The sequence below is a fragment of the Lycium barbarum genome, chromosome 1 (genome assembly GCF_019175385.1).
Source record: "Lycium barbarum isolate Lr01 chromosome 1, ASM1917538v2, whole genome shotgun sequence".
In the NCBI taxonomy this organism is placed as follows: domain Eukaryota; kingdom Viridiplantae; phylum Streptophyta; class Magnoliopsida; order Solanales; family Solanaceae; genus Lycium; species Lycium barbarum.
The window spans coordinates 5,466,352-5,538,440 of NC_083337.1; the positions used below are offsets into that span (position 1 = coordinate 5,466,352).

The 72,089-nt window shown below is 35.4% G+C and overlaps 2 protein-coding genes, 1 non-coding gene and 1 pseudogene across 6 annotated transcripts; all 4 read right to left on the reverse strand.

Annotated features, from left to right (window-relative positions):
• Nucleotides 1-10,157: 10,157 nt before the first annotated feature.
• On the reverse strand, nucleotides 10,158-10,646 carry LOC132627381 (uncharacterized). Its single transcript, XM_060342706.1, has one exon. It carries the CDS (start codon nucleotides 10,644-10,646, stop codon nucleotides 10,158-10,160), a length of 489 nt encoding a protein of 162 aa, XP_060198689.1.
• A 13,345-nt stretch (nucleotides 10,647-23,991) lies between these two features.
• LOC132608884 (uncharacterized) lies at nucleotides 23,992-28,677 on the reverse strand (annotated as a pseudogene).
• Nucleotides 28,678-39,969: 11,292 nt separating this feature from the next.
• Nucleotides 39,970-40,040, reverse strand: TRNAG-GCC (transfer RNA glycine (anticodon GCC)). Its single transcript has one exon. It is a non-coding gene; the product is annotated as a tRNA-Gly (tRNA).
• Nucleotides 40,041-41,104: 1,064 nt separating this feature from the next.
• On the reverse strand, nucleotides 41,105-51,839 carry LOC132630260 (probable serine/threonine-protein kinase At1g54610). 4 transcript variants are annotated; one of them, XM_060345864.1, is made up of 9 exons: nucleotides 51,563-51,838; nucleotides 49,886-50,322; nucleotides 47,900-48,184; nucleotides 47,095-47,412; nucleotides 46,185-46,412; nucleotides 44,516-44,616; nucleotides 43,684-43,765; nucleotides 42,381-42,773; nucleotides 41,105-41,590 (listed from the first exon to the last, which is right to left on the reverse strand). In XM_060345864.1, exons 2-9 carry the CDS (start codon nucleotides 50,249-50,251, stop codon nucleotides 41,420-41,422), a joined length of 1,944 nt encoding a protein of 647 aa, XP_060201847.1. In that variant the 5' UTR covers nucleotides 50,252-50,322; nucleotides 51,563-51,838; the 3' UTR covers nucleotides 41,105-41,419. The 4 variants fall into 4 exon arrangements, with proteins under 4 accessions (XP_060201847.1, XP_060201835.1, XP_060201841.1 ...); XM_060345852.1 differs by having other exon boundaries at nucleotides 50,410-51,838; XM_060345858.1 differs by having other exon boundaries at nucleotides 49,886-50,385; nucleotides 51,563-51,837.
• Nucleotides 51,840-72,089: the final 20,250 nt, after the last annotated feature.

A 72,089-nucleotide genomic window follows, 5' to 3' on the forward strand; every position in this document is an offset into this window, starting at 1 on the left:
TTCTTCTTGGAAAGAAGGCAAAATGCGAAGATAGCATCACGTTGGGAGATAGTAGAATAGGACCCAGCATGAGGAACAACGGTAGTTGCAACCATATGAGCAAGGACACGAGCCTCAAACAAGATATTGGACGGACTAATTTGAGCAGGAACAGAGGTGGAATTTGAGAGAGTTTTCTTAACATCGTCAAAAAACACTTCAAGCGATTCAGACCAGAAAATTTTGGGTAGTTCGGAAAACCAGAGCAGGTGCAACTAAAAATAGAGTCAAGGACAGAGCAATTTAGCACAATGTGAGTGCCAAGAACCATTGTTTCGAGTTCATTTGCTTTAGAAGACCGAAGATTGGCATAGAACATACGAACAGGAATTTCATACACATGAGGAGGGGTTTTAAAAAAGTTTTCCCATCCTTGATAGACAAATAATTGTTTGACCTTACAACTTAAAGAGAACATATGGTCAAGATCGACAATCCTACCAGAGATGATGGTTTTGTCCTCAAGAGACAAGAACAGTGCTTGATGATGGTCATCCCAAATTTTTTTTCGAAGATCAAGGGGTTTATCCGAGATGGGTTTGAGTTTCTAGGAGGAGGTGGAGCATGCAGCCTCAGAAAGGGCTCGCTTTCCAAGATTACAAATGGGAACGGAGTTGGAGTCGTCAGAGGAAGCAGTGTCACCGGAGATGACGGAGTCATGTGGAGTAGAGGAGAGAGTCTTACCCATTTTCTGGAGCCTTAAGCTTTGACGTGGGGAGATAATAGGGGTTTTCGCGTTTTTCACCATTGGAGAGATGAGAGGACGGACGGAAGGGTTGGAAGGGAAAGGTGGAGAATAAGGTGGAAAGGGTTTATGGGGATACGAATCAAAAAGAGGTTTTATGGGAAAGGTAAAAAGTAAATTATGGAAAGATGGGACTGTCATAAATTTGATGGGAATGCAATTTATGGCAAAGATTTGAATAGCCGAAAATCTTGGCACGGATTGTTAAAAATTTAGACAGATTTATCAATAATTCCCAAAGATCTTCTTAGCATGCAGAAACGTTCCTCAAGAAGGGGTTTAGTAAAAATATCAACAAGCTTGTTTTCAGTGTTAACAAAGACTATTTCAAAATCTCCCTGAGCAACATGATTTCTGATAAAATGATGCTTAATATCTATATGCTTGGCCCTAGAATGATGCACATGATTTTTGGACAGACAGATAGCACTCGAATTATCACAGAAAATTTTTACAGGTTTAAAAAACAAGTCATAATCACTTAGTTGATAAGACAACCAAATTAGTTGAGTGCAACATTGACCAACCGTAATGTATTCAGCCTCAGTGGTAAATAGAGAGACTGATCCCTGTTTTTTGCTATTCCAGGAAATAAGAGATTTTCCTAGAAGCTGGCAAGTACCACTGGTACTTTTTCTATCATCTTTATCACCTGCAAAGTCTGCATCTGAAAAACCTTCAAGCGTAAAATCATTGGTGTTAGGATACCATAAACCATAGTTAGTTGTTCCATGAAGGTATCTAATGATACGTTTAACAGCAGTAAGATGAGATTCCTTTGGAGCAGCTTGGAATCTAGCACACCTGCACACACTAAACATAATATCTAGTCGACTAGCAGTTAGATAAAGCAGCGATCCAATCATACGGCGATACTTGGTTTCATCAACAGGTTTTCCTGTTTCATCCTTATCAAGAGAGCAAGTAGGACTCATTGGAGATCCCATAGCTTTTGAGTCAGACATCCCAAATTTTTGAACGAGTTTTTTAGCATACTTAGCTTGACATATAAATATTCCACTGTCAGTTTGATGGATTTGTAGTCCCAAGAAAAATTTTAATTCTCCCATCATACTTATTTCGAACTCGCTTTGCATAAGATCAGAAAATTCCTTGCACATAGACGGGTTAGAGCTTCCAAAGATAATATCATCAACATATATTTGTATAATGAGATTTCCTAAGAAGGATCGTTTAATGAAAAGAGTTGTATCGATCTTTCCTCGAAAAAATCTATGACTTACCAAGAAGGAGCTTAAGGGATCATACCATCCCCTAGGTGCTTGTTTAAGACCATATAAAGTTTTACTTAATTTAAAGACGTGATAGGGAAATTTTAAGTTTTCAAAACCTAGCGGCTGTTTGACATATACTTCTTCTTCAATGAACCCATTTAAAAAAGCGCTTTTGACATCCATCTGAAAAAGTTTGAATTTTTTAAAAGAAGCATATGCAAGAAAAATTCTAATGGATTCCAACCTGGCAACAGGAGCAAAAGTTTCATCATAGTCAACTCCTTCCTGTTGTGAATATCCTCGAGCAACAAGTCGGGCTTTTTTTCTAACTACTTCTCCAGCCTCATTTAGCTTGTTTCTGTATACCCATTTTGTGCCAATGACCGAAGCATTCTCAGGTTTGGGAACTAGATTCCACACCTTGTTCTTTTCAAATTGATCAAGTTCCTCTTCTATAGCCTTGAACCAGTATTCATCTTTCAATGCATTACTAACTTTCTTAGGTTCATATTGAGAAATAAGAGCAAGATTTACATTATTTTTACTAGATGCTCTAGTTTTCCTTCCTTCATGGATGTCTCCAATAACAAATTTCTTTGGATAGTCAGGTTCACTTCTCCATTCGTTTGGAACTGCTCCAATAGTAATATCAGTCGACTGAGGTGCATCAGAAGTCGACTCACAGGGTGACTTTTCTTCAGTGGGTTTTGTAACCACTACAGTAAGTATTTGACTGTCTTCTTCATCTGTAATTTTCCTTTTCTCGGCCAGGTGATTAGTATCATCAAATACAACATGAATAGAATCTTCAATAGATAAAGTACGTTTGTTATAAATTCTATAAGATCTACTAGTAGGAGAATAACCAAGAAATATACCTTCATCACTTCGAGGATCAAACTTACCAAGATTTTCCTTCCCATTATTGTGAACAAAACACTTACATCCAAAAGGATGAAAGTAGCTAATATTTGGTTTCTTACCCGTCCATAGCTCATACGGAGTTTTCTTAAGAATTGGTCTAATTAGACATCTGTTCAAAATATGACAAGCTATACTTACCGCTTCTGCCCAAAAGTGATGTGGTAAGCTTGTTTCTATGATCATTGTTCTTGTCATATCTTGAAGGGTTCTGTTCTTTCGTTCAACTACACCATTTTATTGCGGAGATCGAGGTGAGGAGAAATTGTGTGTGTATCCTTGATCATTACAGAATTCTTCAAAAGCTTTATTTTCAAATTCTCCTCCATGATCACTTCTAATGGAAGTGATGTAGTATCCTTTCTCACGCTGAATTTTCACACAAAAAAACTTAAAATTCTTTAAAGTATCATCTTTATGAGCAAGAAATATTACCCAAGTGAAACGAGAGAAGTCATCTATTATAACAAATGTGTACCTTTTTCCTCCAATGCTAGCAGTTCTAGTAGGACCGACTAGATCCATATGAAGTAATTGCAAGGGCTTTGATGTAGACACAATATCTTTCGAACTGAAGGATTTTCTAGTTTGTTTACCTTTTTGACACGAATCGCATAAGTGATCTTTTGTGTAGTTGAGTTTTGGCAATCCTATTACAAGATCATGTCTTGCTAGCTTTTCGATTAATCGCATACTAGCATGTCCAAGCTTCTTGTGCCACATCCACGGATCTTCTCCCATTGATGCCAGGCATATATGACCTTTAGGATTTTTTATAGAGTCCAAAGTGTACACATTTTTGTTTCTGCTTCCAAGAAGAATCTTTATCCCAGAGGAGTCTTCTATGACACAACCTGATTTACTAAATCTTATCTCAAGATCTGAATCACATAGCTGGCTTACACTTAACAAGCTATACTTAAGTCCCTTTACCAACCAAACATTTGAAATGTCACAGGAATTATCAAAAGCAATAGTACCAATACCAATTACCGTTCCAGTTGAATTGTCTCCAAAAGTTACCAATCCTCCATCAAAGTCAGCGACTGATTTGAATAGACTTTTGTCGCCTATCATATGTCTTGAACACGCACCGTCTAGATACCATTTTCCCTTTTTCTTTTTCTTGTGGTGTTCCTGCAAGACAAAATTTTTATTCTTGTTTAGGTACCCAAGGGTTATTGGGTCCTTGATGGTTAGTTTCAAAACAGTTAATTTTCTTGGGTTTCCATATCCAACCAGGTGCAGTTGAAAATCGAAATCTACAGTTATGATAGTTATGGCCAAGTTTTCCACAGCAAAAACATGTTTGAAAAGGTTTCTTTCCACTTTATAGGAATCGGTTGAACTATTCATTCCAGATTTCCTTTCAGTCCTTTTAAAAGTTCTAGTTGACTTATCAGTGTTTAAGGAATCAGTTTTCTTTCCTTCAAAATTGCGAGTCATTTGCACAACCTTTCTCCCAGTGAACTTATGTGTATAAGTTGATTGGTTTGACTTGACATAGTTATGGTTGGAAGGTTTCAGTAAAGTATCTAATCTAGATTGTAGATTGTAAACTACATTTTGAATCGAATTTTTTCTTTTTCGCAAATTTCTAATCTTGATTCCCATTCCTTTTTCTCTCTCTTCAGTTTTCTATATTCATTAAAGACATTATTTAGGTCTATAAGTGTTTGATCAAATAATTCTTGAGTTTCTTCACATTTAGTGCAGAAATGAGAACTTACCTTACTGCCTCTTTCGAGAGCCATGAAGTACATATTTTCACCTTCTTCAGATTCTTCATCTGAGATCTCATCTTCACTCCAACTGCTGAAAGCTCTTTGTTTTTTATAACCTCTGGTTGGTTTCTTTCTTGTCTCAGGACATTCAGATGCAATATGGCCATATTTTCCACATTCATAACACTTTTCGTCATTCTTTTGCTGTCCAGTGGGAGTCTTGCCTTTTCTAAAGTTTGAGCTTCCTTTTCTGTTATTTCTTGATCTTCTCATGGCTTCTATCACATGCCTCGAAATCATAGCTACTTCTTCTTCTTTAAAATCATCATCAGATTCTTCAACTTGAGCCTTGAAGGCGACCACTTTCTTCTTTTCGTCCTTCTGGTATCTTTGTATATGATTCTTTTCAAAAGCTACTAGATTTCCTCTTAATTCATCATAGATGAACTTATCCAGATTTCCATCTTCAAGAACAATGGCTTTGGTTTCCCAAGTCTTAGGCATACTTCTAGCAAGCTTTCTAACTTGTTGTGAGTTGGTATAGGTTACTCCAAGCGATTTGAGTTCTCCAATAATCTTGCTGAATCTTGTGAACATTGATTCGATGTTCTCATCGTCTTTCATCATAAAGGCTTCATAATCGTGTCTTAGAGCATCAATTTGTGTTTCTCTTACTTTTGATGTTCCTTCATAAGTTACCTCAAGTTTATCCCACATTTCTTTGGCAATATCACAATTTGAAATTTTTGCATACTCTTCTCCACTCACTGCACAGTAGAGCAAGGCTATTGCCCTTGCATTTATTTGCAGTGTCTCTTGTTGTTCTTTAGTAATGTCATGTGACTCTAGATCAATTGTTGAAGTTTCTGCATCTTCTTTGTTTTCAGTGTCCGCTCTGGGAATGGGTTTAGGTCCCTTTTTAATCACAACCCAGGCTTGATAATCAGTTGACTGCACGAATATTTTAAACCTTTCCTTCCAGTGGCAATAGTGTTCACCATTAAAGTATGGTGGTCTTGTTGTAGAGTGCCCATCTTGCAATATTGCTCCAGGAATTTGATATCCAACCATTTGATCTTTTCTCACGTGCGGTTAAACACTGAAAGTGAGACCTTGCTCTGATACCAATTGAAAGTGCAAGAGGGGGGGTGAATTGTTAAAAAATTTCGATCTGTTAGTCGACTACCTACTCAGTTAATGCTAAAGTAAGGTGCAGAAAAATAAATGACACACGTATTTTATACTGGTTCAGATTCAATGTGAATCCTAGTCCAGTCCCCTTGGGTTGCAAGGGTGTTCTCTGCAGCTCTTTTATAAGGTTTGGTACACTGAGGGTTTTGAATGAAGTTCCTTCGTCTACACTCAAAACACTCTTATTCTTTTTGATACAAAGCCTCACAAACTGTAACTCTCCTTTCTTTTTTATTACACTATGAATCACTCAGACTAACAATGTTAATTTAAAAGTAAAGCAGAGCAATGGAGAGAATGAGACTGTTGCATGAGTCTTGTGTTTGTGAAGCAACCCTTTTATAGCGTTTTAGGCTCTTCACGCAGAGAGATCAACCCAAGGGGTTTGATCCTTGGAAATGGAATTGAAGATCCTATTTCCAAGAATAAGGCTGAGCTTTTGCTACTTTCCTTGTGCGTCGAGGCAGCATCAGAATTATTACACTTCATGAGATATGCCTTTTAATGTTAGAGATGGCCTTTCCTTCTTTGAAACGATTTGATGCTGCTGGAATATTCCTTCTTTATTGTGCAAATATCTTTTCCTTTCTTGAATGATTTTGTACTGCTGAAGAGTACTACTGTTAGCAACATTAGGGTTGGGAAGCCATTACTCGAGTGAGCCCAGCTCGTTGGGGCTGTTCTGTGGGCTCCCATCTTGTTGGGTTATTTTGTGGGCTCATATATATTCCTTGTGTGATTTAATTACTATACCTGCACAAGTAAAATTGTCATCATAAAAATTTGACACTAACAGGGCCTACTATTTACCTTTGAATTTTAATCAAGCAAGTATAGAAAATTAAAAAATGTTTTCTGGAAAATATTAACATAGCTAAGAGTCTTCTAACCCGTGTTTACCATTAAAAGATGTTTGATGGATATCACAAGCATTTTATATAAATAAACTAGTGTTTCCTTGTAAAAATCTTCTAGCCTTTCAACTCAATTAAATATAGTAACACTGGCGACCCTTGCTAAAATGTTTTCTTCCATCAGTGAGACCGCCGAAATACTTTTACATGATTATGGATAATATTATTAATTTAATAAACATTGATATCATTACATACATAATAACAGCATGTAAATAAAAATATCTTTAAAACAATTCTTAATTATAATAAACACACAATAGCTTGAATTGATTACAATCAAATATAAGGCTCCTTCGTAGATCATCGCAAAATTATTACTTTAATCCGATTCGACAATCTCTTTCAATAGTACAAAACAAATATTAATATGTGGTCCATGAAGTAAAATTCTAAGTCAATACATTGAATTGTAATAATATATTGACGCCGCTTACATATTACATATAGTAAAAATGGCCCCTCGAAGTCTTGTAAGAGTACGATCCAAATTAGGAATTAGATTCCTTTGTTCCTGCAAGTTTCAATTTCGGCTGAGATAATTAGGATTTCATATATTCATACCCCTAAGGGGCCCAGTCTTGAATTTATTGGCTAGGCAACAACGACTATGGACAAATTACAAATGGCTGTGATGGACAGAGCTATACAAAGGTTATATTTCGTTTCGGACAAGGAAACAAAACATGTATAAGTTCCTAAAAAATTGTAGTCATCGCCCTGTCTATTTAACTATTACTAGTTTTAGCGTATGCGCTTTACGTGTGGCTAAAGCGCGTACCTCATTTGACAACAAATTAAACCCGAAAAAGAAATTAGACTTAGCTACAAATTTTGTCGTTAATCTATCGCTAAATTGCTCGTAGCTAACAATTTTTTTGATAATTCATCGCTAATTCGTCGGTAAATATGATTAGTAATGAATTTTATTGTTTATCTTTCCGTCGCTAATACATATTTATTTAGTAGTAAGATAACTTAATATATAAAGAATATTAATAGCTTTCTTTTGTTAGATAAGGCCAGAAAAAAATGACATTCATTTAGAATATATTTTATTTTCTAATATTTCATCCTTGTTATTTTAGAATCGTATTTTACCAATTTGCCATTAAACATTATACTATAATTGATTTTGCTTTATCTCTAGTTTCTTTCACCACCAATATTTTTCTTCTTTAACAAATTTACATAACTTTCTTAGTTTGACTCTTTTGATTTTATCCTTTTTAAAATCATAATTTATTTATTTTTGGGTAAAAAAATCATAATTATAAATCTTTTTTAAAATCATTTTTTAAGATAGGAATTTTATCTGTGTATTTTCTTACTTTTTTTTATATATGTTAGAAAATTTAGGAATACTCTGATCTTTTTAACATGTAGATTAATTTGCTAATGATATCTTGCTTCTTTATGAAAGTTGCGGAGATGAGGATGTTGCGTTGGATGTGTGACCACATGAGAGAGATAAGATTAGAAATGAAGATATCCGAGATAAGGTGGGAGTGACATCGGTAAAGGACAAGATGCGGGAAGCGAGGCTGAAATGGTTAGGGCATGTGCAGAGGAGATGCGCGGATGCCCAGTGCGGAGGTGTGAGAGGTTGGCTATGGATGGCTTTAGGAGAGGTAGAGGTAGGTCGAAGAAGTCTTGGGGAGAGGTGATAAGACAGGACATGGCGCAGTTCCAGCTCACCGAGGACATGACCCTAGATCAAAAGTTGTGGAGGTCACAGAATAGGGTAGAAGGCTAGTAGGTAGTAGAGTGTTGTCTCATTAGCAGTTGTAGTATTACCCATGTGGTTTCTTGTCCTTCGATCTTTGTTATTATCTATTATTTCTTGTACGACTTGTAGTTACTGTTCTGTTTTTATATGCTTTGACATGACTTCTTCACTTCCGTTACTTCTTTTTCCTGTTTGGAGTTACTTTTCTTGAGTCGAGGGTCTATCGGAAACAACCTCTCTACCTCTCAAGGTAAAGGTAAGGTCTGCGTACATTCTACCCTCTCTAGACCCCACTTGTGGGGCTATACTGGGTATGTTGTTGTTATTGTTGATATCTTGCATCTTTGTTAAGTATTAATAAAAGGTGTATATGTGGTAGGTTTCTTTTTTGAATTTCAATCACAGAGACATGTCATGACCAAAATTTTTTTTCTTGAAACTCATCCTTAATCTTGCAATTTTTCCCTAAAAGTCCGTTACTAAATAGGTCTGAGGAAGTTGTCCTTCACATAATTATTTTGGTGTTGTTTGCCCGTTTTACCCTTTAAAATAGATTTTACATTGGACGAAATTATAATTTAATAGTATTTCTAATATTTAGGACTTTGAAATTACCTAAAAGTTTGATTCTTAAATCTTTCTTTATTTGAATTAAGTTAGAAGTCCTAATATTTAAAACTTTGAAATTAATTTTATTAAATATTTTCTTATCTGAATTATGTCAGAAGTTCTAATATTTAGGACTTTGAGATTAACTAAATTTTTACTTATTAAATATTTGAATAAATAATAAAGTGCATCAACTGTTTCCTATAATAACTGCACGTAAATATATTAAATCTTGGACTCTATAACCTATAAAATAATATTACGTTTGTTTAATCCTTTGGAGAACAATCAATAGTCTAGAGTTTTAGCCGGACTAATGCCTCTTCCTCCCCAAAAGCCTTTATGGCTTTTCTTTGAATTATTCACTTCTATATTAACAAATTTCTATTTTCTTCTTAATCTACTTATCGATAAGTCTTATGCCAAGACATATATATTCTCTCACCATCTTTATCTCTATTTTAGATTTTAATTTTGTTAGTGGACTCAAGATACACACAATACCCATATTAATGAGTACATATTTTTAAAAAGATATCAAAATATTATAAATCAATATATTTCAGTTAAAATGTAGGAACTTAAAAAAAGAAGTGTAAATCCTGAAAATGATGAACTTTTAACCCATTTAGCTTAGCTACGCTTATAAGGGAAGAAATCCTGCTCTACAAAAGTTCTTAAATGTAGTTTTGTACCCCCAATTGTTCCTGCAAGTTTCAATTTAATTATAATTTGATTAACTCCAGGTAGAAACATTCAATACCTTACTTCATAGAAGAATCTAATTGATTAGGTACTCGTCACTATAAATTTGATAACGACATTTTTTTTTTTTGGTATCTAAATGATTATATTAATCACCATTGAGAAATTACATAACCACAGCAGATATTACTTACTTCTGTTGTTTCAAATGTTGAGCCTCTCTATCAGGCTAAGTACAATTTAAGCTCAGTTACCCAAGTTCTACTAAGAGAGACCTCCTTTGTCCAGGAGTCCCTTTGCAGGACTCAAACCATAGGACCCTATGCTATTCTATTTTCTCCTTAGTCAAAATTTCAACCTCTGGATCACATTGCCAGTTGCTGTTGTTGCTCTAATGTGGCAGGTACAAGTAATAAAGCGGGCTATAGCTTCTACACTTCTACGCTTTTTCTCAAATATACGCAAGTTTCTCTCAGTCCATATCTCATGAACTACCTCTGCATACACCATCTTGAACACTGCGGCTTCTTGTGATTTTCCCTTCGCATTGTGCAGAGTCCATCGAAAGTGTTGGTCCCATGTAGTTGCTTTGTGTGATTGCCTCTGCATCCATAGGAGTAGTCTATCCCATACTCTTTTAGTGAAGCTACATTCAGCAAACAGGTGGTTTCTGGTCTCAAGCAGCAACTTGCATAGTATACATGTTGTATCCACGGCTATACCCCATTTATCCAATCTATCACTTGTGTGCATCCTGTCATGGAAGTGCAGCCACATAGTGAAAATTGCCTTTGCTCTAGCCTTATTTTTGAACATTAAACACTTCCAGGTCATTCTAGTTTGCTATCCCATGAGTTTGTAATATATTTGTCTGATTAAACTCTTTGTAGTTGTCATCTCTAGTTGACTCTGATCAATCACTGCTCTCGCTTCAATAATTTTCCTCACCATCCAAGAGGCCTGCTTAGGGATCACCATGGTATCTAACTGTTTCCCTTTTATGTAAAATGTATGTATCCACTTGATCCAAAGTTTATCCAGTTTGTGTGCCAAATCCCAGTGGTTCTTTGCAAGTGCTGCCTTATTCCACATCTTGATATTTATCAAATTCAGTCCTCCACTACTTTTTGGTGAGCACATCCTTTCCCAAGCTACCAGTGATCTCCTCGTGATGGCATTTTCTCCAAACCATATATAGCTCCTGCAGTATGCTTCCACTGTCTTCAGTATTTTAGATGGGATTAGGAAGAGCTGAGCCTAGTAGGCTTGGATGCCAAACAAGACCGCTTGAACCAGTTGTACCCTCCCTGCATATGACAGCTTCTTGGCTGTCCATGTTGTTATCTTTGCTACTATTTTTTCTATCAGTGGTTTTCATTGTATCAGTGACATTTTCTTGGTAGTTAATGGGACACCAAGATACATGAAAGGCAACTCTCCTTGTGTGAAACCCAACAGATTCAACATTGCATCCTTTGTGTCTTGTGGTACCCCTCCAAAGTATACTGAGCTTTTTGTCAAATTTGCTTGCAGTCTTGAGGATTTTGTGAATTGCTCAAAACATTGTTGCTGGCACTTGACAGAGATCAGATCACCCCTTGCAAATAGTAACAAATCATCGGCGAAGCTGAGATGTGTTATAGCTAATTTCGAGCATCTTGGGTGAAATTTGAATTCTCTTCTCCCCTTTAGATCATTAAGGCACCTGCTTAAGTACTTCATTACTATTGCAAATAAAAAGGGGGACACTGGGTCCCTTTGCCTTAGTCCCTTAGCAGCTGTAAATGGGGGTGAAGGTTCCCCATTTACTATAATGGAGTAACTCACAGTTTTAACACAAGTGATGATCCATTCTTGGAATTTAGAAGGAAATCCCAGCTCTGTCATAGTTTGTTCTAAGAATACCCACTCCACTGAGTCATAGGCTTTAGTCAAGTCTATTTTAATCATGCATCTAGGGGAGGTGTTCTTTCTTGTGTATGCCTTGACAAGCTCATGAGCTAGCACAATGTTGTCTGCAATTTTCCTACCAGGGAAAAAGCCTGCTTGGGCTTCACTAATGATACTTGAGATCACCTTCTGTAACCTGGTTGCTAATACCTTAGAGATGATCTTATATAGAGCCGAGCAACAAACAATGGGCCTAAATTCTTTCGCATTGGTTGAATTTGTTACTTTAGGGACTAAGGTGATAGCTGTGCAGTTTATGGGTTTATATAATTGACCTGTGGTGACGAAATCTTGCACTGCATCTATAACATCTTTTTTGATCAGTTTCCAAGCTCTTTTGAAGAAGCAAGAATTGTAACCATCAATACCTGGTGCCTTGTCTTCACTATTACTACACAACCCATCATATATCTCTTGTTCAGTAACCTCAGCACATAAAGCAGCCTATTGTTCATGGGTTAGCTTGGGTCCCTTTTGCATAATCACATTGTTGATAGCAGGTAGAGATGGTGCTGCTGATCCCATTAAACTCTTGTAAAAATCTACCGGTTCCTTTTTAATCCAGTGGGTGTATTGATCTTTGTGCCATCAGCAGCAATAAGTTCCAAGATCTATTTTTTTATTGGCTCTCTTTCATAACAGCTGTGAAATACTTTGTATTTGAGTCCCCTAGCTTGACCCATTTGACTCTTGACTTTTGTTTCAAAATGCTTTCTTCAGTTAAGGACCATTTTTCCAATGTTTGAGCAGCTATCCTTTCCTCCTCTAGTAGACTATCTGTATACCGCATGTTCGTCCTTTCCTGTATGGACATAAGTTCAGCCCTCGCCCTTTCAATTTTTTGTGTGATACCTCTATAGTCATTGTTGTTCAGCTGTTTTAGTTTAGGCTTGAGTGCCTTCAGTTTTTTCCATATGTTTTCCATTTTTTGCGATGCCATCTGTTTGCTCCATGTCTCAGCTACATTCTGCTCAAAATTTTGATGTTGGCTCCATACATTAAAGAACTTAAATGGTGACTTCACATTCCATTTGACAGTTTTGATGTTAATCAACATTGGGGAATGATCAGAAAAAGGGGCAGCCCATATTCAGTGCACACGGATCCCCAGTTCATCATCCAGAGGTCATTGCCAAACACCCTATCAATTCTGCTACAAATTCTATCGGGTCCTTGTTGTCTATTGGACCATGTATAATATTCTCCTTTCCATGGTAGTTCATTCAGCAATAGATTGTGTGTGTAATTTGAAAAATCCAAGATTTTGGTTGAGGAAACTGGGTTACCAAACAATCTGTCCTAAGGGTAGAGCATAGCATTAAAATCCCCACTTACCAACCATGGTTTAGTCACACTTATTGAGATATCAGCAAGGCTCTCCTATAATTTCTTTCTCTGCTCTATTGTATTGTATCCATAAATGATAGTGACTAGTGTTTCAAATTCATCCAACCTCCCCTTCATAAGGTAGTGTATGAATTGAGCTTCAGTCCTTATTACATCAATTGTATAAATATTAGTATCCCATAAGATCCATATTCTTCCATTGACAGCATCTTGATAGTTGCTTTGTAGTCCCCATCCTGGTAGAATGTTTTTATAAACTCTATTCACCCTAGTCTCCTTAACTCTGGTTTCAAGCAAGCCAGCAAGCTTGATGTGATTATTCTTTAAATATAGCTGTAACTCGTTCTGCTTGTACCTTTTATTAATCCCCCTCACATTCCATACCAACCAGGTCATTGAGAAGGTATAGGTTGCCTACTTGTGCCAGTGAGCTTATGGTTATCAATCACCAATTCTCAGATGTCCTGTTTTTGCCTTGTATCCACCATATCCTAGAGCAGGGAATTCTGTTAGGCAAGATAATTCAGGACTTGGCCTCTCAGCTTGTGTTTGCTTGTTGATCACAGTCAGAGTCCCTTGGGGCTCTTGTTGAGGAGTAGTCACCTGATTTAGCATGTTTGGTTCAGCTATTTGCTGTTTTGACTCATCAACACTTATCTTCCTAGCTTGTTCATCCCCAGTTTGCACAGTATTCATTTGTGCTTTACCTTCTGCATTTTCTTTTGATCTCCATGGTTGAACTACATTTGCAGGTTTAGGTGGTTGATTCACCTACAGTGGTCCTTCTTTTTCTCCTAGGCTGTTGAAATCCTAGGTTCTCTACTGCAGGGGTCAGTTTACAACAATGTGCCATCTTCAAGCATTTGCTACAGTATTCCGGTTTCCAATCATAAGTGACTACCTGTTCAAACTTCCTACCATTAGGTTCACTCACTCCAACCATATCAGGCAACGGTATGGTGATATTGACTTCAACAAGAACTCATGCATAGGAGATTCTCTTTTGCATATAGGTGCATTCATCAGCAAATAACGACTTGCCAATGGTACTAGCAATTCGACTCAGTGATTGACAGCTCCAACAACTCATTGGTAAGTTAGGCATCGTGATCCGTAGGGGAATCTCAGTAGGGAATTCTTTGCTTAGATCAAAATCAACAGTCCAAGGCTTGAGCACCATGGGTTTGTTATTAATCGTGTAAGGGCCAGAGTAAAGGATTTCATACATATCTGCTAGTGTTTGAAATTTAACTATGTAATAGCCTTCTTCATGAAGAAACACTTCAGGTTCAGCCACCTTATTCCAGTTTTGTGTAACATATCTTAGCATGTAATTGTACCCAGGGTTTCTCCAATTACATATACAATCAGAGCACTCGACCATTTTCGAATTTCACTATCCATTTCCTCCTGTTCAAGTTGAGCCACAGGTTTTCCTTCAACTATTTCCGGTGGTATGTAAGTTAACTTCATCCCATTTTCAGAACTTCGATTACCAGCAAATAGGGAGGTCCAGATTGGAGGGATTTCTCTCGACTCCTCGATAGTTTCCACCTCAGGCATATTTTTGCTTGTACTCGCCTCCTCTGTGAATTTTGTGACTGTCACTGCCGACGGGGTACTGCGAGCCAAACTCATACTCAAGTCCGGTCTCTTGGGAGTTTCCGCCGTCATCGGATGTATCTCTACTTGCTTTTGCTTGGTGTTGGTCGATGGGTCTGGTGCCTCTAGGGTTTGACCCTCTTCAATTGGGTCAGTGACCTCAGCAATAGGTCGTAATCGGGGCCTTCCAGGTCCCCTACCACGCCAGAAGCCTATTAATTCCAGCAATTGAAATTAAAGATATAAAATATAGATAACATAAGCTATAAATCTGGTAAGGTATTTTTATAAAGAAAAGTAAAGGCATTTAATATGAATTGTCTCTTTAGATAACATTGAAATTGAAATAGTTGAACTCACCTTAGAATTTATAAGAAAATAAAAGAATGTTAAGTCAATTAAAAATCAATATTATTACCAACATTATAATTTGCTTCGCAGAAGCAAACATTTTTTTTTATAACTCATCAATATCTGGAAGAACCATATAATAATTTTGTTCCTTTGAGATCTTGCACGGGATGCTCTTCATGAATTTTTCCAGATGTGAAAATACCGGAAATACGATCACGGCTATTTGTGACTTAAACAAAGTTCAGTTGGTGTTAGTACATGAAACATACAAAAAAAAAAAAAAAAAATAACAAAAATACTACATGGTAAACTATAATTGTGAGCAAGGAATATTTATTTAGATGTTAATACAACCACCTGTAACAAATTAATAATAAGAAAAAGGATGAAGATGAGTTTGGTTTTCGACTTTACCTTCTTCATAAAGCAATCAAATTATTTCTTTAGTTCTAACCCTGATAACAATCAATAAAAATTAATCTCTAATTATATACAATTCATATATAATCTTAAACGTTATTAAGTAAAAGAAATAAAGAACGGCAAAAATAAAAACTAAAAAGAAAAAAATCAAAACCAAAATATGAACTAAGAAGACAAAGAAGAAGGAAGCAGAAGAAATGTATGTTTACGGCAAAGTGTATGTTTTCCCTAAAGTATGTTCCAGAATATAATACTTAAATAGAATTGGAGAGACCCTTTTTTATATAAGGTAAAATTCTAATTGAGTAAAATAGTAAATGACTATTTTGTCTATTATAGAGTGTTTGAATGAAGGGCAAAAATTTCAAACAACATTTTTAAGGCCCTACGAGCTTTTAATATATATAATATAAATTAGGCCTCATTTGATTTCTTTTTAAGGTTAAAGCGTCTGAATGCACACCTGGATATTAAGTTGTTTAATATTGAATAATTAAACACTTTAAAACGTCTGAATGCACACCTGAATATTAAGTAGTTGAATAATATTGAATAATTAAAAGTGTATATTTTCTCAACATCTGAATATATAAAACTTGTCTTTATTGAAAATTAACAAATATAAAATTTAATAAAATACAAAATTAATCTAACACTATATTTTTTTTTTAAATATTATGTGGTGGTTGGTGGTGGTGATAGCTTGCGGTGGTGTTATGGGTAGGAGTTAGTGGTGGCGGCTGATAGTTGTGGTTGATGATTGTGATAACTAATGGTGGTGGTAAATGAAGACGACGGCTGACAATAGATAATGGTGATTATCCATAGTTGATGATGGTTATTGTGGTAAATGGTGGCAGGTAGTGACCGCGGGCTGGATTGATTGACAACAATGATAATTATAGCTGAGGATGGTGGTTCTGGGTGGTGGTTGGTGGTGTTGATAATTGTGCCCGATGGCAGCGATAGTTGATATATGGTAGGCAATTGGCGGTAGTGGTGAATGGATGGAATTGGTGAATTGTCATCTTTGTATATATCTTTGAATATACATCTTAATGATATTAACAATTTTTTGCAGATGTTAATCATTCAGATTTATTCAGACCATTAAGTGGTTGTAACATAAAATAAAAAAGAACTCACTTACAGGTTAAGATCTGAATAATTAAGATTCAGACTATAAAACAAACTTAATGACTGAGATTGAATGATTATGATTAAGACCGTCATTAAGTAAAAACAAATGAGGTCTTACTATCTCTAATCCGGCACTAATTATTACTATCAGTCACCACCAAAATTATTGCTAACCATTGTCATTATCGTCAACTATCACCATGATCGTCAATCACTACCACACCAATTACCTTCGCCATCGCAACTATCACAATTGTCAACCACCACAACTATCACAAATATTTGTCAACAATTATCACTAGTCACCACAATCAGTCACTACTCTATCAATCACCATAGTTGCCATCGGGCATTTACACCAACCATCTTCACGATCCATTACACCACCACTGATGCCAACTATCACCATTACTATTGGTATAAATCATTTTCCTGATTCACCACTGACAATAACATCTGTTCACCAATATCAATTACCACCGTCATTGTCAACCTTTATCGCCACCACTCCTATTGTACAACCACAGCTCATGGTCTCCTTATATAAATTTCTGACTGTTCCATTAAATTGAACCTATTAAATTTAAATCCTGAATTCCCCTTAAAATATTTTGAAGAGGCCATTTGTTTTTTCCTAAAGATTAAGATGTATGAAATTGACCACACATCTGAATATTAAGACATTATATTTAGATCTAACTAATGAATGATCAAGATTGTTTATTTTATCAATATTGTAATGTCTGTAATTTATCTTTATAAATAAATAAATAAATAAATAAGATTATTTGAATAGTACTATAGTTAGGACTGTTAGGTGGTGGTATTTAATGATGGTAGCCGGTGCATGTGGATATTTATCTTTTGAATTTAATTAAACCCATCGTTGATAAGCCATATTCTTCGCTGCCTACTATATGTTATTTTATAACAAGAGATAAACATTCAAAGGATCATATAGCATCATTTATTGTAATCCAACATGAGAAAACTGCTGCCAATTCACTAGTGATTTCTTACATGTGACATTTGTTAAAAAAACTTCATAATTTTGCGGCAAGCAAAAGAAAAGGGGTGATATTGGGTGAATGAAGGACCTGAAGAGGGTTGAAAGTCATAGCTAAATATTGAGTGACCTAACTTGATAATAGAGGTGTCAAATGGACGAGTTGTGTTGAATTTGAGCGGGGGTTGTGTTAATAAATGGACGGATCAATGACAGAGGACTTAACATTACTCGTTAAATTTTTAAAGTTATGAATTCATATCTGCTACAATATTTGCTATCATTTTATAAATTTTTACACATAAATTTATGCTTCAAGTTAAAAGTACTAGGTTGAAATGTATCCGGTACTGCAAGGGTGAATCCGCCCCTGGTCAATGACCCACTCAAAATTAACTTGGGATGAAATGAATTGAGCCAAAATAGATTAACAAATGCGTCATAACGCAACCGGCCCAATTTTTACTAAGTTTTAAGCTCTTTTTGATTTTTTATAAGTACTTAATTAAACTTTTTTCTTTATTATGGCAAAAAAAAAAAGTGCCTTTTTGAGAATATTTTAACAAGAATTCTCATGAGGCAATTTGGGATACATTTAACCCAACTTTTAGAAGAGTTAAATTGAACGGGTTAAAATGAGCTGAGTTAATAAATGAGTGGATTGTCAAACCTTAAACGGATTAAGCGGATCATATTTTCGTGTGCTAATTTGGACAATAATAGTGGTTTGAGGCAAGAGTAAGATATAAAGGATCTTTTTTCAATAGCTAAAGAAGTTCGATAAGACTATTTACTATTGCAATGAAGTGGAATTTACCCGTGATATTATAGTTAGAATTATAATATTTTTGTAATGCCTGGCCCTTTGTCCGTCTACCAAAAAATATAGGTCGTGCGGTTTGAGTACACGACACCTTTCCTACTGGGGAACAAACAAACCAGTCAACCTAAGTCCATTTACAATTAAAATTTGGATAATCAAGTTGCTGAAATTAACTTAGAATTGGATTATTCAAGCCAGCTTAAAACTCTAATTTGGAAAAGTTTATTCTTTCTTCTTTGAATGTCAATATCGCTTATGAAAAATCTTACGTAAGGGACTGATTAAAGAGAAATTAAAAGTGGGACATTTGTTGAAAAAACTTCACTATTTCCGGCAAGCAAAGGGAAACTTTGGTACGTGTCTCGAATTAAACTTTATGACCTATGGGAAGAAGGCAGCTTCCAAATTTTTTTCACATAATTATGTCCACATTCCATGAAGCAACAGCCTTTTTTGCATATCATATCTATTACACATTTTGTATATTGATTCACATCAAGACAAAATGATCCTTTTTCAAGTGTAACAATAAATAATTATTTTACTTTGGCAACACAAATTAAAGTCCTTGTAAAGTACTTCCATCCCAAATAATTATCATATTTCACTTTACGAGAGTCAAATTACATGAACTGTGCCTAAATTTCAAGATATATATTTCACTATATTAATATATAAAAAAAAACTACTACTTATAATACTTTTCATAGTGTTTGAATATTTAAATTATATTAAAAGATTGAACTAATCTAATCTAATTTAGTATGAAAGAAGGCAGCTTCCAAATATTTTCCACAAATTATGTCCACATTCCATGAAGCAGCAGCCGTTTTTGCATAATCTTATCAATTACACACGTTGTATCATATCAGACAAAATCAGCCTTCTAAAGTGTAATAAAGACAAACTTTCCTCTGCCCTAAGGTACTCCAGCATGCATGTTGTTATTATTATTTTTATTATTTGCACCGTCCATAAAATTGGAGGTGATTATTATAAGATGAATTGGATTACATGAGATAGTAGAAATAAATTGGAAATTAATAACCAGTTCAAGGAGAAATTTTCTGGGGTACAAATACATTTATGTGTTCCTAAAAATAGAAATCAACGTACGGAAATTATAAACAATAATATTATTATTTCTTGTAGTATATGAAACTTGTAAACTTGCTCATTTATGAATAATACTAATATCCTTGACTACTAAGAGTAAAGTCCTTTAAAATAACGTCCGTCTACATCTCATAACATTTAGGACATTCCAAAAGAAAGAAGAGTTAGCCTTAACATACCTCAAGTCATCAAGCAACTCAACCACGAGCTTTTCACAAATAGCGCGCCGGTCCTATAACAAAGGGATACATATACAACTTAGATGGCGCTATTATATCACGTATATCAAACGATAACTCGATTCTAAAGTGAAACAAGTAGCATTTTCCCTTATTCTTCAACATCCATAACATATTCAACAACCAACAACAACAACAAGAAGCTCATATAAGTCTCTTACACTTACTTCACAAGTATTCCAAGATATACATCAAACAATCCAATATACGCTTTGTATACGACACTTTATACACTTCTTCCTTACTTAACCATCTAGCGAAACCATAACAACATGATAACAACATCAACTACTATCCAACTACAAGGAAATTATCTCAATAACACAGCAACAACATGATCAAAATAGTCCATAAACTCGATATAGTCTCTAAATCATATTTGAATCTCCTTTCATACTTTAATCCTTCAATCAAGTTTTTTAAAGGCTACACAATACTATAACACATGAAGATGAGATGGTAGCTTACCTTAATCACTCAAGAACACCTCAATACAGAGTTTACTTCGCCATGAAGTACCTTCCAAATCCACCACAAGAAGCAATAGTTGAATCCGATACACAATCTGAAGCTTCCAACACCTTACTTGCACTCTTAACCTTTGATTTACCTTGGGTTTGCATAGGATTGATTAGGGAGAGCTTATATGGGTAAATAGGGTCTGAGAGTGGTGAGAAATGAAAGAGAAAAGAGCTTGGATAAATTTACATAACTCAAAACATTTCCACCGCCTCAATTTGACGGACTGTCAAATGGTTCTGCAGCAGTCAAATTGGTCCGTCCAATGGACCACCCAAAAAGACCCTACCGTAACCGTTTCACGGTGGAGGAGCCACCACTTGACAGGCCGTCAAATGGTTCACGGTCCGTCAAATGAGCCGTCAAAATGTACTTTCCGACAAACTTGTTTCCTTCGACTCATTTAACCTCTGATCCTTCCAATACTTACTAAATATGAACTTAAACCTTTGTCTACATAAGATAGACATGTTTACTATCGTATCCCCTCAAAGATAGTCCCGATGTCCAAGGATAGGACAACTAAAATACTGACGGATCTCAATGTACAAAATTACGAGATGTAATATTAACCCTCGGATTCGACCCCGATTCTCAGCCTTTTTAAGGAGTGTAGAAAGACCTTAAGCACAAATAAAAAATAAATAATGTGACAATGGATCACCTTGTCTTAGACCCCTAGTTGGTTTAACCCACGCTACAACTTCACCATTTATATTAAATAGGTTGTAGAGGTGACACATTCCATTACCCAACCAAAAAAAGTTTGGTCAAAACCCACTCTTAAAGAGCATTTCCTTAACAAAAATCAATTCTACTCTATCATAGGCTAAGACATATCAAGCTTCATAGCCATGAATTTCTCTCTTCCTCTTCTTTATTTTTTAGCAAATGCATAAATTCATGAGTTAACACAACATTATCAGTAATTTGCCTATTACCTACGAAGGCAGACTGATTTGGAGATATAATCATGGGTAGAACCTCCTTCATTCTGGCAACTAATACTTTGGCAATTATTTTGTAAGCAGTAGAGTGGGCTGGTTTTTAGTTTGTGCCTTTCAATTGGGCTAGTCTTTAATTTCTGCCTTTCAAATTCGAATTTATATTGGTAATTTGCACGATTGTCCTTATTCAGTGGTGTCTTTAATTTTTGCCCCTCAAATTGTTGGTCTTGAATTTTTTCCCTTCGCCTAAAATACCCCGAGGTTCTGGGTATGAACACCGGCTCAGTAAAAAAAAAATAGCAAGCCAGAATTTCATAGCAAAATTAATTCGACTAACTTATGTGGAATTCCAGCAGAGTAAAAAAAATAATTTGCCTTACAAAATTTTGCAAGGCAAATTCCACCTTATAAGTTCTGCTTTATAAGGCAGAATTTTAGCGAATCCTTGCCTTGCAATTTTTTTTTTTTTTACTCCCAATTGCTTGGGGTATTTTCTACCACCTTTTTAAGCTAAGAACAAAAATTAAAGACCAGTAATTTGAGGGAAAAAATTAAAGACCAGCGCTTTGAAGGGCAATCCGTGCAGAAAAATGAATTATATCTAGCAGGAGATAAAAAATTTAATGTCACGGGGCATAACTTATGCCAAGTTATTTGGCTTGAGGGGTAAAAATTAAAGACCGTAACAAAAATAGGGCAACGTGCAAATGATGCATCTCTTTCTTTTGTCTTTTTTTATTCTTCTTTTTGGAAGGAGCATTTTTTTCATTTTTAATTTGGCAAGAAGACAATGAAGGAACAATAATGGAGGAGCCGAAGTTTTCACTAAAAAATTACCCTAGAAGTGTTAGATTTTTGTTTTGTCAAATGGTACATCTCTTTCTTTTGTCTTTTTTTATTCTTTCTTTGTGGAAGGAGACATTTTTTGCCTTTTTAATTTGAGAAGGGGACAATGAAGGAACAATAATGGAGGAGATGAAGTTTTCACTAAAAAATTCAAAATATAAACAAGTAAATATACGAAAAATTAAAGGAATTCAAGATTTGCATAAAATAATTTGAGCTTTTATATAATGCAATTTTTTGATGAAGGAGGTTCGTCTAAAAATCCCTTCTGATAACCCTTGCTATGTCCACGAGAACAAGCACAAGCAATATAAAACAATGGAGATTGCAAATTAATCTTCCGGCAAGGACCTAAATTAAATCAGCTGATATTGTGGAATTATATTAATCCCAGAGCCATCACGAGGAAAATTTTAAATTATTAGGAACCTAGCTACATTCAATTATTATTGTTTTAGTAAGTTTCAAAAATCACCTTTGTTTTACATGCAGCTTCTAACATGAAAGAACCTTTAAAAACCTATGCCTACTGTTCGAAAATGATTGATGGATATCACATAAGAATTATATTCCTTTTGTCATAGCACACAGTGGAAAAGCAGTGCCAATTTCGGCCGAATTATTAAGAATTCAAGAAAACTCTACCCCTAATAGTCCAAGTCCATCTGTCCATATATTCATTTACTTGGCAACAACGACAATTGACTTTATTACAAATGAATTTGATGGAAAATAAAGATACAAACATTACATTTGCGTTTTGGACAAGGACATATAACACGGGAAGTTCCCTAGGAAAATTCTGCACAAAGCGGGACGACCTAATTAATCATTATTCTTTTGATCTCAACTTATGTGATATTGTTTGATTGAATACGAAGTCAACAAAATCAAATCCGTTAATACTTATATTTCTAAAGAGCCTTAATTAATATTTGTGTGATTATAATTAATTATTTTAAATTACTTTGTAAAATAAAAAAAGTAACATTGTTTTTGAAATATATTACCCCAAAAAATGTACCACATAAACTAAAAACATAATGAGAATTTTTGAGTTATGAATTCAATTAAGTCTAATGATGTTGGTACTTCTCAAGTCGTTCAATAAATGCTCCCCTCTCCGCCTACATTTTAGCATTTTGTTTTATCTCATCCTTCCTCGATATTTCTGTCATTCTTTGCGTGGTAAGATTATTAGCCTCAACTAGTTTATTATTGTTAGTAAAAGATATAAAATTAATTACAAAAAAGAAGAAAAAAATAACATTCCATGTTGATTGTCTTCCTTCCATCCTCAACACTCCACCCACCCCCACCTTTGCCCTTGGCAACCGCCCCACGCCACCCCCTTGGCCGCAACTGAGCCCCCAACACTCTGCCCCCTCCTCCTCTCATTCCCCAACACCCCTGAACCCCCACCCCATCTTCACTTTCATAGCATTTGCCTAAACTATTGCTCTTGGGACGATATTTTTTGTTTACTTACTAAAAAACATCATATAAGTGACAAAATCATTTATTTTTCAGGAATAACATTTTTCTTCATACCAAGCACATTCATAATCTGTAAATGCTTACTAATGATCAACAAGTGAAACAGATCTAAGATACAACAACAACAACAACAACAACAACAACAACCCAGTGAAATCCCACAACGTGGGGTCTGGGGAGGGTAGAGTGTACGCAGACCTTATTCCTACCAAGGTAGGACGGCTGTTTCCTAAGATAAGTACTCTTTATTCCAATCCGAAAATCGAATGATTAAGACTGACAACAAATACTCATCTGCATGAATCACGATACTAAACAAGGAGATGAAAATTTACATCTCAATTGTTTCCATGCCCAATGAAAAACTGTTTCAGTTCCACAAAGAGCTAGGGGTTTCTTGAACATTTTGCATGTAACCATGCATGTTTGAATTTTGTCTTGTTGTTGATAATAAATCCAGTGCATCAAATTCTATCAATTCTACCTGTCCAGATTCAATTACGTAGTCCCATAAATGTAGTTGGGATTCCATGTCATTGCTGCGAGATGGTCCGTCAATCAATTCCTTCATCTTATCACATAGAGTTGTAGCTCTAAATTCCATTGTTGAACGTTTGTTGATCTGCACCTAAATAGATCAAACATTAAATGTAAGTTTAAACGAATCTAGTTTGATTTGCAAGAAGTCTGGACAACTTATTTTTTAGTACAGCGGAAGTCATTTTTCGAAAAATCATTAATTAGCACTTTCGAGTCCGGAGCCAAAATGGCTTATTTTTATAGTCATTAGACAAAAATAGTATGCTTTTTTTTTTTAGACCAAAATGGGTATTTCGTTGGATAACCAACGAAATACCCACACAACGTACTGTTCCGTGCCGATGAATTTCTTGCATTTCGCTACATGTGTAGCGAAATGCAAGATTTTTTTTTTATTTTCCTTTGCATTTCGTGAATCAATTCACGAAATAGGCATTTTTTTTTTTTTGCAATTCGTGTAATTAAAACTGTTTTTTTTAGCATTTCGTGATGCAATTCACGAAATGGATTTTTTTTTATTTCGTCAATTAAATGAACGAAGTTGATACGAAATGCAAAAAATTGCAAAAAAAAAAAGCCTATTTCGTGATTTGATTCACGAAATGCAAGAATTTTTTTTTCCTTTGCATTTCGTGAATCAATTCATGAAATAGGATTTTTTTTTTTTTTTGCAATTCGTGAAATTAAAACTATTTTTTTTTGTTTGAAATTAAAATTAAAACTTTATTTTGAATATAAATCTAATTCAATTATATAAAAATATAGGAGAAAGAGTAGTTGTAAATTGGTGAAAGAGTAGTTGTAAATTGGTGAAACTTTAAACAGTCATAACTTTGCGCTCGGATATCCGATTTATGCAAATTTTTTTTTTTGATTTTGCATATTTTTTCGAGATCTAGCAGCGCAAGCCAGGCCGATTTTCTAGAAAACCTCTTTTTTCCCTTCAAATTTTAATTTTCCCCCAAATTGGCGGGAAATTTTTAGTTTTCTTTACTTATATTATGATGATGCGCAATAGACTTCAACATAAAAATTTCGGAGTAATGTAGCTGTGAATATCAATTTCACTTATGTGGTTTCAATTTTTGAAAATAAAGCTGACTAATTTTCTCAACATATAGGATAAAACTAATTTTTTTTTATCCTATTTCGTTTTTTAATACACGATTTATGCAAAAAAATAATAATTATAATTTCCTATTTTTTATTTTTTTTTGTATTTCGTTGATATACCAACGAAATAGGAAATTATAATTATTATTATTTTTGCATAAATCGTGTATTAAAAAACGAAATAGGATAAAAGAAAATTAGTTTTATCCTATATGTTGAGAAAATTATTCAGCTTTATTTTCAAAAATTGAAATCACATAAGTGAAATTGACATTCACAGCTACATTACTCCAAAATTTTTATGTTGAAGTCTATTGCGCATCATCATAATATAAGTAAAGAAAACTAAAAATTTCCTGCCAATTTGGGAGAAAATTAAAATTGGAAGGGAAAAAAAAGGTTTTCTAGAAAATCGGCCCGGCCAAACCGTCTTCTGGCGGTTTGCGCTGCTAGATCTCGAAAAAATATGCAAAATCAAAAAAAAAAATTGCATAAATCGGATATCCGAGCGCAAAGTTATGACTGTTTAAAGTTTCACCAATTTACAACTACTCTTTCACCAATTTACAACTACTCTTTCTCCTATATTTTTATCTAATTGAATTAGATTTATATTCAAAATAAAGTTTTAATTTTAATTTCAAACAAAAAAAAAACAGTTTTAATTTCACGAATTGCAAAAAAAAAAAAAAATGCCTATTTCGTGAATTGATTCACGAAATGCAAAGGAAAAAAAAAATTCTTGCATTTCGTGAATCAAATCACGAAATAGGCTTTTTTTTTTTTTTTTTGCATTTCGTATCAACTTCGTTCATTTAATTGACGAAATAAAAAAAAATCCATTTCGTGAATTGCATCACGAAATGCTAAAAAAAACAGTTTTAATTACACGAATTGCAAAAAAAAAAAAATGCCTATTTCGTGAATTGATTCACGAAATGCAAAGGAAAATTTAAAAAAAAAATCTTGTGTAGCGAAATGCAAGAAATTCATCGGCACGGAACAGTACGTTGTGTGGGTATTTCGTTGGTTATCCAACGAAATACCCATTTTGGTCTAAAAAAAAACATTATTTTTGTCTAATGGCTGTAAAAATAAGTCATTTTGGCTCCGGACTCTAGCACTTTCTCTATCCCAATTTATGTGAAGGGATTCGGAGTACGAGGTTAATAGAGTTAATACTGATTCTGAATTCGGTTATAAATTCTTCAATTTTAGAAGCAAAACTTACATATTTGAAAACTGCATGAAAAGCAATACAAGTCAACGTTGGTAGTGATTCAAAATATTAAAAAAACGTTTGAGAAAATAGTAGTAAAAGAAAACTCAAATTTTTTTAGTCTAGATATGAGTTAATAGTGAAGGAATTTTACTTCCATCCGAAGGTTACGGAAGTTGTTTTCTCCCTTTTGGTGGAAAGTATTATCATGAATAATATTTCAGCCAACAAAACATCAAAAATGAGGAACTCATTTGTCTATAAATATTTATTCAAAATTTTAAATAAGTGTTTGTCTATCAAAATAGCTGAGTATTTCAACTTCAAATTTGAAATATGAAAATTTGAAGCTTGAACAACAAGTTTTAGGAGTTTTTCGAGTTTTCACTCACAAAACTTTAACTGAATTTTCATGCTCAAACACAATTTTATATACCAGGCCACCACAGCTCTTGGCAAGAGCTATAGCAGCTTACGGTGTAGTTGATTCGGAAATACATGCTCTTTTTTAACTTAACTCCAAATTCTACAGTTTTTCAAATATCAACCGATTCAATAAGTCCAAGCTCCAACTAATTTTTTAGAATGATCTCCTAAAAGATCATTACCAAACATACCGTTAATTATAATACCAAATATCATTACCTTAGTTTCATGAGAAATTTGCAGTGTAGAGCTTCCATTGAGTTGAAAGCTGGCAGACACAACTTCAACACCTTCCCCATGGCATAATCGAATAAGATTATTGAAAGTGGCTAAATCATCAAGGCCAGTTATCAAAACAACGATCATGTTTGGGCCCATTTGATGGAATTCGATCTGAGGGGGTGACTTAGTTGTCTTTGTGCCCATTTTCAATTGTTCCAAGTGCTTCTTCTTCTTCTCCAATTTCTTATCTAAGCTATCTATGTACTTCTCTGCTGCATGTACTTGATCAGGCGCTGCCACTGTGTCCTGCAGCACTCAAATTGTAAATGATGCATATAGAAGAAATATACATGCATGTAGATCGTCGGATCCAGGATTTGATGTTTATGGGTTATGGATTCTAGTTCTTTTGAGTTGCTAGGTTCTAAATAAATGATTTTCTTTAAGACAAATACAAGATTTTTAAGTTTTATGAGTTCAACTTTTAAGGCTCTTTTGCTTTGAACCTGTCATATTTTTAAAGTTATGGGTTCCTATCCACTATTTATTAAAAGTTTAGTAAATTTTTACATATAAATTTATAATTTGTGCTAAAAATATTGGGTTCATATGAACCCAACACCGACAAATTGTATCCTCCCTGGCTTCAGGGGCGGAGCCAGGTGGTTGCGATGGGGTTTACCCAAGCCCACTTTGGCGAAAAATTATACTATATATATATATATAAGGTTAAATTTATTTTTATGTATATATAGTTGATGTTGAATTCTCTTGGTTTCTTCGTTTATTTTTTCATATTTGAACCCCTTACTAAAAATTCTGGCTCGCCGCTGCCTAGCTTGCATGCATGGAAATCATGTTAGCTAAGAGCAAGTAATCATTATTCGTATGGGAAAAAGAGAATAATTGGATGCATGCATGATCTCACTCATAGAGTTGGATGGTGATGGAAGTATGATCTTTTTCAACACTGATCCAGAATTTTAGGGGTTCCATCTTAATTATGTTTTGATCACTGAATCCATTGCATTTTTAAAATTTATGAATTCAGAATTTAATACTACTAACTTTAAATTTCAGTGATTTCAAACATACACACATATATATAAAACTAGACGTGCCACTAATTTAGAAAGAGCTAGGTGCCGAAGTGAGAGAGAGAGATCAATTATCCGAAATTTTATGTGGATGTGATCTTATATATTAGCGGTTACGAACTTTAAAGCAATGGCAGATATCTCCTGCCACATATCTCTTACCACTCACATGTTCAAGGTTTTACAGTATTTCAATATAGAACATGAATATATACGTAAGGGAGTACTATATTTTAAAAATATAATAATTTCAAAACCTCGATGAGTTCAGTAGTAAGAAATTTAAATAACAAACCTAAGACGTAGAGGCATGAGCAGAGAGCATGGAATAAAGCTGGTTGATGAGATACTTCCTATAATTCCTTCCATTTTTTTCCATATACTTCCTTTCCAATTTTGGACCTGCCTTTGCTGATTTAGACCTCTGGCCATTTACCATGTTGCCTATTGAATACTATTTTCAGAAACTTTTCTCTAGGTGTTTCTTGTACTTTTTTTTGCCTATTTCATTAAATAAATGGAGGAACTAAAAATGGATAAGTTAGTTCCCAGTAATAGCAACTCCTTCTATAGATTCCATCAAGGTCAACGTTCTCTCTTGGGGTCAACAAAAAACATGATGCATTGAAACAAGGGCTTGGCCAAAGGTGCAAATATACCCCTCAACTTTGCGATTTAGAGCAGATATACTCTTCGTTACAAAATTAGTATATATATACCCCTGCCATTACAAAATGGTGCAAATATACCCCTGCCGTTATAAAATGGTGCAAATATACCCTTTTCACTGACGAATTTTAAAAAAAAAACTATTTAGGTTATTTTTTAATTAAAAAAATATCACGTGACTTTAAAAAAAAAAAGTCTACCCATTTTTTTTTTAGTAGACATACTTTTCTAATGCCACATAGTAATTTTTTTTCTGATAGATGGGGTCTGTTCGTTTAAAAAAAATATCTCCGTGACTTTAAAAAAAATAAGTCTACCCATTTTTTTAAAAGAACCAAACCTTACCCATCAGAAAAAAAAATTTACTATGTGGCCTTAGAAAAGTATGTCTACACAAAAAAAATGGGTAGACTTTTTTTAAAGTCACATGGTATTTTTTTAATTAAAAAATAACCTAAATGATTTTTAAAAAAAAACTCCATCAGCGAAAATGATATATTTGCACTATTTTGTAACGGCAGGGGTATATTTGCACCATTTTGTAACGGCAGGGGTATATATACACCACTTTTGTAACGAGGGTATATTTACTCTAAATCACAAAGTTTAGGGGTATATTTGCACCTTTTCCCTTGAAACAATAAGCTAGTGACGTCACCAATTAGAACATCATGTAGTTGTCATATTTCTTATTCTCCTCTCAATAAAATTAAATTTTAAGTTATATATATATATATATATATATATATATATATATATATATATATATATATATATATAATGATAGACTCAGAGTAGGATTCAAATTTTGAAATTTATGAATTCCTAACAGTGACTTTAAATTAATATAAGATAATAAATGGGTTCACAAAAGATTACCGAGAACTACGCTATCACTCTATGATTACTCTGATTTGGAATATTTCCACACGATGGAGATGATACCCAATCACCTTGCTAGAAAAACATAACTACAGTATATATCTACATATATTTGTAATTTTTATTAATCATGCATTTTTCTAGTTGGAGTGGAAAAAGATTTTCACCCTTTGCACTTAGGAGTTGACGTACTTATGAAAGTTGAAACACACGCGTTTATTTAGTCTTTAGTCTTTTTTCTCTCTCTCTCTCTCTCTTTTTTTTTTTTTTTTTTTTTTTGCCTTTTTGTCTTTTTTTTTTTTTTTTTTGTTATTTTGGGAAAGGAACAATGAGGAAACAAGCAGTGGATATTGTTGAATTATATCACGCGCAGAGCCGAAAATCATATTGAACAGTATATATAGGAATCGAGCTATTTTAGATTATTATTATTGTTCAAATGAGTGCTGAAAATTACATTTTTGTTTTACAAGTAGCTTTCAAAACTTTAAGGATATATCTCGTAAAATATATTTTTCTGAAACATAAGTAATTTTATTACTTATTAAATTTAGTTAAAAGAGTAATTAAATCTAATAGATGACACTACTAAAAAATCACTATTTTCCCACTGAATTTCCTACTGAAAAATGTTCAGTGGCTATTTCCCACTGAATGTCAGTGGGAAAAACCTAAATAATAGTGTTTTCCCACGGAAAATTTAGAAAGTTTCCCAGCGTTTCATGGGAACCTGTTTCCCACCATGCGCCAGTGACACTGTTCGGCGAGAATGAGGTAGGAAAATCATGTTTTATAGCACAGATTTCCCATTGAATGTCGGTGGGGAAACCTCTATTTCTAGCAGTGTTATATAGTCCATCACTACTAAAAATCTCCATTTTCTCACTAATTTTTCACTGAGAAATATTCAGTGGCTATTTCCCAAGAATGTCGGTGGGAAAAACCTAAATAGTAGTGCTTTCACACGGAGATATTATGAATTATTCCAGCGTTTCAATGGGAATCTGTTTCCCACCATGCGTTTTCCCATTGTGCTGGTTCGGTGGGAATAAAGTGGGAAAATCATGTTTTATAGCACAAATTTTTCACTGAATGTTGGTTGGAAAACCCTCTGTCTCTAGTAGTGCATGAAGTAAATTTCTAAATTCATCTAACTCCTATATCAAATTTACTTATATTTAAAACTCTAAATTCATTACTCGTATAAGGCAAATTATAATAATAGACTGACGATTCGTCGTGCAAAATTATACTTATGCACATAGTCAAAAGGGAAAAGGGTCAAATTTACCCTCCAAGTATGGTTTATAATTTAAATTTGCTCTCTGTCAAAGTTTGGGATCAAATTTGTCCTCCAAGTATGGCTTATAGATTAAATTTGCCCTCCGTCAAAGTTTGGGATCAAATTTGCCCTCTCAGTTGAAGTTTGGGATCAAATTTGCCCTCCCCATTAGGATACTTAATAAATTTGCCCTTATATAGATGGAAGTCTGACTTGTACTCCACAACACAAAAAAATTAGTCATGTCGGATCCACATAGGCTCCAAGTAGACTCCCAAATCCAATTCTCTTTTTAACCCGTTTCCCAATCCCAATTCTCTTAACCCATCTAGACTATTGTTGACACTAAGGCACATGTAGTAATGTGAAAAGCCGGAGTTTTAATCGCATCGAGGTACACACGTAATGCATAAAATAGGAGGCATGTAACGAAATTCTGCAGCAGCAACAACAAATGTTTAATACGACCAAGGATTCGTTGTTCTCTCCAGAAACATAGAATTTATCTAACCAGCAAAACTTTCTTGAACATGACATCTATCTTAGGTGAACTTCGATGGAGCTAACTTAACTCATTGTTGTCGCCTCCCCGTCAGAAGCTCTCAAAAACTATTCAAGAGAACTGAAAATGGATTTTCAAAGCTGAATTGCACAAATTTATTTTGTTGTCTTGTTATCACTTTTGCAGGATCATAACTTTTCTGATGTTACTTTCGGTATACGTTTAGGAACGTATTCTGAGAAAAAATGTTTTTCTCTGTTCAAAAATGCTCTGAAGAGTTCATGAAGAAACCTTCACTGTGACAAAACAAATGTTGCAGGGGCACTTTTTTTTCCTAAAAGAGAATTGGGATTGAGAGTCTACGTGGAGCCTATGTGGATCCAACGTGGCTAACTTTTTGTGTTGTGGAGTCCAAGTCAGACTTTCATTCATATAAGGACAAATTTATGAAGTATCCTAACAGGGAGGGCAAGTTTGATCCCAAACTTCGACGGAGAGGGCAAATTTGATCCCAAACTTTGACGGAGGGCAAATTTAAACTATAAGTCATACTTGGAGGGCAAATTTGATCCCAAACTTTGACGGAGAGGGCAAATTTGATCCTAAACTTTGACGGAAGGCAAATTTAAACTACAAGTCATACTTGGAGGGTAAATTTGACCCTTTTCCCTAGTCAAAATGCCACCTCTCTCTTTCTGGTGATCTTGTGGGGTGGGGCCTACTGTTTACCTTTGAATTCTGATCAAGCAAATATAGAAAAATTTAAAAATATTTCCTGGTAAATATTAACATACCTAAGAGTCTTCTAACCTGTGTTTACCATTAAAAGATGTTTGATGGATATCACAAGCGTTATATAAATAAACTAGGGTATCCTTGTAAAAACCTTCTAGCCTTTCAACTCAATTAAATATAGTAACCCTAGTGACTCTTGCTAAAATGTTTTCTTCCATCAATGAAACCGCTGAAATAATTTTACATGATTTTGCATAATATTATTAATTTAATAAACATCGATATAATTACATACATAATAACAGCATGTAAACAAAAAATATATTTAAAACAATACTTAATTCTAATAAACACACAATAGATTGAATTGATTACAATCAAATATAAGGCTCGTTCGTAGATCATCACAAAATTATTACTTTAGTCCGATTCGAGAATCTCTTTCAATAATGCAAAACAAATATTAATATGTGGTGCATGAAGCAAAATTCTAAATGCATCTTACTCCTAAGTCAAACTTTCTTATACATTGAATTGTAACAATAGATTGACGTGGCTTACATATAGTCAAAATGCCCCCTCGGAGTCTTGTAAGAGTGGGATCCAAAGTAGGAATTTATTGCGGTATAATATCTTTATATTATTTGATATTATTTGGTAGCATATTTGTAGGGAGATAATTACCATATATTGGTTAGTTTCCTTGTTTCACTAGGATCTTAGTTTCCTTGTTTCACTAGGGTTCAAGATTGTATCCTATATATATTCTCTCTTGGTGAATGAATGGAACAAGTCAAGATTGTATAGTTTCTACATGGTATCAGGCCACACGGTTTTTTTCTTCTCTTCATCGTAAATTTCCATGGCTGGTGACGCCGTACCTCCTCCACCACCACCCAAAATTGAGTCTAATTCTCCCTATTTTCTCGGTCCTCAAGACCGACCCGGGGACTATATCACGCCTACTCGTTTCAAGGGCGACAATTTTGATGAATGGGCAGCCGACATACAAACGGCGTTGAAGGCACGACGTAAATTTGAGTTCTTGGACGACACTATCACTGAACCGCAGCCTCCTTGTACAAAGTCCGATTGGACTGCAATTAACGCAATGTTAATCTCTTGGATCACAAATACCATTGATGCTGATGTCAAATCTTCCTTGTCAAAATTTAGGGAGGTCAAACCCTTTTGGGATCACCTTAAAAGGAGGTTCGCGCAGACTAATGGACCACGAGTTCAACAGCTTTGGTCTTCCTGGCTAAATGTGAACAGACCAAAACCATGTCAGTGTCCGTATATTACGGAAAATTACATGCTCTATGGCAAGAATTGGATCATCATGAGCCCCTGATTTCTTGTACTTGTTGCTCCGTCACACGTTTCAACATCTTCACAATTGGCAGACATTTTTACCAAAGCTCTCGGCAAAACTCAGTTTGACTTCTTGCTTTCCAAGTTGGGCATTTTTTATTCCCATGCTTCAACTTGAGGGGGGTATTGCGGTATAATATCTTTATATTATTTGATATTATTTGGTAGCATATTTGTAGGGAGATAATTACCATATATTGGTTAGTTTCCTTGTTTCACTAATTACCATATATTGGTTAGTTTCTTTGTTTCACTAGGATCTTAGTTTCCTTGTTTCACTAGGATCTTAGTTTCCTTGTTTCACTAGGGTTCAAGATTGTATCCTATATATATTCTCTCTTGGTGAATGAATGGAATAAGTCAAGATTGTATAGTTTCTACAGAATTGAATTAGATTCCTTTGTATAATATATTAGCAAACAAAACAGTGCCAATTTCGGCTGAGATAATTAGGATTTCAAATAGCCATACCCCCAAGGGGCCCAGTCTAGAATTTATTGGCCAGGCAACAACGACTATGGACTAATTACAAATGGTTGTGATGGAAAGAGCTATACAAAGATTATATTTCGTTTCGGACAAGGAAACAAAACATGTGAAGTTCCTGGGAAATTGTAGTCCCCGCCCTGTCTATCTAACTATTATTAGGCCTCATTTGATTTCTTTTTAAGGTTAAAACGCTGAATGTGCACTCCCAGATATTAAGTTGTTGTTTAATATTGAATAATTAAACATCTTAAAACGCCTGAATGCACACATGGATATTACATAGTTGTATAATATTGAATAATTAAAACTTTTTATTTTCTCAACATATGAATATGTAAAACTTTTCTTTATTGAAAATTAACAAATATAAAATTTAATAAAATACAAAATTAATCTAACACTAAATTTAAAAAAAAAAAAAAAAACTATGTGGTGGTTGGTGATGGTGATAGCTAGCGGTGGTGTTATGAGTAGGAGTTAGCGGTGGCGGCTTATAGTTGTGGTTGATGATTGTGATAACTAATGGTGGTGGTCAGACGTGAAGGCAGGATTTGAAGCTTGTGGGTTTGGAATTCTAATTCGTTTAAATTACTGGGTTCTAACGTAACAATTTATAAATATTCAATAAATTTTTCAAGACAAATGCAGGGTTTCAACCAAAGTTATTGGGTTTGGCCGAACCCGCAAATACTATGTTGGCTCCGTGCATGGTGGCGGTAAATAAAGACGACGGTTGACAATATATAATGGTGATTGTCCGTAGTTGATGGTGGTTATTGTGGTAAATGGTGGCTAATGGTGGTGACCGCGGACTGGATTGATTGACAACAGTGATGGTTATAGCTGAGGATGGTCATTCTGGGTGGTGCGTGGTGGTGTTGATAATTGTGGCCGATGGCAGCGATAGTTGATATATGGTAGGCGATGGCAGTAGTGGTGAATTGTCATCTTTGTATAAATCTTTAAATATACATCTTAATGATATTAAGACTTTGTTGTAGATTTTAATTATTCAGATTTATTCAGACCATTAAGTGGTTTTAACATAAAATATAAAATAAAAAAGAACGCACTTACTAGTTAAGATCTGAATGATTAAGATTAAAACTTTCATTAAATAAAAACAAATGAGGCCTTACTGTCTCTAATCACATTGGTACTAATTATTACTATCAGTCACCACCAATATTATTGCTAACCATTGTCATTATCGTCAACGATCACCATGATCGTCAATCACTATCACACCAATTACCTTCACCATTGCAACTATCACAACTGTCAACCACCACAACTATCACAAATATATCAGTCATTACTATATCAATCACCATAGTCGCCACTAGGCACTTACACCAACCATCTTCACGATCCATTACACCACCACTGATGCCAACTCACACCATTACTATTGGTATGAATCACCATCCTGACTCACCACTGTCAATAACAACATATCCAACAATATCAATTATCACCGTCATTGTCAACCATTATCGCCACCACTCCTATTGTACAACCACGGCTCGTGGTCTCCTTATATAAATTTCTGACTATTCCATTAAATTGAACCTACCAAATTTAAATCCTAAATTCCCCTCAAAATATTTTGTAGAGGTCGTTTGTTTTTTCCTAAAGATTAAGACGTCTGAAATTGACCACACATCTGAATATTAAGACATTGTATTTAGATCTAACTAATGAATGATCAAGATTGATTATTTTAGCAATATTAGAATATCTGCAATTTATCTTTATAAATAAATAAGATTATGTGAATATTATTATAGTTAGGTGGTGGTATTTAATGATGGAAGCCGGTGCACGTGGATATTTATCTTTTGAATTCAATTAAACCCATAGTTGACAAGCTATATTCTTCGCTGCCTACTACTTTATGTCATTTTATAACAAGAGATAAACATTCAAAGGATCATATAGCATCATTTATTGTAATCCAAAATGAGAAAACTGCTGCCAATTCACTTCACCAAACAAATATATAAAAATCTTCGCTTGATGTTCCAATTTCTAGGGACATATATTATGATATATAAACTAGTGATTTCGAACGCGTGACATTTGTTTAAAAACTTCATAACTTTGCGGCAAGCAAAAGAAAATGGGTGATATTGAGTGAATGAAGGATCTAAAGAGGGTTAAAAGTCATAGCCAAATATCGAGTGACCTAACTTGATAATAATGATGTCAAATGGACGAGTTGTGTTGAATTTGAGCGGGTGTTGCGTTAATAAATGGACGGATCAATGACAGAGGTCTTAACATTTACTCATTATATTTTTAAAGTTATGAATTCATATCTACTACAACATTTGCTATAATTTTATGAATTTTTATACAAAAATTTATGCTTCGTGTTAAAAGTACTAGGTTGAAATGTATCCGGTACTGCAAGGGTGGATCCGCCCCGGTCAATGACCCACCCAAAATTGGGTCATTTGCACGATTGCCCTTCAAAGGCACTGGTCTTTAATTTTTGCCCCTCAAATTGGTGGTTTTTAACTTTTGTCGTTCGCTAAAAATTCCTTGCTTTCGGGTTCGAACCCCCTCTCAATCAAAAATTTAAAAAAAAAATCGCAAGACAGAGTTTGGATTCGAATTAATAATATAAAAAGAAAAAAAGAAAGGAGCTTCCAGAATAGAATGGGATCTTCGTAATGTTGATCATTATGAATCTTACGACGAATTTGATTGGTAAGTTCAATGGCAATGAGAAGGGGATTCATTAGCTCGTTATTTAGTACGAATTGGTGAAATGATAGAATCCATAAAGATTATTCAACAGGCTCTGGAAGGAATTCCAGGAGGGCCTTACGAAAATTTAACTCTACCTTAAGATAGAGGTTTGCCTTCAGGCAATTTTTTTTTTTTAACTTAGTTGGAATTTTACAAACCCTCTGCCTTAAGGCCTAACTTTTGTCCGAATAGGCCTAACTTTTGTCTGAATAGTTAGGCCTCAAGGCTTAATTTTGGGTAAAAGTTTGTCTTAAGGTATAACTTCTGCCCGAATAAGCCTAACTTTGCTACAAACCTCTGTCTTGCGAAATTCTCTTCTTTTTTTTTACTGAGCTGGGGTTCGAACTCAGAACCTCGGAGTATTAGGCGAAGGGCAAAAAATAAAGACCATTAATTTGAGGGACAAAAATTAAAGACCAGTGCCTTTGAAGGGCAATCCGCACAAAAAAAATGTCCAAAATTAACTTGGGATGAAATGAATTGGGCCAAAATGAACTAACAAATGCATCATAACCAACCGGCCCAATTTTTACTAAGTTTTAAGCTCTTTGTTGATTTTTTTATAATTTATTTAAGTAAATAATTAAACTTTTTTCTTTATTATGGCTATATATAACATATCAAACAAAAAAGTCCCTTTTTGAGAATATTTTAACATGAATTCTCATGAGGCAATTTGGGATACATTTAACCCAACTTTTAGACGGGTTAAATTGAGCGGGTTAAAATAAGCTTAGTTAATAAATGAGCAGATCATCAAACCTTGACGGATTAAATGGATCATATTTTCGTGGGCTAATTTGGACAGTAATAGTGGTTTGAGGCAAGAGCAAGATATATAGGATCTTTGTTCTAATAGCTAAAGAAGTTCGATAAGACTACTTACTATTGCCATGAAGTGGAATTTACACGTGACATTATAGTTCGATTATAATATTTTGTAATGCCTTACCCTTTTTCTGTCTACCAAAAAATATAGGTCGTGTAGTTTGAGAACACGAAACCTTTCCTACTAAGGAACAAACAAACCAGTCAACCTAAGTCCATTTCCAATTTAAATTTGGATAATCAAGTTGCTGAAATTAACTTAGAATTGGATTATTCAAGCCAGCTTAAAACTCTAATTTGGAAAAGCTTATTCATTCTTCTTTAAATGTCGATATCGCTACTGATTAAAGAGAAACTAAAAGTGGGACATTTGTTGCAAAACCTTCACAATTTCCGGCAAGCAAAGGGAAACTTTGGTACGTGTCTCTAATTAAAATTTTAGGACCAATGAGAAGAAGGCAGCTTCCAAATTTTTTTTCACAAAATTATGGCCACATTCCATGAAGCAGAAGCCTTTTTTGCATATCATATCAATATGTATCTTTTTAGATTTTTTTTTCATCATCAATTAATTATATGAAATATTAATTTCCAAAAAGATATTGCAAAATATTTTTGATCATACTAAACGCAACATCACCTGAACTTGGATTGTCATTTTTTAATTACTCTAAATTAACACATTTTAATACAAATATAAGCATAATTTCTATTCACAAGAGTGACACCAAGAACTGCAACTTATAATGTTTTTTGTATAATTTTTAAATAGTTAAATTTTAATATTAAAAGATTGAACTAGCCTAATCTAGTTTAGTATCAAAGAAGGCAGCTTCCAAATCTTTTCCACAAATTATGTCCACATTCCATGAAGCCGCAGCCGTTTTTTAATAATCTTTATCAATTACGCACGGTGTATCATATCAATCAAAATCATCCTCTTAAAGTGTAATAAAGACAAAATTTACTCTGCCATACGGTACTCCAGCATGCATGTTGTTGTTATTATCTTTATTGTTTGCACCGTCCATAAAATTGGAGGTGATTGTTATAAGATGAATGGGCTTACATGAGATAGTAGAAATAAATTGGAAAATTGGAAATTAATAACTAGTTCAAGGAGAAATTTTCTGGGGTACAAATACATTTACGTGTTCCTAAAAGAGGAATCAATGTATGGAAATTGTAAACAATAATATTATTTCTTGTAGTACGGTCAAACCTCTCTATAATTGTCATTCGTTATAACAACATTTCACTATAACAGTCTGATTTTCTCTGGAACCGATTTTTCATATTATATTTTACTTCTCTATAACAACATTCTGTCTATAACAGCAATGACATCCATTATAGCAGTACACTCTTTGTAAAATTACCTCTCTATAACAGTCATACTCAAATAGCGTGTAATAATATTTTGTAAGAAATATATTATGTGACAACAAAAGTGTCGATGAAGAGCATCAACCTACTGCTACTTAGAGATAGAAGAGTCAACTGTTAAGCTTAGACAGCCTTCAAGGAAAAGCTATTGAATCACCTTTTGCTGAAAGGTTGGACAAAAAATTTCGTCAGTTCAGGCATTATATTATCACTAAGAGACTAGAATTTACGAAACATTCTAAATTGTAGAGTTCTTTCGTCAAAGGGTCGAGCTCGTAGCACCGGGCTTGCCTAGTGCAGGTTACCTCTTCTGTGTGATTTGCGAGCTATTACACAGAAGCTGGATTTACCCTGTGCGCACCCGAAGGGTAGCGGCTGCGGGTTCTCATGTCATCAAAAACTTGAAATATTTAAATTCTCAATTAATTTAAAATGCATATGTTCCATAGATTTTAATTCTTTATCTGTGTGATACAACTAGTTATGGATTTAGTAGTAATTTATTAGTCTTTTCAATTTTTAATTTATGAGATATGAAAATCAATTGAGATTCTAAAATTTAGAAGTATATTGTTTTCGTTTATAACATAAAAAGTACAAAAAGTTAATTGTTTGCGTACTTTTGTTTATAAAAGCTAAATAAGATCTAAATATCGAATGCCAGTATACATGCATAACAGCACCTTACTATAGCTAAGCTATGAAATTTTCGGACAAACGCTATCACTATAGAGAGGTTTGACTGTATATGAAACTTGTAAACTTGCTCATTTCTGAATTCTGAAAAAGAATTTTGTTTTTTCAAAAACAAATACAGAAAACGTGAATGCACCAGCCGGGAATCGAACCCGGGTCTGTACCGTGGCAGGGTACTATTCTACCACTAGACCACTGGTGCTATCCATTTCTTCTAATTAAACTGATGTATCAGTCTTATTAGTCCATGCACGATAAATATTTACCCGGTATTTATATCATATTAATTATCACGATTAAGTCATAAGTCAAGGTGATAAAAAGTACTCAGTAATGGAACACTGTTTAGTGATGAGAACGTATGTGGAGATATGTGTGTAGTGTCCACTGTCATGTATTCATTTATTTAGTATAAACACCAAATTCGAATGAAGTCGGTATCTTTTGTTTAGGAGAGAATTGCACTGTTTCCCTTCAAATCGGCTGGTCTTCAATTTTTGCCCCTACCAATCGAACTTAAGCATCGAGAAATGTTATTTGACTTGAGGGACAAAAATCAAAGACCAACACAAAATAGGGGCAAAAGTGTCAATGACCTATTAGACCTGTAATTATTATATTGAGAAACAGTTAAATGTAAAAATTTAATTATGAACTGAGTAACTAAAATGAGTTATGAGTTCAGCAACAAGTTCAGAATCCTAGGAAAAAGCTTGTGTAGATGTTATAGGATTTGAAAAAGACATTTCTCGACCTTCTATTTTCGAATTCTAAGCCCCCGTTTGGCCATAAAAATTATTTACTTTACTTCGGAATTTTTTTTCGCTTTTTTCCGGAATCAGCGTTTGGCCATGAAAATTCCGAATACAACTTGAAGTTGTATTCCGGAATACCAAAAACTCAAAAAACTTATTTTTCAAAAAAAATTCACTTTTTTATAACTACATTTCACCAAAAACTACGATTTCAAAAACTATGGCCAAACACAACTCCAACTCCAAAATTCCAAAAAAAGGTGAATTTTTTTTTGGTATCTATGGACAAACGGGGCCTAAATATATTGATACACTTTTCTATATTATCCTTCATAGGTGTGTATCAGCTAAGCTGCTGTTTACTTTCAGCGAGAATGTTTTGCAATTAATCAAAGATAATGTGAATGTGTAGATGAACAAGAGAGAAAAGTTCTTATTCTAACAATTTAACATGTTACATGTTTTTTGGAAACGGCATGTGATTGCTCTATTTACACAGTATAAAAGTAAGTGAATGAATATCAAAATATTTTCACTTTCTTAGATTTTTATTCTATATATTGTCCAAAAACACATGAACATAACACATAAAAAGAACGGTATGTACAACACTTACGGTTGCTAATTTACAGTCTTCATATTAACCAGATTTCCTCTTAGTTCTATAAGTATAATATATTTACAATTCCTCAGAAGAAATGTACATAGACCTAGTTATGATTTACAAGAAAAATCTCTTTCATCTCTCTCTCTCTCTATATATATATGCTTATGCTTATCTACCTTGTTCCTAAACTAGAGATATTTATATAGAGTTGCATGTGTATCACATTCCATGAGTCTGAGCTTGACCTGCTCGTGCCTTCTCGAACCTTGCTCGTCGTGCAACTTCCTGGAGGTGACGATCGCGGTCTTTAAGCATTTTATCCACTTTACTTGATGCAACTAGTAGTGAACCAGAATAATGGATTTCGTTTCCCTTGTAACCATGGTCATGCTACACAAAGAAACAAGAGCTAGGTAAGAAATCCATCATACGAGATACCCGTTCTCACTAACAACCACAGAAATGTAGAAAACTAATTAGGAAACAAGAGTGTTATTACTGACTCCGTGGATATTTGATTAGAGGGTTTGAAAGAAGTATTAATTATTCGAGGCAATAGCCAAAAAAGATCTTTGTTCAATAGCTAAAGAAGTCCGATAAGACTATTTAGTATTGCTATGAGATGGAATTGAATAAAGTGGAATTAATACAATGATTCAATACAACCGACCCCAAATAATTTGGACTTGAGGCGTGATTAGTTGATTGATTTGTAAGGATATCATGCCAAAAGTTATAGCCGATAGTAAGGGCACAACTTTATTTCCAAGTTCTAAGCAAGCTCATCAAGCAATGGTCATGTTCGACCATGACTCGGACCTGGGCTATGTTGGCATTATGCAACATCCCCTCCGCAACATGTTTTTCCTGGGAATCGAACCCAAGAGCTTCTCTATGATACCACTTGTTAGGATTAGGTACTTCCTATCATGCCAAAAGGAATAGTTGTAAGCAAGGACATAACTTTATCTATAACCAAGCCCATCAAGCAAGGACCATGACTCAGACACAGACTACACCTGGGTCTCGCCATAGGCAGGATGTTGGCATTACGCAACATGAATTAGCTAAAAAAGCTCGATTATACTTGAAAGTTTGACTTTTAAGTAGCTACTACACAGTTACCTCAGTAATCCCCGAGCACTCAAACTCTTAGATATACATGTTTATGAGAACTTACCATATTTGCCTCCTTGCTAGCCCTTCCACTTTCAAATAGATGAGAACCCGCATCGTTCTGCTGAACACATCTATCTCGATCGTCTCCAGACACAACGGACCTGGATGCTACCAAGTCTGACAAGTCGGCTCTATCGGGACCAATGGAAATATCATCATATTTCTTCCCAAATACCCCTAGAGCCAGAGGGACTGGATGAGAAAATGTCTCTGAAATGTCGTCGAGGTGATTTTTGACTGAAAATCTATCGGAAAGATTCTCCAGGTGGTCTTTCGTAGTTTGTTTCACTGCTTGTGATGCTTTAGGTGGATCATTTGGAAAACGAGCAGCAGCTTCCTTCGAGGGATTGAACCGGTCACTTTGGCTCTTAGGATTGGAACCGCTCTGTCTCCTCTGTTTGAAGGTGCAAATCATAAAACCAAATAAATAAATTGACAACATACAGAACACAACATACTTGCGGATTGAGGTGGCAAAATTAGCCCATGGAAACATGACCCGCCTAACCCACTCAAGTTTGGGCGGATCAATTTATTAGCTCAGCCCATTTTAGCCCAACCCATTTCAGCCCATTTAAAAATTGGGCTGATAAGTAGCCAGATTGACCCATCGAAACCTTGTCAAAATATTTTCAAAAATACATTTTTTTAATTTGATATATTATAAGTAGCCATAATAAAGAAAAACTAGTTTTATTAGGTACTTAAAAAATTATAAAAGAACAAATAAAGAATTAAAACTTTAGTAAGATTTGGGCGAGTTGGGTTATGACCCCCTTTTTAGCTCATCACATTGCGGCCTAAGTAACTTTTGGGCGGGTTATCAGCCCATTTTAACCCGCCCAAATCCAGTCCAACCTGCCATTTGACGCCCTGCTTGCAGATATAATGTAGGGGTGTAAGGTTGAGTTCTTTCTCAAACCAAAGGCTAGTAAGACACGAGATCTCAAATATAAAGTGCCTTGAATTTTAGGGTTAAGATCTTTTTTAATTCATTATGTTGAAATACAACTAATTATCAACTAGCAGTTCTATTTTCAAGGCATTCCAACTTCCAAATGAAAATTTGAAGAATCATGACCATCTAGCTTCGTGTAGCTCATTGGCTTCTGGCATTTCAAAAAGGAACAACAACAACATACCCGGTGTAATCCCACAAAGTGGGGTCTGGGGAGGGTAGAGTGTACGCGGACCTTACCCCTACCTTGGTAGGTAGAGAGGCTGTTTCCGATAGACCCTCGGCTCATTACAAAAAGGAAAACTTGAATATTTGAAGACAAAAAGATTACCACCCATAAAAGTACCTGCATTGAGCTAGCCAACTTGGCATTAGCGTCATGTGCTGGAGCTGCTTGACGTTCTTTTGACCCATTTGCATTCCCTTGCCTGCAGTAATTTATTCAGGCGATTATTATGGTATATCTATGGCGATTATTATGGTATATCTATGGATATGTCCAGTCAGAAATATATAATGTTATGTCAACAAATGTTTGCAAAACAATACATGACGGAACTGTATAAACAAAATAGAGTCATTCAAGGCAAATCAGCTCAGAGACGCCACAATGTAATATGTGGAATTGACACTTCTGTTTCCATATGTTTGATCCACTTAACCATATGCGAACACAACGTTTAAATTTCTGTATGAAATTGAAGTGTTTATACTAAGAGAATGAGAAACATTCAGGGTGTGTTTGGCATGACATAAAATGTTTTCATGGAAAATATTTTTGTGGGTCTCACTTATTTTCTGGTGTTTGGTAAATAAGCAAACATTATTGTACCAAAAGCATTTGTAATATTTTCCTGGATCAAACACTATTGAAGTTGGCATGGGGGCCTAGGGGTGTGGGGTGGCGGGGATGGGGGTATGGGGAGGTGGGGTGGGGTGTGCTGCAAGGTGCGCATTAGACAATTGGTGTGGAATATCACTTATGGAACTTGTTTTCCCTGCCTCCACTAGGGAAGTCATTTGCCTCATTTTTAAAGAACTTGTTTTCCTAGAGAAAATGTTTTCCAAAATTTTTGACCAACCAAACATGAGAAAATTAGAAAAAATTTCCTCCATACCAAACATACCTTCAATTTTACGTTGCCATACAAAAGATGGATTTGTTAAGAGCATCTTACCTTCTAGCTTCCTCTTCCCGCAGTTTCGCATCAATTTCCTTGCTGGGAGGGTATGTTGGCAGACTCGAAGGATCACAAGCCAATGGCTTCGTGGTGAAGAACTGTGAGACAGGGCAGACCTTAGTGTTAATGAGGAAAAGAGTTGTTGTGTGAGATAGGGCATACCTTAGTGTTAATGAGGAAAAGAGTTGCTGCTACTTTATAACGCGCTAAATAATGGAAACACATTGAAGGAACATCATAAATCTGGCTACTTGGAACTACATGAGTACATGTCCGAAAACTTCAGTGTTTAGTCAAAAAAATTGATAAAATTTATCTAAAAATGTCTTGTGTAAAAATGAAAGTAATGAAGGTCCTTCGTGGTTACTTTGGCAAAACACTTGAAAATGCGGAACAAGACTTTGTGCTGGGTATTTCTTGTAGAGATTCATACATATGTTATTTACTTTTTGGTATAGTTCTAGTGTACAAAGTTTCCCCGACAGCAATAATAGAATTTTACTTCACTTTAGCAGAAAAAGTTCTTTTAGGTATCAATTCACTTCTTTGGAAGTCTTGTTAGTTCCAATCAACATTTTCTCCGGAAAATCAATGGCCACTTAGAACTCCCTTTATCCCGAAAAGCATGACTTACTTTGACTAGATTGGAAATTAAGACTAAAATTTGAATATATTGTCATATTAAATTAGAGGCTTAATGCACATGCAACCCCCTAAACTTGTCCCTTTTTTCCATTTTGGCACTTCAACTAAGTGTTGTTCTTATTGAACCCTTGAACTTGGCCTCAAGTGTGTCAATCAAACACAATCCGATTTACATAGCATATATGGTGAGTTTCATTTTTTTAGCTTTGCGTGTGAATGTCAATCGCACCCTACGTGAAAAATTCAACAAATTAAAACACTCCACCCATTTTAATTATACACATTAGATAGGTTTGAAGAACCACCACTTAAACGAATCAAATAGCAAAACTGGAAAATAAGAAATCAAAATTGGAAACTAGAACTGAAAATGAAAACTGAAAACTAATACTGAAAAATAAGAAACCAAAACTGGATAATAAAAACCCAAAACTGGAAAATTAAAACTGGAAAATCAAAAACTGAAAAATAAGAAACCAAAACTGGAAACCAAACTGAAAACTAAAAAACCAAAATCAAAACTTAACATCTGATGTGTATAATTAAAATGGTTGGGGCGTTTTAATTGGTTGAATTTTCCCCATAGGATGTGATTGACATTCACGCGCAAGGCTAAAAAAAATTGAAGCTCACCATATATGTTATGTAAGTCGGATTGTGTTTGATAGAAACGCTTGAGACCAAGTTCAGGGGTTCAATAGGAACAACACTTAGTTGAGGTGACAAAATGGAAAAACGGGACAAGTTTAAGGGGCTGCATATGCATTAAGCCTAAATTAGATAAGTAAGTATTTAACATAATAGTTTGAAAACTGATAAAATTCGAGTAGTTAGTGGAAAAGATGCCATAGCACTAGTTTATCTAAGTTTGAATTGTTGGAAGGAAATTTTAGATAAATTAAAAAGGAAAATAGTTCAAGTACTAGTAAATAAACAACAGATACTAGGCTTCATTAACAACATCAAATATGTAACATAAAGTAAATAAGATCCAAAAAGTACAACTATTTTAGAAAAGTACCTCACTCTCGAGAGCCCCAACTGCTGTTCCTCTAAGTACGGGATCTATAGAAAGTAATGTCTCCAATAACCCCACGGCAGATGGAGGAAGCTCCTTAAATCTTTCCCCAATACGCCGTTTGTAAGGCTGTATAGGTTTAAATACTGCTGAATAAGATAGTTTTGTTTTTCTCCAATAATCCTCAGTTGGCGAACCACAAAGCTTAAAGATCTTATGTAGTTGCTCCACCTACAAGGACGAAAATTTAGCTCATGTGTGTTAAATCTGTGATAACAAATAATATCATAGCTAAGGAGAAATACGGGATATATATTAATCTTCATAATGTGACATTGGGGATTGAAGTGTAGTTGATTGATAGGTTGATTGGATGTAGAGAGTCCTCCTGCCATACTTGCCGCCTCCACCTTCTCCTTTTATATTTTCTCAATGTTTGTTTACTGTATGAATTGGAGTATGACTCCAATATTGAGGCATATAACAGAAAGGCAAAGCAGTGTTGCATACGTTAAGGCATAGTTGGCTGATCGATAAATTGGAGTATGATTCCAATTCCCAGTTTTTGGTGAAAAAAATTTCACCGAGTCCGGTCGGTTTTATGAAAAAAACAATTGGGATCAAACTAATCGAGTCCGTCGGTTTTTTTTTGGGTCCCAAAGTCGGTCAGTTTTACTCGATCCGTTTTTGCCATGATTTTAGTAGTGCTTTTTGGTAGTCATCGTTAGTTTTTAATACCATTCTGTTAGTTGGACCCAAAGTGCTCTACTTTAGCAAACTTAAGGGACTAAAGATGCTCAAGGTTATATTCGAAGGACAAAAATAGACCTACTCCCATAGATAGGGGACAATGTTGGCTAAAAACTCAGATATTAACCATGCTCAAGTCACAAAAAGTGTTAGAACTATATACCTCTGTCCTACCAGGCATTATGGGCTTGGCAACATATAATTCTCCAAGTATGCAGCCGGTACTCCACATGTCTACTGCAGCTCCATAATGACTTGCTCCGAGTAAGAGCTCTGGCGGTCGATACCAAAGGGTCACAACACGACTTGTTAATGGAACACTATGCTGGTTATCGAAAAAGTTTGCCAACCCGAAATCTGCAATCTTTAAAGTGCCATGATTGTCAATAAGAAGATTAGAACCCTTGATGTCCCGATGGAGCACACCCCTACTATGGCAATGATCAAGTCCACTTAAAAGCTGCCGCATGTAACATTTAACCTATAAAAAAAAAATAAGCTACAAATTACCTAGAAAAAAATAAGCTTACAAATTACCTAGTTATTAAAATTGAATTATGGAGTGTGAACGAAGAAATTATCATATCGATAAATTCTGATTTTAGTCCTTGACTAAGCACTTTTAACCTTCAATTAACTAAAATGTGCATTTTTGATCCCTTTGCTTGTGAATATTCACAAACTTATCATAACTATGAACTATTTCACCACTTAATTGCCCATGTGTTATGTTAAGCTTGTAATTACTTCATATTTGACGGTAATATAATCCTAAAAATATCTAAATATAACATAGTTCTTTCATAGAGGGATCAAAAGCACACATTTTTATTAATTGAAGGTGAAATGTGCTAAGCTGTATATCACGAGGACCAAAATTAAAATCAAATATTAATTGAGTGACCAAAAAATGCTATTATCTCCTTAAAAATTAAGACTAACATCCAAAACTATCCATGGAAAAGCACCTGCGGTTCGGTAAATTTAATACCGGGAAGAGACGCCAGCCCAGTAAGATCATGTTCCATGTACTCAAAGACAAGGTACAAACTACAAGATGTTCTTGATACTATCATGCCTTCCAATTTGATGATATTTGGATGATCAAGTCTCCGAAGAATAACAATCTCCCTTGCCATAAATTTGATACTTTCAGGATCCATTTTTTCGAACCTCACTCTTTTGAGCGCAACAACTTTATCATTAACCAGATCACGAGCCTTGTATACACTACTATAAGTCCCTTGTCCAATCTGCAAGAATAAGATGCTATCACACAACCAAGAAAAGCTACTCCTTTCATTTGAAATTATGTGAAGGTGTTCGACTGCACACAGAGGTTAAGAAATAAAGGAAGACTTTTGAAACTTGTGGTATAAAGTAAGTCATAGAAACTTTTGTGGCTATAAATCATCTCATTTAGGGTAAAATGGGAAGTTTGAAATTAAATTGTAACTAATTACATATAGAAAAATGTCACTATTTTTGGGACTGACTAAAAAGGAAAGGGTGTCACGTAAATTAGGGCGGAGGGAGTAACTGACAACACTAGCACACATTGGGAAGGAAACTAGACCATAAAGGATAGATGATTAAGTGCCACAAGCACTGCAAATGCAATACATGGAATGACTTTTGAACCAGCTGAATCAAAATCTCATTGTGAGCATGGCTGTTCTATAATTTGCTGGATGATTATCCATCAACTTTCACTATAATTCTGGTAATAGGAACATATGAACTACAGAACTAGTATGTTCCAATCTGCAACTTAGCCTTCATTAGTGGAATTGATAACAGGCACCGGACCGTTCTCTCTCAATGCGTATATGGAACAAGGGGACAAAAGTACAAGATTCTAAGTTGGGAAAAATGAAGAAGCAGAAGAGCAGAGCACCTAATACAAAAGAAACATACTTAAAATTCTTTAAGGAAAAAAATAGAGAGAAAAAAAAAAGGAATAGTGAAGGGATTAGGACTCGGACAGAAAGTGGAGCGTTAAATTTTCATAACTTAAAACACCAAACAGCACACAGGCTTATCATCATTTGCACTCATCGGAACTGCTTATCTCCCTATTCCATGAATTCTGCATGCAATCAGACTATTAATATTCAACTCAGTGCACAGCCTACCAGAAGTAGCAACAAAGCCTGGAAAGCTAAGTCTCAAGATGCATAGAACTAAAGCGTAGGCACTTACAATCACCCACCAGCACAGGTACCGGTTAACTCCACCCTCCACCCACCAGGATTTAGACAGACGGGAGGAAATCACTTATAGCTTGTTTAGCCAATCTTCTAAAATCAACTTATTTTGAAAAGTGTTTTTCAAAAAAGTACTTTTGGTGAGAAGCAGTTTGTGTTTGGCTAATCAATTTGAAAAGCACTTTTGGGCAGCAATTAGTGTTTGGTCAAGCTTTTAAAAAGTGTTTCTAATTGTATTTTCCCAGAAGCGCTTTTCGAAAAACGTACTATTAGAGAGAAGCTGCTTTTTTCAGCTTCTGCTTCTACGCAAAAGCTCTCTTTCTTCTCCTAAAAGCTTGGCCAAGCACCTCAACTTTGAAAAAAAGAACACTTTTGGCCTTGCAGAAGCTTGGCCAAACAGGCTATTAGTGTTTTTGCCTCTATTGAGATTTGAACCCGAGACATTAGTGTTTTTGCCTCTATTGAGATTTGAACCTGAGACCTCATGGTTCTTAATCCACTTCATTGACCACTAGGCCACATCCTTGGGTGCAATTTCCAGGTGAATTCGTATTCATCAGAATTCTATGCATACTCGGATATATATACACAAATGGAACTATTCAAGGAAAAATAAGTTGATGTGGAATTAAGCCATGTTACATATGAACAAACTAGTAACATCTTTTACGAGCTTACATCCTATTAGAATATACAGTAAAAGCTGATAAAACGAATTGTCATAGAACAAGTCAACCAAAATTATACCTTATCTAATTTCTCAAAAGTATCAGCCTTGCGTGGAATCCAACCATTAATAGCTTCACCGGCTACAGCAGCAAGTGAAGAAGGCCAACCTGCAGCAATCAACTCCCCTTCCATTGCTTTCGGGACAACAGCTTCAATCTTTCCATTAACTTTCTCATAGTGATCGTCCCCGACCCTTCTAGATCCATTAGGTTTCCTATCGAATGAACCAACTCTAATATCGTCATTCTCTGATTTCTCTTTCACCCTAAAACTCTTTTCTCTCTCTGAACCGACAGCTGATGACCCTTTAGCTAATTCTCTCTTCTTTTGACCACCCCGCCGATCTTTGACACCCCGAGAAAGTTTACCCCAAACACAACCCATAATTTAGAGGTGGCAAATGGGCGGGTTGGTTCAAAATGGGTTCCAAATACCGAAAACTGGAATCACATAGGCTGCATAGAGGAAGTAGCTAAGAACCCCAAAAAACTCAACTTTTTCAAACAATTCAACTGCAACTGAAATCAAGATTCCAACAATACCTTGTTCAGACCTCAATAATTATAGAACCCAAAAATTTCAAAGGCTTCAACTTCACAACAACAACCACCATTCAAAGCTCTCAAGTATTAGAGCTTTAAAAACAAATACATGAAATACCCAAAACTGGAATAATATAAACTGCATAGAGGAACTAGCTAGAACCCCAAAAGGAATCCAACTTTTCACAATTATATTACAAGCGAAATCAAGATTCCAAATACCCAAAACTGGAATCACATAAACTGCATAAAATAACTAACAAGAACCCCAAAAAGACTCCAACTTTTTTCACACAATTCAACTGCAATTAAAATCAAGATTCCAATAATACCTTGTTCAGACCTCAATACTTAGAGAACCCAAAATTTTCAAAGGCTTCAACTTCACAACAACAACCATTCAAAGCTCTCAAGTATTAGAGCTTTAAAAAAAAACTAATATGAAATACCGAAAATTTGAATCATATAAACTGCATAGAGGAACTAGCTAGAACCCCAAAAAGTTTTTACAAGTGAAATCAAGATTCCATAAATACCCAAAACTGAAATCATATAAACTGCATAGAAGAACTAGCTCTTTTTTTTTTTTTTTTTTTTTGAGGAACTAGCTAGAACCCTAAAAAGACTATAACTTTTCACACAATTCAATTACAAGTGAAATCAAGATTTCAAAACACCCAAAACTGGAACCATATAAACTCACCAAAAAGACTACTTTTCACAATTCAATTACAAGTGAAATCAGGATTCCAGAAATACCCAAAACTGGAATCATATAAGCTGCATACAGGAACTACCTCTTTTTTTTTTTTTTTTTTTTGAGGAACTAGCTAGAACTCCAAAAAGACCATAACTTTTCACACAATTCAATTACAAGTGAAATCAAGATTCCAAAACACCCAAAACTGGAACCAAAAAAACTCCAACTGTTTCACACAATTGAAGTATAAGTGAAATCAAGAATCCAAAATACCTATTTCCAGAGCTTCAAAAAGAACAAATATGAAATACCCAAAAGTGGAATCATATAAACTGCATAGAGGAACTAGCTAAAACCCCAAAAAGACTCAAACTTTTTCACACAATTCAATTATAAGTGAAATCAAAATTCAATAAAGATAAACCCCAAAAACTTCAAAATCTTGATCTTTACCATTCTTTCAAACAGCTTCATCTTGAAACCTCATTTTTTTCTTTAAAACAAACAAAAAAGATAGAATTTTTGCTTAGCTAACTTTATTGACTATTCAACACGGTTATAGGTAACTGCTGAAATTGAAGATACATATGAAAGCATCAAAATTAAAAATTAAAAATATGAATAATAAAGTGACAAAAAAGAGGAGCAGCCAAATAAGTTTTCAGTCAGACAAGATATGCTATGAAGGCTCTCTCTCTCTCTCTCAGTTTAATTGTTAAAAAGAGTCATAAAAAGGGTCGTTGGGTTTGACTGTTTGCCTGTTTGGTATAAATGAGACATATTTGTGTTGCGCCGCCTTGTCCATTAGGCAAGTCATGCAAATTGCCTAAGACCTTTTTTTTAAATTTGGTAGCTTAGGAAAAAAAAAATTGTACTAGTTTATTAGCATAAAAAAGAGGAAGATAATACTTTGATAGATATATTTAATCAGATAAAATGATTCGATTCTTTTCCAAATGCATGTATTGTTTATAAAATAATGATAACAGTTCCTTAAGGTTGTCTAGGCCAAAAGAAATTTTTCAAAATTGAAATTAATAAAGTCTTACCTAAGATCAACAATATCTCAAGAAAGACTTAACGAATTAGCTATATTTTCAATTGCAAAAAATTATTGGAAGATATTGATTATAAGAAAATTATTAGAAATTTCGCGTCTCAAAAAGATAAAAAGATAAATTTCAAATAAATAAATATATTTAATATTATTTTTTTTGAAGTTAAGGCCCCAGTTTGGCTTTAGGCCTCCGATATGGTTGAGCCGCCCCTGATTTTGTGTGGCTATAAATCATTGCATATAAGTGTATAAAAAAAAAAAAAATATATATATATATATATATATATATATATATATATATATATATATATATATATAAAGGGGTCATAATTTTTTGCACAGATTAATAAGTATTTAAGTTCACATCAATTGAAACGGCAAGAGTATTATTTTATGCAGAGAGTAGTTATGTAGGATTTACTTGCTTATGTGTATTAGTTATTCCATCTTCTATCATGCATAAAACAATACATAGACTCCCTTATAACTTGTGCATGTAATCCTTCCGTCATTTTATATTACGGTGGTTGACTTGGCACGAAGGTTAATAAAGAAAGGCAAACATTTAAAATTTGTGATCCAAAATAAACCTTAGATATTTGTGTGGTTGTAAATCATCTCATAAAGTTAAATTATTTATAAATATAGAAAGGTGTCATTCTTTTTTTGACTGACTAAAAAGGAAAGAGTGTAATATAAAATGGGACGGAGGGAGTATTAATTATGTGGGTTTCTAAATAGCAATCCAAACACCGTATTAATTTTGGCTTAATGCAGGCTCCCTAAACTTGCCCCTTTTTCCCATTTTGGCACCTCAACTAAGTGGTGTTTCTATTGAACCCTTGAACTTGGCTTCAAGTGTGTCTATCAAACACAATCCAAGTTATATAGCTGCTATATGGTGAGTTTCATTTTTTTTAGCCTTGTGCGGTAATGTCAATCGTATTCTACGTGAAAAATCCAACCAATATACCCACCCATTTTAATTATACACATCAGATAGGAAGAAGTGTACTACTGTGTTATACAAGTGAACAACCACCACTTAAACCTATCAGATTACAAAGTTGGAAATTAAGAAACCAAACACTGAAAATAAAACTGAAAACTAAAACTGAGAAATAAGAAACCAAAACTGGAATATAAAAACTTGAAACTAAAACTGGAAAATCAAAAACTGAAAAATAAGAAACCAAAATTGGAACCCAAAACTGAAAACTAAAAAACCAAAAATTGTAACTTAATATCTGATGTGTATAATTAAAATGGGTGGGGTGTTTTAATTGATTGAATTTTTCACGTAGAATGCGATTGACATTTATGCGCAAGGCTAAAAAAAAACTCACCATATATACTATGTATAAGTCGGATTGTGTTTTATAGACACATTTGATGCCAAGTTCAGAGGTTCAATATGAACAACACTTAGTTAAGGTGCCAAAATAGAAAGGGGGCAAATATTGGGGGCCGCATATGTAGTAAGCCATTAATTTTATATATAAATAACTTACCTCCTAATCAGCTACTAAACGTGATATTACTTATTAAAGATTTAGTATCTGCATAAATTACCTCCAAACTAACTACCAGATGACCTCATTACTATAATTTTTTTGTATTGCATATTTTAGAATTTGATTACAGGACTCTCTGTCTCTCTCTCTCAGTCAAAAGAATCATACATACGGGTCACTGGGTTTGACAGTTTGGTATACGACTGCTTTTTCCTTTTTTGGCAACATTATTTTACTCAAACAGTGCCAGTGTGCCTGTTTGAACCAAACACCATTTGAAAGAACGTTTTGTTATGCAAAATTTGTATTTGGGTGCGGTACTGAGATTTTTTTTTATGATTTAATACATTAACAACTCTTTGAATTTATCAAAAACTTTATTCAGATATTTGAATTATGATATATTTTAATTGAGCATCTGAATATATGACAAAGTGTATCTATTAGATACTTCCACTTCAAATATTGACAAAAATTTTGCACATGTTCTCAAACCTCTATGTAGTCATATAGAATATGTAAATTCAAATTTCAATTAATTGGCCCTGTAAATTTCATATACCAAAAAGTTATTTTATACTGTCGACCAAGAGGAAAAATGAGAATGGTGCAAGAGCCGAAAGGATCAGGAGGCGGAGATTGAATTTTGTGGTCTATTATTACAAATGCAGATCTAGTAAGTTCTTTTTATCGAATGGTTATGTACTAAAGAATATTTTTATGAAGTTTCTCTCTCTAAAGCAAATCCTCTAACTTCTCTCTTCGAAGTAGAGTTAAAACACTACAACTAATGAAAAACTCATCTCCTCTTTTGAAAACGTTTCCATTTCCCTAGATATCCCTATCCCAATACCCCTAGAACACTCTTTATCAATAGAGATACCCAATCTAACAAATATAAATTCCTCAAGTGACATACACAGTGATTTTCAAAATCAGATTAACGCTAGAGGATAAAAAAAAGAATGTATTGTCCTTGGAAATACTCACTTATCATCAAACTCTAAGGGAAATGCATTCAACATGAAGTTTTGAAGAAAAAAAATTTAAGAACTATGGCGTCTCACTGAAGCTTTTCCTCTTATTGATCTAGGGTCCGACTACTTCATCATCAAATTCAATAAGGTCCATGGGTCATTTTCAGTCACTTCATCTCTGTTTAGAGGTGGGAACCTAATTTTGTGGCCTCGAAAGCGAAGCAACTACACACAGTAGTCTGGGTGAGACTGTCCCAACTCCCCACTGAATTTTATGATGCGATAATGTTGGAAAAAATTGGCAATGCTATTGGACGCCTCTTAAAGATTGATGTTTGCACATCATCCACTCTACAAGGAAGATATGCAAGACTCTGTGTAGAATTACCAATCGATCAACCAGTCAAATCACACATCTCCATTGGAACACATAGACAACAAATCCTATATGAAGGGGAAAAAATTCTCTGCAAATCATGTGGAAGATTGGGCCGTGTAGCAGGACATTGTAAAATGAGTACAAGCCCAATCAAAAATCCAGTTTTACAATTTGCAGCGAGCCCATAGGCCCAAGAGAAAAGGGAGGAATGAGAAACTGTCTCTTTTTAACAAACAGGAAAATCAGCCCTAGTAAGTTTCCAGCGACCGCCATTATCCTCAAATGTCATTACTCCGGCATCAGGTATTAACGTAAAGATTTTTTACGCTTCAACAAGTAAATACCTTAATACTCAAATCCTTATAAAAATAAAAATAAAATCTCTCCTGATAATTTGGGCAAAAAAATCATTAATTTCAGAAAAACCCAGGACAAAACCACTATAGAAAACCCTTTACCGGTGTTAAACCACTTCTCAGTTCTAGAAACACATCAACCGGTTTTTGGAAATACCACCATGCACAGTTGTCAACCCTCTTACCCCAATACCCTAGAACTTAACCCTACCATGGGTAAACCTACTAAGGACGTGGACAAATATATAAATGACACATCAGCAGATATATATTAGAATAATGATATTCAAGAACACTCTAACTGTTACACCTCGGAAAAATTCCATGTTGTTGCATGGTAAATAGACCAACGTAGTGCGAGAAGTATGCGATGTTCCTATAAGTAAGAAAGGTTATTTAACGATTCTAATTGAGATTCAAAAGACGTTGGAAGCAAGAAGAGAAAGTTCCTTAAGGAAGGCGAAACATATGTTGCGTTCTGGAAAAGTTTCGTAAAGTACCGAGCTAATGTTGACTTAATGGTGTCTTAAGGAAGAGTTATAACGATCCTTAGATTGGTAATGAAGTGTTAAACAAGTGTCAAGAAGGTTCCATAAGGATTGGAGATCAAACGAACGATGGAAATCATTTTAGGGAAATGGGGTTATACGACCGACTTATACGGTCCGTATAACACCCAACAGGAAGATGTTTTCCCTGATGGTGAACCACGGACTCTTATACGGACCGTACAATGTTATACGGACCGTATAAGTGGTCCGCATAATGCCCGACGGGCTGATTAGTTGCAAGTATAAATACATGTTCCCACTTCACTAATTTCATTTCCCACACTTCATCTCCCTCAAGGCTTCTAGAGGGTTCCACACACTTCATATACAAGAATACAAAGGAAATGCTGCCCAATTTTCTCTAGCTTTAGTGAGCATGTTCATGTGATCGATTAGTTAATGTTAATACGAACTCTCTTGAAGGTAGAAACGTGAGCGTTGAAGGAGAACTATCAAGCGATAGGATAGCTAAATGAAAAGGCATGTAAGGCTAGTCCTTTCCTTCTAAGGCATGACTCCCATAACATGAATTCTTCTATTTTCCCATGACTTTCTTACATCCCAGAAATTATGAGTCTATGATTATAAGGAGCTTCACATGAGATAGAGGAACAGGATATGTTATGAGCATGATAGTGATGAGTTAAGTCTAAAGATCCTAAAGCTAATGATTTTAACTATGATCCTTTGATATTGTTTATTGTATACACTCACCTTATATGCTAATTCCTTCAAGGTGAGGCAGAATGCTTATGAATGTTCCATGATGGAGTCTCACTATGATAATAGAGGGAAGAGAAACAATACTTGTCCTTCAGAATCCAAATTACCTTGCCAAACTAATTTCCGAAGGGATGATAGAGATGAGCAATTACTTGAACAATATATGGCTCAAAACCAACACCCAACACCCAACCATAGACCTCCCCTTCTTCCCACCCTCAGACATATCAACACTAAACCCCATATTCATTCCATGGGACTCTCAGGAGCAACAAGACTACATAACCAAATGCTTTAGTGAACCCAGTCAATAAAGTCTCAACCTCACCCCCCACCCAAAAAAAAATGAGCCAAAAAATCCCATTCCACAGAGGCACCAATGGAAATTCCCGAAGTTCCTTTCATCCCTACGGAAGAACCAATAATGGAAATCTCAACTTTCAATGAGGTCAAGATCTTTCTCTTCTCGACCATGCAAGACCAGAAACAGATTCTCCAATGCCCGACCTCCCTAACAAAATGCACAATGGATATTCAACCACCTCAGGACCCTATAGTGGGGGATCGAGCTATGATTCTCATACCTCGTCTCAGGAACAACACCTCAATGGAGAAGGTGAAGGAGAATGGGGATCTACCTGGAAGTTCTGACAATGAATCGTGCCACTAATTTTATAATTTGGAATATAATGGGTAGAAACAATGAGCTCTTTCATCTGAATTTTAGGGAACTTCTGAATACCCACAAACCTATTATATCCCGTATTTTTGTACGTCGAATTATTCGTAAACTGAGGTGGGGTCCACATGTAGATATTTTTTTTTAAAAAGACATATGACAAGTTATATGGATAATATATGTAAAGTTGAACACAACTCAAGAAGGACCCTTGAGCCAAATCAAAGTGGAAGTCCTCCAAAAAAAATGTGTTTTTAAGTTACGTTTTTGGGTGATCTGACTTCGGGAGGCCATAACCCCATCAGTATTTGGGAATTTGGGAAAACTCCCAAAATTAAAGTTGTAGATAATTGAAATACCTTTCCAACCGTAGGTCGTGGGCCTGCATGTGACATCGGGATAAGGAGATATGGACGTTTTAAGGCATAAAGGTCAAGCTGGACAGTGGGCTCAGCCCAACCCGATTCCTTAATTAAAATATATATATATATATATATAATGATGAGTCATTATGATGGGCACGTGGAAGGCTTAGGGGCAGCATATATATACATGGTTGATGACTAATTTTAGTCATATAATTCATTTGTAGTTGTCATTGTAATTGAGAGAGAGAGAGAGAGAGCTTCCATGCCATGGCAGATTTGGAGCAGCTCACGGCCAGCTGCTATGGTGAAAAAAAAATTATAATCTCCTAAAGTGTTTTACACGTCAAGAAGGCAGCAACCTAAGGGTGTCGAAGTGCGGGAGATGAAGTGGTGCGAATTGAGCAAGTTATTATAGGATCTGTCCTAATCAATTCAAGGTAAGATTTCTTCATCTTGAAATGTATTTGGAGTTAAATATGTTGTGATGGAGAGATTAATTTGTATTATATGGAATTGGATGCAAAGAATTGTGTATGATTGATGTAGAGATTTTATTTGGGCCATATGGGGGGCTGTCTTAATCTAGAAATGGTGAATTAATTTTAACTAGTGTTTTTGCTATTGTTGTCGTTGATTGTGTGATTAAAGTGAAGGAATTATGATAATTAAGGTTGTAGTTGTTATATGGAATTGTTGAAATATGAATTGGATTAAATGTTCATAAAGTTGTGGGCTGCTCTTGTTGAGTTGAAAGATTAAAAGTGTGGTTTTATGTTCATGTGTTGTTGTTCTTGTTGTTGTCGTGTTGTTGGTGATGTGGCTCCTAAATTTGGAGGAAAGAACTGTATAACGTATCGTATACAAAGCGTATGTTGGCCTGTTTGGTTTATAATCTTAAATGTTAATGATTTGGATTGGAAAAGGATTAAGAAAGGTTATTGGGTTGTTTGAGTTGTTTATGGGTTGGATTGTAAGGATTTGATATGAAATTGTTGGTGTTGTTGTTGTTGGTATTTTGATTGATGTTTGGCTAAATTGGAATCTCGAGGATTGTTAAGTTTTCAGGGGAAATGCTGCCCGAATTTCGTTAAGTTTCATTCGTACATGGATTGGTTAGTAAGTGATGCGGATGATCGAACTGTGGCTTATGTTATCTTAATTTTAGACCTACGAGCTCGAGAAGTATACGTTGGACATTTAGATAGAGTTCAAGGTATGTAAAGCTATCCCTTCTTTCTTTTTTTGGCATGATCTTTATGAAACGAACAGACGATGTGTATATGATTCCAAAGAAGTTCCTATTCTTAGAGCCACTAGGATGGCTAATGTTCTTGTTTTCCAGAAGCTATTTCATTATGTCTTGATACGTGCGTATGATTCCGGAAGTTCTATTTTGATATAATCCATAGTGACATTCGAAAGGTACTTGATATGACTATTGTCTTGATTTTCAAATGATAGTTCGTTTTGATTACTCCATTGAGTCTCAGATATGATTTAATTTGCATATGGTTACTCATTACTCTGCTCGTGCATGCCTCAATATATCTTTCACTGAGTCCCAGTCCAGGACACGTTCTCGTGCACAGTTTCACTGCATTGTTCACCGAGTCCCTCACTAGAGGGCCGGGTACGGTATATATATATATATATATATATATATATATATATATATAATGGTGTTATGATGTGTTTATGGCGCCAAGGATGGTATGTGGCGACCTTATTCACCAAGTCCCATAATGGGCCAGATATGATATATGATATTGATATGCATGATTTTCATTTCATAAGGTAAGTGTATTGATGTTTTAAAAGTCATACTTGTTTCTGGTAATCTCTATTTCAGTTATGATACTCTTTATTGTATTTCATGCTTTATATACTCAGTACATATTCCGTACTGACCCCCTTTCTTCGGGGGGCTGCGTTTCATGCCCGCAGGTACAGATAGTCAGTTTGGTGACCCTTCAGCATAGGACTTCTACTCAACTGTCTTGGAGAGCTCCGTTGTTTCGGAGCCTAGACTTTTGGTACAGATCTTATGATATATATGTATATGTTTATCCAGGGGTACGGCGGGGCCCTGTCCCATCATATTTCACTGTTAGTACTCTTAGAGGTCCGTAGACATATGTGTGGGTTGTGTATAAGTTCTGTTCAGCTGTGTCTATACGATGTACTATGATATGATGCTCGTCTGTAGTGGCAGCCTTGTCGGCTTGCATATGATATTGATATGTAGTGGCAGCCTTGTCAGCTTGCGTATCATTTTATGATTTGATTAGTTGTGACTCCTCAGGAGACAGTTTATCTGGATATATATATACGTGACGACGTTATACACCTTGGAGTTCTTTTGCAAGTTTCCATATTATTCTTAGATTCAGTTTGACTATATCCAACAGGTACGTACGAGTGTCCAGGTCGGGCACTAGTCATGGCCCACGGGGTTGGGTCGTGACAAAACCTAGTATGGTCACTTTGATTGAAACTAGGATGTAAGACCATCGTTCCTTAGTAAATGATTTTGGGTTTTCTGAACTTATTGAAATTCCTGCTGTGAGTCAGAGTGGGGAATGGCTATAATGTGGGATCATAACCTCGTCAATGTTCAGTTTTGTTCGAAGGGATCAGAAAATTAGTGCTATCATAGAGGTAAGTTCTACTCATAAATCCTGGTTATTCACTTTTATCTATGCTAGAAATACTAGAACTGATGGGGATAATCTTTGAAAAAATCTTACTGCGTTATCTGCTAGCTTTAAAGGGACATGACTATTAGGAGGATATTTAATGATGTTAAGTCAAAATGATAAATTTGGAGGCAACTCGATTAATAGGCAGCGCATACAAATTTTATTGGCTAACATTAATGACTTTAATTTAATTGATCTGGGTTTTAAGGGTTGTAAATTTACCTAGTCAAATAAAAGGTAAATTAATAAAGGACTTATTATGGAAAGGCTCGATAGGGTATTCTGTAATAACGTTTGGCCTACTATTTTTCCTAATGCGTCCATAATTCTTTTACCAAAAACCCACTCGGACCATAACCCCTTGCTTGTTGAGATTATCCCCAAATCCTCTTTCCCTAATCATAATCATTTTAAGCTTGAAACTATTTGGTGTCTAGAATCTACATCTAGATTTTGTAAATGTGGTCCCTTCTTGCTGGTCAAACAATGATTTTATAAAAAGCCACCAATATCATTACTACCAAGGTAATCACTTGGAAAAAGTGAATCACAAATCGGCGCACCCGATCCTCCATCTCAGCTACAATCGTGGGAGCATACCTGGCTAGTGAGTTAAAGCGAAGACTATACTCCCGTACACTCATATTCCCCTGGCATAGATTCAGGAATCTATCAACTCGAGCCCGTCGGGTCTCCGCTGGCAAATAGTGTCGAATGAAGGCCTTTGTGAACTCTTTCCATACCGCTGGAGGTGCATTAGTCCCTCTGGACAACTCCCAAATCTCATGCCACTAAACGGCAACATCTCGCAAATGGTAGGAATCCAACTCTACTGACTCAGTGTCAGAAGCATGCATTACCCTCAATGTCCTTTGCATTCGATCTGTAAAATTATGTGGGTCTTCATCTGGTTTTGATCCTGTAAACTTGAGGTTCCAAACTGATAAAGTCTCGAACCCTGAAACTAACAGCCCTGTCAGCATAACCAACCTGACGCTGGGCCTAAGCGGCCACTAACCGAGTCAATAACCGAAAAACATCTCGGATCTCCTGGCCGGGTGTATCATGTGGAGGAACTGAGGGTGCTGTAGTTGCAGCCCCTCTGGGCTCCCCTAGAACGGAAGGGTTCTGAGAAAACCAAGATGGGGCCTCACTTAGGGACTCACCCTGGCCCACATCTACCAGTGGCACCTGACTGGTACCCCCATATGTCACAGCTCTGCCTCTCTGGCTAGCTAAAGCTCTCCTCGTCACCGGCATCGCTGAACTCAAAATACATTATCAGGAAATGAATTCTGATAATACGGCTCTAACACACGATCTAAGATAAAAAGAAGGACAACCATCCTAAATGCCCTACAGCCTCCTGTTTATAAGTGTGGTGCACAACACACCCATAAACAAGACTCTGCTAGACACGACTTGTAGACAACCCTAGGACAAAACTGCTCTGATACCAAGTTTTTCACGACCCAAATCGGAGGGTTATAATGGGCACCCAGGCCCTACATGCCGAGCACCGCTGAAACATGCTTTCATATCATAATTGTACAGTAGGGTAGCCACGAGAGTCATCAGATGAAAACCTGCTAGATCATAAGAGAACTATACTGGAAAGGAACGAGCCCAAAAGGACATACGTATATAACTATGTTGGACATAACTATACGAGCCGATCATTATAGACACCTATACAACAAAATATAGGCCGAGAGGACATACAACGTCTAAATGTACCACAAATGTCTACAAGCCTCTACTAGAGTACATGACATAATAAGGTCGGGACAGGGCCCCGCCATACCCATATGTACAATAAAATATAACGTACCAAAACACAACAACAACTCCGAGACAACTGGAGTGCTCCAATATTAGCTGAATGGCAACCTATTGAGGCGGATCATCACCCTGTCTACCTGAACCTGCGGGCATGAAACGTAGCGTCCCCCAGGTGAAAAGAGCGCCAGTACGAACAAAGTGCTAAGTATGCAAGGCATGAAAGTAACATAAAAGTACATAGGATAAAAGGAATGACACCTGTATATCTGAAGTGCCTCTGAGGGCTAATGATATGCATAAGTGTTGTATATATATAACATATATAACACCTGTCAAGCCTCTGTGGGCATCCCATCGTATCACATCATCCTTTGTGGGCATAATCATCATCATATGACCAGCTGATCAGGTGGTAGTGCGTATATAACGCCGTAACCTTCCCTATAACCCATATAGATATCTTATAAGTATACGCGTATATAATGCATGTGGGGTCATAGTATATATATATATATATATATATATATATATATATATATATATATAACGCATGAGTATGATAAGAGTACATCCTGAATCTATCGGAGTGACGTAAGGTCGTTACACCTTCGAACATCGTTATGAGATAGCATTTTCATCAACATGTTACTCTATGAAGCGTACGAAAGCTGGAGAAGAACTTACTAAGAACAATGTTGCGTCCAAATGCACACGCAAGTGTACGTGGCCGTACAAGTAATAAAGTGATTATATAAAATCGGATGTCGAACCCACAGAGACTTATGACCAATATTTCACGAAAATTAACTATTGCTTACTATCTATGCAAGTGAAGAATAAAAGTGTTGGTTCTTTTATAACTAAATGCTGTAATGTAATTGACTAATAATGTAAACAAAAATTGTGCTTAGAACGTAATTAAGAATGGCTTTTATCAAAATTTTAGAAGTATTCCAGGGCCGTGATTGGTTCACCAATCCTATTGAGTCAATCAAGTATCACACCTTAGCAACTTTGTTCACAATAGCTAATTAACCGGATTATTAATCTCGTAATATTCTTCTGAACCACTACTCGCCGATTCAAGATAATTCTCCTCCTATATTCCTATGGTATTGACCTATCAAGAATGCAATAAAAGCACGGTATATAATTGATTGCGGTAACTAAGTATATTCCTATCCTAGTCAGAAATCCTAGCCCAACTCTAGGGATATTCAGATCACAATCTCATTACTTCTTCTCTAAATTAACAACGTCTTTCCCAAGCACGTATATCAATGAGTAGATAGAACTCAACTGTTGCGCAGACAATCAAGAAATTAAACACAGAAGTAATGAAGCAATTGCATACGAACAAGCTACTAAGATTGAAATACTTGTCAAACGTCAATATTCATGGCTACGCCACAACCCCAGAATTTGAGTGTTTAGTTACACATAATTCGATAATAGAAACAAGAATTCATGATCAACATAGGGTTTTGATGTAAAGAAAAATAATAGAAGAGGAATAAAACCTAGAAAGAGTTTCACAATTCTCAAAAGTCGTCCAAGCCATCCTTCTAATGTTAAAAACGGCTATTTATATGCTAGGGTAAATATGAGATAAGTTGGCCCAATCCCGATCTGAATAGGATAACTGACGCTGCTTGTGCGCTGGCTGTGCGTCGCATGGCCAACACATGATCTCCTTTACGTTCTTCTTATGCGGCGCATGACCAACGCATGGTCCTTCTGAGAGTCAGGAAGAGTGTTTTTGTGCGTTGGCTGTGCGGCGCATGAGACCCTTCAGTGGTCAGATTTTGCCTTTAAGTGCTGAAACTTCCTTCGCAACGTTCAATCTACGTACACAGCCTCGGAATCACTTAAAACTGCCCGGAATCCCCTTCGTTGGTCGTTGTTGTACCTATTCATATAAACATACCAACATAAGCTCATATGCAACAATTCGCATTCAAACTTGCGATGAAAGTGCTAAGAAGTAAAGTGTAAATGACACTAAATCTAGATATTTGTGCCAAATATCAAACAACATTACGGGAACATGAATCAACATAGAACATCTCTAGCTGCTAAGAATAGAATCATTATGGAGTAGCATTAAGTTTACGTTTCGTTCATATGGATCATGCCACAAGAAGGAAAGTTAGCCTTAACATACCTCAAGTCGTCAACACAATCCCACGACGAGTCTGTCGAACTAGCACTCCAATCCTATGCAAAGGAAGACACTTACAAACTTAGATGATACCAGTATATCACGTATAACAAACGATAAATCGATTCTAAAATGAAACGGGCAGCATTTCCCTTATTTCTTAATTATCACACTCATCCAACAGCCAACAATCAACACAACCACCTCATATGATCCTCTCTAAACTCATATCAACAACATTTAGAGATATACAATAGAACAACCTGATAAACGCCTCGCATACAACACCTATACACCTATTTCTTCCAAATATACCAAGTATAACAACCTCAACATCAACTACTATCCATACAACAAGATTTCATCTCAAAACATATTAACAATCATGGTTCAAAATAGATTACAACTCAACATAAACTCAAGTTCATATTTGAACATTCCCTCTAACTTCTTTTCCTCCAAACCTAGTATAACCATCAGATAAACTCATAAACATAGAAATAAGATGAATTCTTGCCTCAAGGACTCAAGAACACAACAACTCTAAGATTACTTCAGCTTGAAGTATTCTCCAAAGCTACTACAAGAAGGAGAAACAAGCTTCATTGGAACTTGATTCCTTAACTTCACTTGGGGTTAATTACATATGATGGAGAGGGTTTCTAGAAGTGTTAAAGGTCTGGGGAGATGAAGAAAATGAGATAAAATTGGAACTTGATTCCTTAACTTCACTTGGGGTTAATTACATATGATGGAGAGGGTTTCTAGAAGTGTTAAAGGTCTGGGGAGATGAAGAAAATGAGATAAAATGAGGAGAGTACGAATTATATAAAAAAAGAGCTGCCACCGACTTAAATTTACAGTCCCATTATACGGTCCATAAAATTTATACGGTCCGTATTATTGGACCGTAAAATGCCAACAGTGGATTACCCCCACTGTTATCAAAATACGATGGGGGTCAACCAAATATTGGGTTCATATTATTTATACGGTCCGTAATTCCAACCATAAAACCCAACTTTTTTCGAAATGCATTCTCGTCGATTTGTGTAACCTCTAATCCTCCCAACACATACTAAGCATGAACTTAAACCCTCGAATACTTAAGATGAACACGTCTAATCTTATAAAACCTCAAAGAAATTTCTGTTCTCCAAATCTATAACAACCGACTCACGAAGATACTTAACATACAGAAGTACGAGGTGTAACAACATCCTTGCTCTACTTAGTGGCCTTTGCTGGAAACTGATTACAAACCCTAATGATTTCTGGAGTACTCTTCTTCGACATAAATATGCATTTACTATTAATAATAGCTCTACTTCCTTTATATGGAAAGTTATCCTTCAAGGTTGGGCCATTTGTAACAGGAATAATTTTTGGTCCCCAACCCTTTAAATCTAACCTTAGCATTTAGTTCTCAAAATGGATCCCTCAAGACCCTACCCTCCGTGATAGTATTATAGGACCCCTGACCCAAACTGATTATACCGTGACAATTGACAAATTCCATATATAAACACAATAAATGGAACCTCCCCTTCATTTCTTTCGAGCTCCCAGATCACCTCACAAAGCTAATTAGTAACTTCCCAGTTCCTTTTTCCCAGACATTGCAGACACTACTCTATGGGCACCCACTGATAATGTAGTTAACTTTACCACTCTCTCCTGTTATGATCGTTGTGGATCAAACAACTCCTGCTAGAGACTAAGTGGATTTGGGACCTTAAATGCCCTAATAAGATTAAAACAAATTCTTTGGCAATGCTATCATAATAGATTCCCTACTAGATCTTATATGCATCACCTTGGTATTAATATTGATGACCAATGTCCAGTCTGCAGAAAAGACACAGAAAATATAAAGCACATTTTCCTTTACTACTCTCAAAATAGGAAAACTTGGGAAGACTTTAATTACTTTCCTATTAACTCAACATCTGAACATTGGTTAAACATCTTCAGAAAGGATGCTCTCATCTTACCCACCCCTATATTGACTGGCCAACCCTTTTTCCTTTTATCATTTGGGCTATTTGGATAAATCGTAACAATAATGATCACAACAATTTTACTAATTTCCCAACTTCTCAAACTATTTTACATCATGCAGTGGAGTTCCATTTGCTAATTCAGAAAGAAGCTATCTACAATTAAAAAAAAAAAGATTGTCATGTTTCTTGGTCAAAACCACCTATCAATTGGCTCAAAGTTAACACTGATCGCTCCTTTTGAAAGTACAGCTACCGTTGGAGCTATTGCAGGTGTTGTTCGAGATCACAATGGTGATTGGGTTGCTTGTTATCATAATAATTGTTATACTAACTCTTCACTGCATGCATGCAAAACTACTAGTATTGGAAAGTGGTCTCCATCTAGCAAAAGATAGCAACTTTTTTCCATTGGAAATCGAACTAGACAGCACAAAAGCAATCAATGCAATACAAAACGGGAATGCAACTTACTCTAATTTGATTTCTTCTTGCAGATGGATGATGGTCCAAGTGAAGCAGGTGACACTCCAACATAATTTTAGGGAAGGGAACCAAGCAGTGCACAAATTAGCAAAGGCAGCTTCAAAACTGTCCAAGTTTAGTGGCCCTATAATATAAGCTAGGCCTCCTATGTTTTTGTTTAATCGAGTACTATATTTTGTGTTAAGACAATCAATGAAGGTGTTGTTAATCACCTGGCTAGTTTGGGTAACTCCAGTGTCCTAAGTGGTACTTTGGATGTAATATGTCGAACCCTATGTAGCATTGTTGGGCTTTTGAGTTTTCCCTTCCTATATGGAATTGTACTAATAAAACCCAATTCAATTTGGACCAAGCCACTTTTGTCCTAAAATCCTCTATATACAGGATCAACTTAGGTCTTATTTCAACAATACAAGAGTGAATTCATAGCAGCCATATAGAAATAAAAAGTGAGAGAGAAGTGCAGATTTTCGTCCAGAAATTTTCTACTACAGTAGTCCGCTTCAAATTGCATTTTCCGATTCATTAACCATTGGATCGTTCTCAAATTTGAACTGGGGATTCTAAACATCTGGTTATTCGATTTCAACGGTAGAGATCAGATTTTGTTGTCTGTAACTCCAATTTGCACGTACAAATAGTAGCTCATTTTTGGGGTGATTTCTCTCCTTTCTTTACTAGTTTTGGTGCTATCTTTTATGTATTGTTGCTCCGTGATTGGAGTTGATGTTGTAGCCATTTGGAGAACATTGTTGTAACTCTTGCTGATTTTAGTGGAGCTTTTGTGGGCTGGAGGTCCCGTGGATGTTTCCTCTTCACCTTGAAGGGGTTTTACCACATAAATTTGGTGTCTCTTGCAATTGATTTATTTTGCTTGCTTTCCTACTTTGTTGTTGGTATAGTTGTTGTCTGGATTTCCATTTGTGCTAGTGTTTATTGTCTTCTCTTGGTTCAAATAGTGTTGGAAGTTCTGACTTGGCTACTTCTTCCGATGTTACCTCGTCGTGCAATTTGGTTATTGCTTGTTTCTTCCTAACAAAGTGGTATCAGAGCTTGTGGTTATATTTGGTTGTGTTGATTGTCTATTTGAATGATGGAGGTAAATGTGAGCAAGATGGTTTATTTACATGGCAATAATTACCATATTTGGAAAATCAAGATGAAAGATCTTCTATTTGTCAAGAAATTGCATTTACATGTGTGTTTGCTTCTAAGAAATCCGAGTCTATTGAAGATGAGGATTGAGAATTTGAGAACTTACAAGTTTGTGCCTATATTAAGAAATGAGTTGAAGATAATGTTCAAAATCATATTGTGAATGAGACAAATGGTAAAAGCTTGTGGGAAAAGCTCGAGACACTTTATGCTTCGAAGACTGACAAGAATAAGTTGTTCCTGCTAAAACAATTGATGAATATTAGATACAAAGAGGGCTGTCCTATTTCTGATCATATCAATGATTTTCAGGGTGTCCTTGATCAGCTGTCTGGAATGGGTGTCAAGTTTGATGAAGAAATACAGGGACTTTGGCTTCTTAATACTCTGCCAAACTCTTGGGAAACTCTTCGAGTTTCTTTGACTAATTCTGCTCCCAGTGATGGTGTAATAATGAAATATGCTAAGAGTGGTATTTTGAATGAAAAGATGAGAAGAAGATCTCAAGCTTCGTCTTCTTCAGCTTCACACTCCGATATTTTGGTTACTGAAGACAAGGGGGAGAAGCAACTTCAGAGGTCAAAATGACAGAGGCAAAAGTAGAAGCAAGTCAAGAACCTCTAGATACAAGAATATTACATGTGACTATTGTCACTTGCAAGGGCACATCAAGAAACATTGCTACAGGTTTAAGAGAGACCAGAAAAAGCAAAAGAAAGATGGCGATAATGAAAAATGTGTTGCTTTTGTTGTTGAAAATGATCTTTTTGTTGCTTGTGGTAAAAATGATATCAATCTTATTTGTGATAAGTCTACCTAGTTTGTGGATTCATGTGCCACTTCTCATGTCACGCCAAAGAAGATTTTTTTTCTTCTTGTACTCCTGGTAATTTTGAAATGTTGCGAATGGGCAATAATAGTGAGGTTGAGATATTTGGCATTGGCACAGTTTGCTTGAAAAATAAGAACGGTTCGAGGTTGGTTCTTAACAATCTCAAGTATTCTCCAGATGTTCGTCTGAATTTAATTTACGTAGAAAATCTTGATGATGAGGGTTATGATCAAACCGTTGGTGGTGGCCAGTGGAAGATTCTTAGAGGTTCAATGATTGTGGCTCGAGGTAACAAGATATCTGACTTGTACTTATTTCAGGGCTCCATTTGTAGTGACTCAGTAAATTTGGTGGATAATGCTACTTCATCAGAATTATGGCATAGAAGGCTGAGTCATATGAGCGAGAAGGGGGTTGATAATTTGGCTAAGAAAAATTTGCTTTCTGGAGTAAAACAAGCAAAATTAAAGAGATGTGTTCATTGCTTAGCCGGGAAACAGAAAAGAGTTTCCATACAGAGTATAAAAGGAAACTCTCGTGGTGGTGCACTTTACTTTGTGACTTTTATTGATGATCATTCTCGCAAACTTTGGGTATTTCCTTTGAAGTCCAAGGATCAAGTATTTGATGTGTTCAAGACTTGTCAGGCCTAGGTTGAGAGACAGACAGAGAAGAAACTAAAATGCATCCTCTCAGACAATGGTGGTGAATACATTAGTCCCTTTGATAATTATTGCAGACAATAAGGTATTTGGCATCAGAAAACTCCTCCAAAGACTCCTCAGTTAAATGGTTTAGCAGAGAGTATGAACAGAACTCTAGTTAAGAGGGTTAGATGTTTGCTTGCAGATGCTAAGTTGTCAGATTCATTTTGGGCAGAAGCACTTAATACTACTGCTTATGTTATCAATTTATCTCCTACTGTTGCTTTGGATGGCGATGTTCCTAACAAAGTTTGGTTTGGTAAGGATGTCTCTTATGCTCATCTGAGAGTCTTCGGGTGTAAGGCTTTTGTGCATGTTCCTAAGGATTAAAGGTCAAAGTTGGAAGTTAAAACTAGGCAGTGTATCTTCATTGGTTATGGTCAAGACGAATTTGGCTAGCGTTTTTATGATCCAATTGAGAAGAAACTTGTTAGAAGTCGTGATGTTGTGTTTTTTGAAAACCAGACAATTGAAGATTTTGACAAAGCTGAGAAGGTTGATTCTCAGAACAGTGAGAGCTTAGTTAATGTTGATCCTGTTCCTGTAACTATAGCACTTGAAGAAAATCTTCAAAATGATGAAGCTCAAGTTGATAATGAAAATAATGATCATGTTCAGAATGACCATCATGATGTTATTGATACTCCATTAGAAGATGATATGGTTGTCCAGCAACCAACTACTATTGATGCTCTAGAGAGTTCTCTCAGAAGATCTATTAGAGAGAAAGTACCTTCATCTCGTTATTCTCCCAATGAGTTCATACTCTTGACTTATTGGGGAGAACCTGAAAGTTTTGATGAGGCCATAGATAGTGAAGAAAAAGAAAGGTGGTTTGATGCTGTGCAGGATGAGATTACATCCTTGCATGATAACCATACATTTGATCTGGTTAAGCTTCTTAGAGATAGAAAATCTTTGAAAAACAGGTGGGTTTTCAGGGTGAAACATGAAGATGGTAACCCAGTTCCATGGTACAAGGCTAGATTAGTTGTCACGAGCTTTAATCAGAAAAAGAGAGTTGATTTTGATGACATCTTTTCTCCAGTTGTGAAGATGTCATCCATTCGGGTTGTTCTGGGCTTGGCTGCAAGTCTAAATTTAGTGGTTGAACAAATGGATGTTGAAACTGCTTTTCTCCATGGTGACTTAGATGAAGAAATTTATATGAAGCAACCAGAAGGTTTTGAAGTCAAGAGTAAAGAGAATTATGTTTGCAAATTGAAGAAGAGCTTGTATGGTTTGAAACAAGCTCTCAAGCAGTGGTACAAGAAGTTTGGTTCTTTTATGAGTCAACAGGGCTTCAAGAGGACTTCTTTAGATCATTGTGTTTTTGTGCAAAAATTCTCTGATGGTGACTTTATCATTCTATTGATTTATGTTTATGACATGCTTATTGTTGGTCAGAATGCTTGCAGAATTCAGAAGTTGAATAAGTCTTTTGCTATGAAAGACTTAGGACCAACAAGGCAGATTCTTGGCATGCAGATTGTTCATGACAGAAAAGCCAAGAAGTTGTGGTTATCACAAGAGAAGGACATTCAGAAAGTACTTTACAGGTTCAACATGGATAAAACGAAGGTTGTCCGTACACTTTTAGCTATGCACTTCAAATTGAGCACGAAGCAGTGTCCTTCTAGTAATGATGAGAAGGAAGATATGAAGAAAGTTCCCTATGCTTCAGCCGTTGGCAGTCTGATGTATGCGATGATTTGTACAAGACCAGATATTTCTCATACTGTTGGAATTATTACCCATTTTCTTTCTAATCTAGGAAGAGAGCATTGGAATGCTGTGAAGTGGATTATGAGATATCTTTGTGGCACTTCTAGTCTGAGTTTGTGCTTTGGGACAGGGAAGCCTATTCTTTGTGGTTACACTGATTCGGATATGGATGGTGATGTTAATGCTCGCAAGTCTACTTCAGGCTACTTGATTACTTATGCAGGGAGAGTTGTGTCTTGGCAATCTAGGTTGCAAAAATGTGTTGCTTATATACTACAGAAGCTGAGTTTATTGTTGTCGTTGAAGCTTGTAAAGAGTTGCTCTGGATGAAAAGATTTATGGGAGAACTTGGCTTTGCTTAAGAGAGGTATGTGCTTTATTGTGACAGTCAAAGTGTATTTCATCTTGACAAGAATTCTACATTCCATGGTAGGTCGAAACATATTGATGTGAGATACCATTGGATTAGAGATGTGTTGGATTCTAAGTTGCTTAAACTTGAGAAGATTCACACCGATGATAATGGTTCAGATATGTTGACTAAATATTTTCCAAGAGGAAAGTTTGAAGAGTGTTGCATGATCGCTGGGATGGTGGTCTCCTCCACATAGTCGGGAGGGGATAATTGTTGGGTTTTTGGGTTTTCCCTTCCTATGTGGAATTAGATTAATAAAACCTAATCCAATTTGGACTAACCCAGTTTTGTCCTAAAATTCTCTATATATAGGATCAACTTAGGTCTTATTTCAACAACACAAGAGTGATTCATAGCAGCCATATAGAGAGAAGTGCAAATTTTCGTCCAGAAATTTTCTGCTACAGAAGTCCGCTT

Bases quoted from the DNA above. Each gene is read 5' to 3' on its own strand.
- LOC132630260 (XM_060345864.1), bottom strand. From the start codon at position 50,251: ATGGGTTGTGTTTGGGGTAAACTTTCTCGGGGTGTCAAAGATCGGCGG. The intron at 48,185-49,885 runs GTATAATTTTGG...TTATTCTTGCAG, and splicing joins CTTTTGAGAAATTAGATAAG to ATTGGACAAGGGACTTATAG. The intron at 41,591-42,380 runs GTAAGTTCTCAT...TTCTTTGTGTAG, and splicing joins CTAGCAAGGAGGCAAATATG to CATGACCATGGTTACAAGGG.
- LOC132627381 (XM_060342706.1), bottom strand. From the start codon at position 10,646: ATGACCTGGAAGTGTTTAATGTTCAAAAATAAGGCTAGAGCAAAGGCA.